Here is a 72089-nt window from a genome sequence, read left to right on the forward strand (position 1 = left end):
TAGCGGCCGTTCCTTCCACTCCTAGGTTGATCCGCCACTGTATCTAAGAGTTATCCAACTAGAGGATTGAGACTTGATATCCTGGACTTGAAAAGACAAATCATAAGAATTCACGAAGAAGTTTTATGAGCCTAAGCACTCTGAAGATACCATGACACCGAAAAATGCAGTCAGTAGTAGTAGTCAGCCCTGCGTACGTGGAGCGATGCGGTCTGCATGGGATATGAACCCCGGTCCTGCCGATCATACCGAGTTCCAGTTGGTTGCGTCTTCTTATATCTTCAATATAGTTTGGAGAGTTGTGTAAGAGGCAGAAAGAGTAGACTGGTTGACTTAAACTGAGATGCTTCAATGACCTACAAATATCTAATAGAAGGGTCATCATGAAATACTTAAAACCGTGGGCATAGCATTAATAACAGGTAACCCAAACGCTTCATTTGCGTGAAACTTCATGCAGTTTTGTTTAAAAAGTTGCCGTTTTTGTATTGAACCTTAAATCTAAGTCCTCACCATGTCCACACAAAAACGGCGCAATTGCAAATCGTACTACAATAGCAAAATTGCACGCAATAATGCACGGGTCCCGTCTAGACTCTCTGAGCTGTAAAGCTCAAACATTTACCTAGCGATAAATATGTTATCGACCAATAACACTACAGCTGCCCTGTTCCACTGCTCGGAACGGCTAAAAAAAAAAGAAAACCTCCCCGAAAGGTGTTGAGTACCGTGCCTTAAACATCAAACCGGGGGTCACACCTACCCAGCTCGCCCCATGGGCGCGTTTATCTAAAACTGCATAATAGTTAGTGGTAAACAAATTTGATAAGCATAAAAAGGGAACCGTGTGTTGTTGTGGTGCTATGTTTATTCTAATCAAAATTAAATATCAACTCGCGACGCGGACCAACGTGCAAACTGACCGTAGTTGCACGTACGGACCCAGTAAGTCTGTTTCCCTAAGAAAACGGTCAAGGAAGGAAAGCACATAGGCGACTGATTAGGTGTGGTGGAAGGATGGAAACGGGGGGCACTGGGAGGGAAGTTGGATTTTTTATCTAGCAAACAGAATCATACACACACACACGCACGCTCGTTGCAGTAAAGCAAACTGGTCAGTAACGACGGGTTGGCTTATCAGAAGGGCTTGAGAGTTCTGGAGACTTTCAGTCGCTTGGCTACCCGCAAACAATGAGATCCTTTTTTTCCCGTGCGATTGTTTATACTCTGCACTCGGTGGCTTTCGAGTAAACACACGCGTTTGCTGTGTGGATAACGATGTGCTGCAGTTTAGTGGATTGGAGGAAGCAAAAAAGCGTCTGCCCTCTGGGAGGGTACCTCGCAACAACTGTGCCCACTGCTAGCACGAACAACGCCAAGTCGACTAACTAGCAACACGACAGCTGTTACCATGAAGTTGCTGCAACGCAAAAAAAAAGGAAAATCATTCGCCAATCGGTAATGCGCGACTGTAAACACACTTTAGCCAGTTTAATCAGATCTCAACCATCCAGGCAGATTGTTCTCCGTTGCACAGTAAAAAATAAAGTCAAAAGAATAAAAAACGAACAGCCAACGATCAAACACTTCCGTCCCCGGTGAGGGCACTTTACATGTGCCAGCCTCCACTTACATTGGCACATGAGATAAGCGCTGATGAGTAAGCCGGAGTGAAGTGTCATCGGTTATGCAAGGCAGATTACACCGACCCGTATGAGCAAGGGATTGAATAAGCCATTTTAGTCGTGTTTACAGACGTTGTTTACTTTACTTGTAGGAGACACACACAAAAAACTAACCGGCCACAACAGTAACACAGAGGATGTGATTATGCAAGAAAGCCGCATTAGATAAATGCTTACTATTTCCGTTTCTTGTTGAGGGCAGGAAAATAGATGCATTTAGATAATTGTGAGAATCTGCTAATGGGTAGCTGAATGGGGAGATTGATTAAAAAGTGAGCTATTAAGCTTGAAGGTAGCTCAATTGATTTTTTTTTTCGTAGCGTAATTTTGATAGTGTTTGCTTCTAACTAACCTTCAAATCGATAAGACACGTAAAGACAAACGTAAAAACAAAGCAATATAATTTTTTTGCAAAACAGTCCTTATCACATCTATACGAATAAATGTTATAGTAAGTTGAAGAAAATTACAAAACACTTAATTTCAATAATTTTTTTTGAAATTTTTCTCATACATCAAACGAGTTTTTTAAGTACATGTCATACAGCCCTTAACACAACTATACAAACACCTGTTTAAAAAAAAGACTGGAAGAGTTAGATTTCAAAAATCGTTAAAAAATACAGGAAGCTGAAGGCAATCTTTTTAAACACAAAAATATTTTTGGAGTACATAAATAAACCATTTTGGCTCCCTGTCATACAGTTTTTAACGTGAAAGACACGGTTTTTTTTTCTTGTTTTGATTCTTAATATTTTTGATATTACATTTATTCTGTTCAATTTTTTATGAAATAAAGCACTTTTAATAACCTTTCAAATGACGTCTTCTTCTTCTTTTTTGGCTCTAACGAACTCTTAGGTCATGCCTGTCATTTCTGGCTTACTAGACTTATTGATACCGCATAGTTGGATATTCAATCTTCACTATGGGGGAACGGCCCAGATGAGACTTGAACCCCGGTCCTGTTTTCCCACAGTCAAAGTCGTCCAGGCAACACCAATAGCAAAACATACATTTACACACACAACTGTTAAGACAGAAGTCAATAATCAAACTGAAAAGAAACAAATTACCAAATAAATTATAACAAAAAGGTTTCTAATGATGTAGGTCCATCAAACTAACTTTAAAAAAATACTAAACTCAAGTTGATGGCAACTGTCAATACGTCGTTTAAATGCTGTCGCTTCGCATCACTTATACCACTGGCGCCATCTGTTGGCAAAAGGTTCCTTGCTTACTTATCTTGTCGGTGCTGTACTTCAGTTTAAAAAATGATTCTTTGTATCATTGAAAAAACTAAATTAATTTAAAAAATATCTAACTCCAACTTCAACTGCTTTACCATACGTCCCCAGTCATGGAAGATTTTGATTTTCCACCTTATTTTTCCTCCTTTTTAACTACCTGTCAGTCATAAATACAGCAACCGATTACATCACCATCATCATCATCATAATCATCGAGTGGGCACAATCTAGTGAAACTAAACCTGCCCATCCATCGCATCGATTCGGACAGTTGCCGCGGGGATATTTGGGGCCAATTGTTGCAATTTTACATTTCAACAACATGTCTCACCGGTGCTTCGGTGCGGTGGCCATGTTGTACCACCATGTTTGATATGTCCGTACGTAGATGATTCATGCGTTTGTGTGTATGTGTGTGTGTGAACACATTTGTTGGGCCCAATTTTCCGATCGGGGTTCCCCCCCCCCCCCTCCGTCCCCATACGTATGTGCTTCAACCCATCTGACAACATGTCCCAATGTAACCGCTTTCGCTCGCAGTTCATTGGCTATGAAATATTCAAACCATTTGTCGATGAACCGTACATATCGCCCGGAATGCAGGCCCAGGCACCGCTGGCCCGACCGTACGGATACCGTACACTCACGATGCCGGGGAGCCGTACCCACTGCATAACCTCACCGGCAGACACATCACTAGACGCTCCATTACACCGTATCCGTTTTGCACCGTAAGATGAGATGCGAGGGATAGTTGTCGAAAGGGATCCACGGGAGCAAGCGGCTGCTCGGAAGAAGGTTTACTTCGAAAGTCATCGTCATGATATGCGCTGTCAGCAGCAGCAACGGCAGCAGTAGTTGTAGGCGAACGCATCGCACAAAATCGTCCTTTGGCGCCAGCGCTCTCCCGCTTTTCCTGTGCCCTGTTTCGCCCATGGGGATGCGATGGTGTATCGTTTATCAACCAGCATGGGCCAGGGATATATGGATCCCAGGAATGGAAGATAATCATCCGACTAATGAAAACCCACACACCGACGCGGAGGGGGGGGGGGGGCACATCTTCGGGTTCCGGGTGGTCCAAAAGGCTTCCAAAGGGCTTCTGTCCCCGGTTTCCGATGACTGGGCGGTGCTGTGAAGCTTGCGGAAGTAACAGGAACAGCATCAGTAGCCAACTGATGTGTCCAATGCGCTTCGGTGGATACAGTGATGTGCAAAAATGTAACAGCATTTATTTTTCAACATTCTAGCTTACATGTTACTTTAAAATTACTATATGCATAGAATAGAGTAATGATTCTTGAAATTTCATCAAGAACAGAGCAAGTTAAAAATGGACGCTTCATACTCATATTCATTGCTCTTTGACAGTTGTCAATATGTTTGACGTTTCACAACGGTCAATTTGAAAATCGAAATAACTTAGTTAAATCCTGTTATTATCTAGCTGCCCTGTAGTGACCATCACTGTGCCCACCCGTAGCGTGGACATCTCGGATGCACTGAGCCTGAGATAAACAGTTTACAGCGCACAGTCGAGCACTGTCGGGGCAAAAATTTGATGGGTGACTGAACAAATCGTTAATTATTCAGCTGGAAATTGAAGTTCCATCAGCATCCAGCACCGTTCCTGGGAGACGTCCTCCTGTCGGTAGCACGAATCCCTGATTGCGAGTCCTTTTTCGCTCTCTTTTCCACACGCTATCGCTCGGTCACACACACGGACGACATTAGCGAGGGGCGACAATATGATGGCTGACATCGAACCACGGACCGTGGTGGTACCCGGGCATGTGACAAGCGACGCAGAAATATTGAGGCTTAATCCAATCAACGTAAATTGAGCATAGCTTGTGCTTCGGCCAACCAGCCAACAGATCCAGCAGGATTGGATGGTGACCGACCGACCGGGTGCACTGGAAATGCACCCCGGCAAGCATCTGATCGGAGGTTTTGATTATCCTGTCAGCGGTGGTGCGTTCGTTTGAGGGTTTTTGATGATCACTGGCGATGACAGATATTTCGGGTATGTTTCATTTAGAAATTTTCCAATAATTAAATGACCGAAAGCAAAATCCACTGGTACGGTGTGGTCCGTGTTTGTGCGTAGAGCGTGACGTGAGTTGATGATCAATCTCGCCGATGCGCGATTCGCACTATGAGATGCATATCAACGATAATCTCTATAGTAGTTCCTTCCATTGTTACGTATAGTATAAATTTGTTAGGATCAAGAGACTATCTCTTCTCTCTTCATGTAGAAGACTCCCCATTAAGTTATAATTTCTTATCCTCTCAACATTTGTTTACAAACCTGACGATTTATGTCCACTAGTCCCATTGTGCTAAAGCCTAACCTCAAAATTCTCGTATCTCTGTCTGATCCTTCTCCTGGATGACGTTCTCCGCCCGATTCCAATTATTTGCTCACCAACGAATGCTTCCAACCAGATCCTTCACCGAGAGCCCTCGTCACTGAATCCTTAGCCTCAACCTGAGCTAGACAAACTAGGTTAACGACACGCTTGGCACAGCAACGGGATCACACGCATCCACCCCGTTTGCGTGTGTTTAAAGTATGCGCCAGTGCCGGTGTATCACGAGGTGAGTGTCTTCGAGGGGTGTTTTGTTTTATTATTTAACTGCAACGACAACCGTGCTCGCTCTCCGCAGTGCGTGACTGCGGGTGATGTTTCCGTGCTTCAACGGCGATTCCCAACGGATGCGAGCAGAACTGTCGATTTGATTGATTAGCTTTTTAAAGGATAACCTGCTGGAACCGGTTGGAACAATAGTGGATTAGTGGATCAATACTAGCTGAAGCTCTCTATAAAAAAAAAAGAGGGCAAACGAAGATTACGCGTCTTAGAAGAAGCAGATTTTGAGGGTTCCTATTGTGAGGTAATATCTCATGGTGGCACTATCAGAGCTCTCGCATTTCCGCCCTCCTATCTTGACGGAGCCGATTACATCTGCTTAGAACTCATTACAAATAGTATTTCATTTTTACTGCCACCTAATGGGGGCGGAAAGCAGCCAGACAAAAAGACCGGAGGGACCAACGCCACCGTGGCTTCGGTCCCGTGGCGATGAGATGGATATTTGCTCCCCCGTTACGGAACTTCTTCCTGATTGCCGTTTGGGGGGTTTTGGTAGTCTGGTAGTTCCATGTCTGGTGGTCCCTTACTGCATATTGCGATGGTGTTCTGGAGTGATCATTTTTCTAATTTTCTCGCTTCTCCCGAGGAACGCCGGACGTTCAAGTCCAATCTCGATTCACCACTCCCGGAAGCAGTAGTAGTGCTGAAGGTGGTTTGTTATCTCGAAGTCCTGATCGTTTTTTCCTGCCTTTCATCTGCCTAGCATTTCGCAAACGATTCCGAAGCCTGTTGGTGAATGATTGCATCTCTTTATCCCTCCTCGGGGTTCTTTTTCCAGCTGGGAAGCAGATTGCCGAACGTGGCTTTTATGTGGCTCGGGCTCGTTAAGACCGGAGGGAGTGAGAGTGGTCGGATGCTGTGGCCTAAATTCATCAAAACGGTTATATCACGAACCGTTTGTGAAGGGCCGGGCGTTTTTGTCTCATAGTCCCGTGTGCCCGAGCGTCTAGAGATAGCCTCTTTCACTGCACAACTTCACTTCAGCGTCCTGCTAAGGCTCTCTGCTATCCACTCCCGGTGCCCGTACGAAGCAGGTTAAGAGTTTCGAATTCAGAAAAAAACGCACCACCGCCAACACCGGCACAAATCCATCAAACAGCATTACTTCCCGGTTAAGTTCTGGCACGGAGTTTCTTGGGTTGGGTCCTGTAACTATCCTGCGCTCAAAAAGGCAAAAGCATCCAGCTCCATCAACATCATCATCAGTAGCAAGCACGGGAGCGATATTGTTCCACTCTGTTGTGAGTTATCTTAACTAGTTTGCTTTTCTCGTTCTCGTGTTATGTGTGTGTCTGAGTGCCGGTAGGTTGTCAGTGTTCAGGGAGATCCGTTTTCATTTACTGCAACAATTTTTCAGCAGCTCATGCAAAGCAAGGATTAAGGAAGATAAAGGGATGGGATAAAGTGAACTTGTGGTGCACTTGCTTCGCCAGCTGCTTTTTTTGTTTGTAGTTGTTGCTCACTCTTTCCGCCTTTTGCAAAGTTAACCCGGTTCGCTCGAAAGGAAGTTTCTTCATAAATTATGCTAGTTAAACAAGGAGTTTCGTGCTTTTTGTTCTTCTGTGTGTGTATGTTCAGTTTTTGACGGGGTGCACTGCATTGCTTGATGCTTTTGATGAAGGGTTTTCGTTTCTGCTTTGAAAGGGAAGATGTCATGGTATCATCGCAGTGACTCAAAGAATATTATGATGCAGAATGCTGGGCGAAAGTATTGTTTTAACTTTGTATGCACTCTAAAAGAGAGATGCTTTGAACTAAGTTATAAGGAAGGTGGAGGTTGATATTTGGTGCTCTTTTAAGAACATTTTTCTTTTTATTTTTACAGTTTGGAAGCGTGGTTACGTGGAAAATTTTACATGACAGTAACACACGATATATAGTTGTACGAAAGCTATTATTCTGACGTGCCCATCACACCAAAAACTGGCTCGACATAATTTAAGTATTCTAGTCTCTTCAATAGCGGCCATGTGCCGTGTTGCTAGTCAAGAGTTTTCTTGAATTTAAACGAGTGAGGTTTCACGAGTTTTGATTATTTGCTTATGCTTCCGTGACGCCTTGCCTTAGGGTCCCAATTCCTAGACACTAACGCATTAATACTTTAAATTTGTTAGTTTTGTCCTTGTTGTCACAATGGCTCAAAATACCTGTCGTGACAGACGAAGCTGGGACTTTACAGAACATTTATAGTCCCAGTACTCACATACGCCTCTGAGGCATGGACTTAGTCTAAAACTGACAAAACCCTCTTAGCCGCGTTCGAGAGGAAGATGCTCAGAAGGATTTTTGGCCCCGGATGTGTGGAAGGACAATGGAGGAGCCGCTACAATGACGAGCTTTACGAGCTGTACGATTATCCCACTATCGTGCAGCGCATTAGACTCGCCAGGCTCCGGTGGGCTGGTCACGTCATGAAAATGACACAGGACGACCCAGCCCGTAAAGCCCTTTTAGACCGTCCACATGGACAGAGGAGGCGTGGTAGGCCCAAATTGAGATGGAGTGATGGCGTTGATGCGTCCGCCAGAACGGCCGGGATAACGGATTGGCAGAAGACGGCGCTGACCCGTGAGCGGTATCAAGGATTGTTGCAGCAGGCCAAGACCGCAGAGTGGTTGTAGCGCCTGATAAATTAGTAAGTAAGTGTCGTAATGGCAAAGTTTTAACCCTTAGATACGGCCTCTTCGACATTTGTTTTGTAATATGTAGTGTTGATGAAAAACTCCTCAAAAATTGCTCAACTTTTCCTCTAAAGCAACTGGAAATTGGCCAACGCTTCGGAATCATAGCTCCAAAAGAATTATTATTCCCTTATTTTGGCCCTAACGACCTTTTAGGGCATTCCTGCTATTTCCAGGAATATATGCTATTTCCAGCATTTTATATGCTTACTAGAACTATTGATACCGAATAGTTCGATAGTCAGTCCTCACTAAGGGAGATCGGCTATGTGGGATGAAAATCCCAGTCCTGCGTTGTGAAGACTGACGTCGCTGTCGCGTCTACCACCGGGCCGCTGCCAAAATAATTGTTTATGCAATATTATTCGGATTTTTGCTTATGATTTTATTTTGTTGTTCGTTACTGCAAGAGCTACTTTCTACTCCTCAAGATTGGCCAGTAAGGCCTATCTTCTTCTTTCTTGGCACTACAACCTCGAGAGGTGTCGGCCTGCCATTTCTGGCTTTCTGTGACTTAATTTTACACGTAGTAAACTAGTCAGCCCTGCATACGGGGAGGCGGTCTGGATGGGATTTGGGATGGGAGACCGAGCAGCCCCTAGTCTTGCTAATGTGCCTTTAAATAGAATTAACAAACCTCTGAGCGTGTTTGATTATTTTAAACATCTCTTTATGAAATCTCAGATCTCTCTTCTGTCTCCAAGACTAAAGAAGACTTACTCATACCTCAAGATAACAATTCTTTAAGTGTTATACGTTCAGTTTACCACAGTATACTCATAAGTTGCTTGCCTCTTGGCATTGTATGATGGTGCATTGTCTTCCCAAAATCTTATTTAACATCTTTATGCTCAAAATTGCTTTAGATACTTAATTAGCTCAAGTAACATTTTGTTGCCGTAAGTGACATGCTCACTCAAAATATTGTTAGTTTTGTCCGTTGGCTGATAATTTGGGAATTATTCAACAAATCAAAATAAATGAATTTACTGACCACGGCAAAATCCACTGATAGGAAATGGATAACATCATTAACAGGCGAATCATTTTTTATTCTCTTGAGTTTTTCTATAAGTCATGAACTCACTACAGAACAGGCGCACGCATAATACCCAACCAATTCTAAAGAAGTAACACATTCTAATTGTTTTTTTTTCTTTTCTGCAAGCTGGGCCTCCATTTCTTGTAATCAAATTACACTAATTGGCCGGTTGGAAATTTCCATCATCCCACCTGATTTTCCCATAATCAATATTCTCTTACACTCACTTTTATTTCTACAACAGCGTTAACAAAAAACACACACACAAACACACAGCTTCAACAAAGGCATTCTCGCGCTCGCTCATTTGAACCACTCTAATTGTGCGCTCCTTGCAGAAACCTTCCACTGAAACATATGCGTGCATTCTTCCCGAGTTTCCCCCCCTGGCACGTTTACACGTTGTTCGATTGTACGATTCGATTTTTCCATTTCCGCCAACCCCTTTTATCTCCCGCCCCCTCCCTTCGGGGTTCCCATGCCTTCCCAACCAGTACGTGCCGTTTTTCTGCATTCCTGTGGTACTTTTCCATCGGCACAGCTGCAGCCGGACCAGACCGAGAGACGCCCGCTAGATGCGCGTGTCCACGTGGCGAGCAGCTGATGGCAACCGAACAACCGATGAGATCATCATTCATATGGCCCCTCGCTTTGCTTCGAGCCATTTACCGATAATTGATCTCCCGTCTAACGGAGGCACACATACGCGGGAAGGGAAGGAAGCGCTCAGCACACGATCGAAATCTAGGCGGTGGAGAAGTTGGGTGGGATGAAGGGGACGGGAGTCCGGAAGTGGAAGGACGGTGGGTCAATTATTTTTAATGACACTCCAAAACAACCCACGGGGTAGTTAGGTGCTTTGAAGTTCTAGATTATGGATCGAAATCGAAACACTACTCGCCTGTGCGTTAGCAGCAGCGCCTGTTGATGATCTGACCGTATGGAAGTTTTACGACCGATCGTTGTTGTCCGGTTCTGGCTGTACGATCTAGTTTATGGGTAAGAATTGCGTCAATCGGGATAATAAAAAAAGTGAAACTATGGAAGCCGCAGTAACTTATGTAAGGTTTGGTGCTTTGGCTTGAAAGGCAATCAGTCGTTTTTTGTTTTATTGAAATAACGCACCGAGCTATACCAAACCAAGTACGTCAAAACTCTACATGAAGATGGAAGAAAGAGTATTTTTGTGATGTTACTCTTCAATTTTAAATAATATTTAGAACAATCAAAGAGTTAAAAAGTGTTACTTGCTTACAGAGAAAAAAAAAGTTTTTACTAATACCAATATTTATATTAAAACAAATTTGATCTAAACGCTAATGTTCGGGAAAATTATTTGTGTTGAGTATTGCCTATCTTAAGGCGCAAAAAAAGTCGAGCTTCTGACCCTCCGTCTTTTTTATTTGTTTAAAGTTTGATAAAAAATGTCAATACATTTATTTTTCCTAATTTAAGATTGATTTTCTTATCAATACCTTTGCTTCATCACCGCTTTAGGGTTTCGTGCTGGTTTCCCTTACTTCCTTCTACTCTTTTATTGTATTTGAATTTATCTTAACTTGGTTTCCTTTTAATGGAAAGTCAAAAAAATAACTTAAGGATAGTATTTAATTGACTTTGATATAAAAAAGGGCATTTGTTTCGGATTATTGCAATTATTATTTAATGTTGAGTAAATGAAGAAATTTTTATTAAGAGTCGAACGTAGCTGCTGGATTTTCTGTAATGTTCCATTGCAATTTATTGGTTTTCATGTACTGTTTTGCTTTTTTTGTTCCTTTTTGTTACTAAATTTCGTTTTTTTTTTCTAAATTTCTGAAAAACCTGAGATTTTGATTGCTGCTTTGTTACACCTCCATCCTATTCTTACATCTGATTAAACTTTTTTTTTTACAAAATTAACTTCACAATGGTTCCTGTTTATTAAAAAGGCCTAAATCTCATTTTGCCAATTATCATATATTTTCTAAAAACCATTTAATAATAAACGATTCAAAACCCATCATCTCCGGAACCATCGGACCCACCCAGCGAGCCAGCTGTTAATGGATGGATGGCAAAGAGCGGCTCTTAGCACGCTTTTAGAGTGATCTAATTTTCGCAAATTTCACCCTTCACTAGGTCACCTTTCCACCACCAGGTCCAACGTTCACCATTCGCCACACCACGTCCGCTTCGCCCATTGCACGCCTGATTCTTTCTAATGTGCCCTGACTGTGAACTCACCCTGTCAGTTGTTTCCGAACAGCTGTTTTAGCGTAGTACGATGGGATGATGTTTATTTTTTTTCCCGCTCCCGTCGCTGATTGTTATACTCCATGCTTCCATCCTTTTGTTGTACCATCCTCGCTAGACCCCTCCCATAATTAGCAACCCTCAGCCACCCCCGTTTCGCATCACATTGTGGGGTCACCCTCAGTCACACCTTTTCTAGCGTTCGAGAGGGAGGGATGGGGTTGAGGGTGAGAGTAGTATGAGGTTAATGGAGCCTAGCAGTACACCCACCAAACCCTCACCACCCCTTCATTTCCCAACACCTTCTCCTCCCGCTCATCGCAAAAAAGGGGGTTGTTTCTGTCGCTTTGCGTCAGTATTCAACTCCGTTTCATAACGTGCATCAACCGGCGGCGACTGGCTGTCTAGTTTTGTACAGTGCGTCGGGCGGTTTTTTTTCCTTCTCTCCCATAGCTTCTATCAGCACCCATCCCCCGAACACCACCCCCAAAACCCCCAACCTCAAACTCCCACCTCCCCCATTCGTGGTTGTGGAAGAAGCCGGCTAAAGTCACCCATTGCACCCATGTACTTCGCGGATCGGTTTCGCGAAACACGCACGTGCGATTGTGTTCGGCGACAGAGAGAGAGACAGAGCACTATAGCGAGCTTCAAACACACACTACTACTGCCACTAACACAAAGCTACTAGCACCACCACGAACGCACCCCGTAGCTTCGTGGCTGCGCAAACCATAATGTACTTCGCGCACTGCGTTTGTTTAAAGCCGATCGCACAAAGAAGGGTGTGTTCGTGGGGTTGGAAAAGGGTGATCTTGAGGGTGAGCTTGTGTGTGTAAGCGACTTATGTACTGCTCTTCTTTGTGCGCCGGGTTGATTTATGGTTAGAGCGGGTAGTGCACCGGGGTGGACGGGATGGGAATGGCAAGCCGTTCGTCGATAAATAAATGTTTTATACCGTTTTGAGCGATGTGTCATTTGCGGCGGAGGATTGATGCGATGGTGGTTGACGGGGGTGCGGTGGGCGATTGATGCGAGACCTGTAAGGGTTGGTCGGTTTGTAGTACGAAAAGTGCTAAACATTATACAACACAAACCCTTGCGCTGTTTACACACGTTCTACACTCCAGGTGCAGCAAAAATGGCAAAGCAAATAAAGAATGTTCACGATTAGCGATAGCAAACCATTGTCGGGAGGTTATAGAGAATTGAAGCGAAATTAATTGTGTTGAGTTGTTTTTTTTTCTTCTGTTCTGCAAATATTTGTTAGAATAATTGTTCTATGTTACAAGCTTTAATACACAAGAAAACATCGTCTTCGAATAGACTGTATTAATCCGAGACAGACATTGGTGACCTTGTAACGCATTTGTAGTTCAGACTCAAACTCAAACAAACAACAACAAAATAAAATTAATTTATATGGTTGGATCTGTCTGACATTAAAATAACTGACTGTATAGAAAATGAATTTAAATAGTAAATAATGAAGGTGATTTGTTCTGTTTTTTAGATTTTTTTTTTGTATATTTTATTTTATTTATTGATTATTACGGTCCGATGCCGTATTGTCCCCACCGCATGTGGTGACTATGAATTATATATTTTTTTTTACATATCTTGTCGAAGGAATGATGTACTGAGACTATCCGGAAGCCGAGGCGATATGTCTTCACATGGCATGAACGTGGATCAAATCCTTTTCAGACCGCTTCCTCATATGCAGGACTTGACTATCGAGCTACAGGTAAAATTCACATAGTCACAGAGAGCCATATTGGTAGACTGAGATCTTTCGAGGTTGTAATGCCAAGGAGGTAGAAGAAGAATGATTTTGCTAGACTAGCTCAATTTTATTTGCAGAAAATCTAGTATTCGTGAAGGAGGAAAATCCAGATATATAGCTGATGGAGGTGAAGGTGAAATAGAATATTTCAGGGTAGAACTGGATTCTGTTGCACTATCTTGATACATTTCGATATGAAGTGAAATCGTTTCAGCTATTACTGGAAATATTTAACTATTACAACTTCAAGAGGTTGTACTTGATTTTATCGGTGGCAAGGTAGTCAGCCCTGCGTACCGTGGAAGGGAGATCATCGATCCTACAAACTGAAGACCGGCGCCGTTATCGCCTCGGCCACCAGACCGTCCTACTGGCTGAAAAACGAATGTTTATAAATTTCTGGCCAAATATGACTGAAAAGATCTTGCCACTTGATCGTTCAAAGTGGAGAGGCATATATTTCCGATAGAGTAGCGATTTACCAGCCTCATACATTTTTTAAGAGATCGACGATGCATTTTTGAAGGAGGACTGCCCCTTAAACACGTACGGCTAATACTAATACAGTCTAGATACTGGACTTAAGATGAGGTTGAGGTATATATCGTATAATTTTCATTTAATCTGATTAAATCGAACGATAAACGATGCTGTTTAAGATGAGCAAGCGTAGATTCATGAATTGATCACTTATTAATGTTTGTATGAATTTTCTTCCAAAATATGTTTTTGACAGTTTTCACGCGACAGAACTTGGGTTCAGATCCCATTCAGACCACCTCCTCGTACACAATCTTGACTATGCAGCTGCGGTTAAAATCAAGGTAAAGAAAGCCAGCATTGGCAAGCCGAGACATTTCGTTGCGTTGCGTTGCGCCATAGAAGATGAAGAAGAAAAATGTATTATTAATACACCTGAGTATGAAGTTTAAGGAACTTATGTCAATTATTCGAGACCTAATAATTTTTTTCCAAATATTCCTTGTAAAATTGTTGGTCATATGTCATAATAAGTTTAAATGAAACAATAACAGCAAAACACACATTCATATCGCTTTCACTGACTCAATTTTTTAATCAATTTTCACATTCCCTCACTCGGCTCGGCATGTGACGGAATTGTTTATTTTAATTTGCAAAATTGCCAGCCTTTTTATCTGGCCGAAAAGGGCAACAAACATGCCGCTCGTTGTTCGATATCTCCCATGCTCGCTATCTTTCTAAATGCTAATGTCAACCCGCATACAATCCTCCCAGTAAGCATGTGCGTGCGGGTGTGTGTGTGTGTACTTAAAAAGTGGGAAGCAAAAACCCCCAGCTTGTCCCATTTGGATGGGTTACAATTGCAGTTACGGCTGTGTGTTATTATTACAACTTTTTCAAGGCTTCTACCACACACACAGAACGCACAGCTGTGTGACAATCGTACACACTATTAGTCCAACGCTCCATTCCTCATTCCCACCCCAAACCGCTGTACCCAGTCGTACAGCCGAGTGATTATTTCAATTAAGATCACTTTAATTAGTACAAGATTGCTAATAAATAAATTACACACGGGCGAAAACTCAGCGCTTCGCCTTTCGCCGCGTTGGGCAGTGTACGAGGGGATGATTTAAGAAGAGCCACAGCTAAGAGCGACCGCGATCTGGCCTTGACCACGACTTGAAGTTGCTGTCGTATGGGTATGTGTGTTTGTGTGCGCGCGGAGGTAGTATATAGTAGTGTCCCCTTCTTCGGGTTTTATTCCGATTCGATTGGATCATACGATGCGGTGTTTTCCACCAAGGCAATGGAAAAGTTTCAAACTTCAACTATCTCCCGTCGCGGTTACGAGCGATGGATGCAATCGATTCAATCACCCCAACCGGACAGCCGGACAAGTGCAGTTGGCGATCCGGGCGAGAATGGCCGGCATGGTCCGAATGGGATGATGCAACTCACGGCAATACGGATGAACGATGTAGCAACCGGGGGTTTGGCGTTCGTTTGATCATCGCCAGCTGTTCGCTGCTCTGTTCCGTTTCTGTGCCCGATGCAGTACGTAATGCACCTGGGATCGATCGGTCGGTTGGTTGGTGATAATTTGTTTACGTTAAATTTTCTAGAAATAGAAAAAAAATCGAGAAGCCCGCTGTTAATAAGGAACGCTTGCTTTATGGGATCGGCTTAGTAGGAGGTTTGTTCTAAAAATTGTTCGTTTGAAGTCAGTTCCCAGCTACAATTCTCGTCCCAAAAAGAGATCATTAGCGGACCAGCTTATGATCAACAATTTTTTAAGCGATGTGATGCGCCTTTATTCGCAAACCTCCCTCTGTTTAGCTCATCTCCGTGCACGGGTTTTCCTTTAGCTTTATTTAATTCTTTTTTCACTCACACAGCTCGGTTTGCATCGTCTGTCGCCACAGCCATGTTCCCATCAATCATTTTAGCATCGTAACGGATGGTGATGCAAAAATACCCTCACGAGAAAAACGACAGAAAAACAACGACGACGACGACGACGCAAGGAAACAGTATCCCGGGCGTCCAAATGTCTGTCCCACCGTCGAAACTCGCCCGCCGGAAAGAGCACATTATCCGCTTTTAAGTTCAGTTTTCTGGTTCCCCTGCCATCGGGAAACCCAGCACGAATAAGTGGGTGGGTTTGGTGGTGAGGTCCTGTTCTCGTTTTCGTTTGAATGTTTGCTTTTTAGGACTATTTTTAAAACCACCGCACACAAGCGATGACGAAGAGGGTGGGGATGATGATGATGGAAAGTGAACAGCAAATACGTTGTTAGGTTCCTTTTGCTTGAGGGATTTGAAGATAAGTTATTTAAAGTTATGATAAAAATCCAGTATTCGATATCAATATTAAATACAAAATTAAACGTTATGACAAATTATTACAAACATTTTATTATAAAGTAAAGTTCCTTGGCTGTGCATTACAAATTTGGACGCCGGAAAGTATGCAATCTGCATTAAATATTAGAACAATTGGATTTTTTCTTAATTTTAAGGTAAAGCTTGGGTTCCAGGGTAAATTTTGGGGAAGCGAACGGGTGGATTGGAGCAGCAGGGGCCGAAGGAAACCAGGGAGCAGCACAGATGCATCGCACACACGAACCTGTATGAAGTATTACGCACATCAGCGAATTGGCAGGGTTTGGATCAGTTTGAGGAGTGGTTTCATGGATAGGCATCGGCTTCTTGGTCCGCTTCACGGGCCAAGTGTCACGATGAATCCCTCATAACCCAGCTCGAAGGGTCTTATTCAGCTGCAACAGCATCCTTGACCTGGGTAGAAATGGTCACTCTCTCCATCGATGACGGGCTCGATCCGGCACCAGAATCTTGGAGCAAGTCCTGACCACTGTCATTCTAGATCAGGTAGTATAACCGAGAATTATGTTTGAGACACACTCCACTTTGGTGATGCTGGAATATGAAAATTAGACAGGAATGAATCTGTTGAACGAAATTTGATGGACTGCTGTCGATCCTCCTTCTGCCTCGATCTCCTTCTGTCTCACAACTTTCTTCAAATCCCTTCATGATATCCCGGTTCAGCAGTCCACCGCGAATGATCATAAAATATATGATTTTTTTCCACAATTCAACTTGGGTTTTACTTGTTTGATTAAGGTATTGCTTGTTTTGATGTGTAAAGCCACATCAAAAACACTGTTAAAATAAATTTTATATTGCTTTTTTATGTCCCAATACGATTTGGCAAAGGAAGTGGCTGAACTGAATCTTCCATTGTATCATTTTTTTACATTAGTTTCAGAAAACATTGCTTACCTGTTAGAATCACATATAATAAAATAATTAATACAATTTAAAGACAGATATTGTAATCGATCTTAATTTTTTATTTTACTTTTTGATTTCCTGACCAATCAATTAAACGAATGATACACCGTACAATTAATGCTACACGATCGCCTGTTGGTAGGCTTTTCGCATTACATATGTTAGAACATTCTACTGTGTACACTTTTAGGGCTCATAAGTTGAATAATAAATACAAATCGTTCTAAACTTGTTCCTTCAAAAGCGATTGTAAATTAATTCAATGTACCGTTGATAACCCTCGTGGATATCAGCTGTCCACCAAAAGACCCTCCACAACAAAAAAAAATAAAACGATCCCAGTAGGTCACGCGGAAAACTGCTCTCACTCACTCGGCGGCGGCGGCGGCGGCGGTCCGCTAGAATGGAAACCGCAAATTCATCAATCTTTTTGCGTTCGTCCGCTCGTGTGAGAGCATCGTGTTTCGTTGCGCGAAACACCACAAAACTACACTCGGCGACCCTACTCGTCTGCAAATGGCAAGCAGACCATTGGGGCTGTTGTTTGAAATTCAATCACATTAAAAACACACCACCCCTGCAGATAGACAATCAACTTGCTCCTGCGGCAAAAGACGCCAAGTCACGTGTTGGACACGGGTTTTGAAGCTTTGTACGATTCGAATCACACACGATCGGTTCCTCGGTTCCTAGTACGATCGATCTGATGATCAATTCCCTTTCAAACTCAATCCACGAGAGGCACTGAACTGGGCAGAAGCAAACCTGACTCGATTACCTCAGCGCACCGTCAGGGCCGAGCTTCCCTCATCAAGATAATGAACGTGGATGATGGATGATGGAGGAACCGGATTTGCATTTCATTTCATTGCTTCCTTTTTGTTGCTGTTTGTTTGTCCATTTTTACATTAAACAGCACAAAGAAAGTGTAATGGAGGCTCGAGTGGGACACATCGTTGCAGCCCGTCAAACTGGTTTTGGCGATTTTGCAAAATGTGACACACCTTACAACGAAACAGGAACTTCACACTTGAAGATTTGGGATGGATGGTGAAGTTGGGATGGAGGCTTTCACCCGTGATTCCACAATCAACACCCATTGCCGAACCATTAAAGCTCGATCATCATGTCATCGTGAGTTGTGTGGCGTCGTTCCCTTGCCGTGCCGTCTGAGATATGAAGGATTGTATCCGGATGGTGTGGCGCGAGTGTTCGATCCTTCCTTGCTTTGCTCATCGGATGATCGGGCCTTCAGTGCTTGTTTGGTCGTACGCTGCGAGGCAAGATAATGATGATGATAATGCTAATAATGATGATGGATGCGTCGAGCTTCTTTTTTTCTTCTGAGTCGCGAGATTTCGCTGAAAGTAATCCATTTTAGCGGGTTGAAAATGATGAGTTACTCAGCGAAGAAGTGAGGGAAGAAAAATACATATCCTGTCTGGTATCGGTAAAATACAGCACGAGTGAAGATAAACGTTAAGGCTGCGATGCAACATATTCAGTTCGGGGTTGAAAGCGAGATGGGTGTGTCAGTTTTGGGTTTTGTTGTGCATAAATATTTTCAATATCCTTGCTTCATACATCCATTGATTTATATTAAGGCTTAATTGACAAATTTAACGCCCTTTGTGTGTCAGAAACTGTAAAATTTAATTTTTATTTGAGTTTAACACAAACGCTTCGAGCACCTGAAAAAATGTTAAAGATGAACCTGATATTATCCGTTGAATATAACTGTGAGGGATAATTGGTTTAATCAAGATCAAAGAATAAGAGGGTTTAAAAACAATGATGTACAGGACTTTTACAAAACCCTAAGGTACCAAGCATTAGGAAAGTGTGCGGTAAAGAATAGACTAGCTGAACGATTCATAATTTGTAAAATCCCTTAAAGCCAAGAAAAATTATGCAAAAATATTGTTACCAGCTTCTGGTCAACTTTCCGCCAATAATTCAACATCTTGATCATATCTGTCTCTTCACTTAAATGTTCTCATTTTTCCTCCTCTCTCTAAGGCTCATCCGTTTTGGAAAGAAAATAATTGAACAAGATTGTCTAAATCAGTTTTGCCTTCAAATACCTTTGGTAGATACTAAGGTTAGACTAGACTAGAATAGCTTGCACAAGAACCGTGAGCTACGAGCTTTACATAAACGACCTAATCTCAATCCATGTCTCAGTTTTGTATAGCAATGTCCATGTTGCCCAGGCTGTTCTTCTCAACTCGAACGGATGCTCTGACTTCTCGATATAAGCTACACGATGATAAATCCAGCAGTAAATACAGCCATGGATTCCTAACGAACTCATGTTTCATAAGAACGGACCGAATAGAGCATCAGTAAGCTTAAAATTGAATTTTCAAGATATTGTACTTTGTCGTCTGGATATAAGCACTATTAGCTATTTTTTCTTAGAGATAAATCTTCTCTTTTTTTCCTCTTGGCCTTACGACCTCTTAAGTTATGCCTAACATTTCAGAGGTAGTTGACTAAATGAATCAGTACTCACTTCGGGAGAACGGCTCGGATTGGTTTTGAATCCCAAAGAGATATATAAGGTAGATGATATATCTTGTCTAACCGATTAACGAACAGCTTTCAAATCTTGTCCGAATGATTTCCTGATAGCTAATTATCCAACTATGGCTTGAAAATAGGTCAAGGAGTCCGGAAACAGGAACGATTGACTGATCGTATTGCAAGTATCTCAACGGAGTATCTCAGCAACAAAGTCTTCCAGAACAATGAGCTCATCAAACCCACCATTAGGTCAAAGTTGTCCTGGAAGGTTCATAGTCTTCTTTACAGCTCCACAGTTATGGATATTAAATAAATGATTATGCATGCAAATATTATAATGCCAGGATGCTACAATTATGATTTGCTTTTATGTGCCCTACACACCTCAATAAGACGATTCGTATCAAGCAATTACACGAACAAATCATCTCCTTTTTAACATACTTTATTCTAAGAAAGAGTAATTCTTCCACCTTTTACCTCACACAAAAGACATTAAAATAAACACAAAGCATCAGAGACACTCGTAAAACATTCCCCGAGAACACTCGAAAGGTGACTCGAAATTGGAAAGGTAATTTGGAGAATCATTTTATTCCTTTTGGGTCTCCAAAACTCCAGAGTACGAGTTTTTACGACCCGTCTGCGATCGAAAATGAACGTACAGCACAGTATGCAAATCATCGGGTGCAATAATCGAGCTGGAAGTGTATGATATATGAATCGTTTTATACCCCCAACATGGTTCCACACACTGTTTTTTTTCTGGAACGGATTAATTGCCCTACCAAGCTACGACCGTTCGAATACTGCTGCCCGTTTTACATTTTTTTTTTCCAGTTCACTTTATATGATAGGGAGAGGCAATCAAAAGGAAGAAAGTTTATGACGTTTTACTGCAGCAAACGTCATGCTTCGTTCTTGTGGCATAAAGCAACCAGGCCGACGCCTAGTTAAGCTAAAACTCACCTCCAGCAAGCTGACAGATTAGTGGAGCGCTGATCTGCTTCTGGCTCGGTGTACCAATCGTGGTTTTAATGCAGTGCAAAACTCTTCGTGCCGTTTGACAGTCAGGCGCAATGGGGGAGCTGCCTAGTTTTATTCTTCTGCCCTTTTTATTCAAATGTTCGATTTGCATGACTCGACGGGCGTACGACCACTTTTATTGTTTGAAAGGTAAGTAAGCTGCCATTTTGGGGTGCAAACCTACAATTAACGCTTTTATTACATTTCGAGAAGCATTTCCATTACAATTTTCACTGTTTAACTGGCATCCGATTCGCTTTTGTACTTTTATATGCTCTGGATGCTCATTATCTTTGCCAAGGCAGCATTAGAACATGGACCGGTTTTTACACCAAAAAAACATAAACAGAACCTACCGGAAACATTTGTCTGGTGCAGTGCAGCAGGTTGCAGCAGGTTGCAGCTTTTCATTGTACGTGCAAATTGTTTGCCAGGTTAAAAGTGTAACGTAAAACAACGGCAATGAACTGAAGGAGAGAAGGAATGAACACAGCACACAGGTCTATCAACATCATTCACGTCACGTACCGCTCGGCATAAAGTGGCCCTGTTCTGGATGGATTGGAATTACAATGACAACAAAAAAAACGCACACACACACACGCAGAGCAACTGGCAACAACGATGTGAAAAGTGTGCACCGGCGCGACTCACAGATCATTAGCTTAATTAATATGCATTTATAGGAAGCAGCAGTGGCAGGAGAAGCAAAAAACCCCCCTCAAAGACAGTCAGATCCCATCCCGGTACGGTATTGTTGTATATCTGCTGGTCTATAATCATATATGACCTGGTTGACGGTGGCGGTCAGTGCTGTGGAAAAGTTTTCATATGGCACGAAAGCAGCAACCCCCCAGCGAGACCGATGCATATTTCAAATCAAACAGCTGTTTTTCTTTCATCGTTTCTTCGTTCGCCCAGTTCGCTTCCATAATGTGCAAGAAGGAAATCAGCTGATCCTCGTTATAGCGTTTGCTAAACCGTTCGGCAGCAAAATTAGCTGCGTATGTTAGAGGAAGAAAAACAGGAAGAAGATTGTACGAAATAAGAAAGAAAAGTGAAATGAAACCACAAAAAGGAAGGAATAGTAACATGGGAAGAAACATGTTAAAGAGAGTTTTTTTACTTTTCTAAGAATGTTCTGACGTCGCAACGTAGAGTGTGGTTTAGCTGCTCTATTGAAAAAGCTTTTTTGGAGCATATTAATTCTGTCATTTTATTTCTAACCATTGGTTTAAACCGATATCGCACATGGTAGTTCTCTTCACTTAATACATGGTTGTTTCTCTAGTTATATTTTTTACTTGATTTTTTGTTGAATCTTCTCATCTTATGTTTTACCACAAATCTTTACTATGCTTTTACATGTTATTCCTTTTTGTTTACTTTTAATTTCTATAAATATTTGGTTGTAAATTTTGCTTAAAAATTGGGTTTTGCTGTTGTTACCTCTAAGAAAATATGAATTTTTAATTATATTTTGTTGAAAATGGTTTGAATTTAAAATTGAAATAATTGAAATAAATTTTTTATAAGGTTTAAATATTTTTTATGTAGAAAAATGATTTTAAGTGTTGAATAAACAAAGTTATAACTCTATCACTTCAAACCATTATTTTTATTCCAAGTTATCTTTTATGCGTTCCTTCGCTTTTTTCTCTAAATTTTTAAATATTATTGGGTTTCTCATGTTTTACTTTAAAATACTTGTTTAAGCTTTTGTTATTTAATTATTTTTAAAGATATATTTAATTTTAAAACTTGTGTTCTATTGTGTTTAGTGCTTTTTTATACACAGTTTTTTATTTACACTTAATTTATGGGATTGGGATAAATTTTGCCATAATTTTTCAATCTTTTACAGCAGTTGAACCTGATGAACCAGTTGGTTTAGCACCTTGTTGTACAATATTTATTTATTTGTATTTTTTATATGACGGCTTGACGAAGGCTTCCTCCCTGTTATTTTGCCTTATCCCGGGCATTCTAGGTTCTTTTTGAAAAATCTTCTTTTTCTTCCTTGGCACTACAACCTCGGAAGGTCTTTGCTTACCATTTCTGGCTTTCTGTGACATAATTTTACCCATAGTTAGATAGTCAGCCTTACGTACGGTGAGGCGGTCTGGATGGGATTTGAACCCCGGTCCTGCTGTGTGAAGACCAGTGCCGCTGTCGCCTCGGCCAGCGGCCGGCCCAAAATATATTTTGAATTTATATTTTGGAAATAAAGTGTCTTATTTTTAAACTAAAATTAACATTTTCTTTGCCTATGTAAAGCAATTTTTGTCCAATATTTTCCTACTTTTCAATTGGCTTATCGATTTCTTACACTGCATGTGAGGGTGTTAATCCTTCTGTACAAATTTATGATTTGAAAGATTTCGCAACATTCATTAAGACATAAAAAACTGCAATGAAAAGATACAAAATTCAATGTAGTAAAAAATCATGTTCTACCCGTAAAACCTGAACGACAGAAAACCAAAAACATTTAATAAAATACTTAAGAAATATATTTACCTAAAAAAGGATTTCTTAAGCTAACTGTGTTTTTTAAAAGCAGTTTACGGTCATACCATAATAGAAAAAAATATTTCCATAGGTGTATAAAATCAAATTGAAAAAAAAACTATCGTTTTATTATGCTCTACACCATACAAGAACATCATTTTTGACCAACTCTTTCAGTTCTTCTATTAATCTAAAAAACGTGTATTCGTATAGCTGTGATAAGCACTGTAGAAGCTTCTCGAGAATGCTAGAAAAGCTATGCCCCCCTTTAACAGAACGAAAGTCGGATTGGAAAGAATTAAATTTTTATAGTCAACTTCCCACCTTTCCCTTGGCCATGCCCTTTCCCCGGCACAGATTCATCCAGCAAACTAATCTTTTTTCTCCTCCTTCTACCCAAGCACCACCTCCACTCCTCGCACCGCGGCAGCAACTACATTGAAAACAATTTGAATTTTCCGACCCAGACACCTTCGGTACGAGTCGAGCGCGCCGAGAGACACTGTTGCTAAGGCCGTGTTGCCAGCAACAGTGAATGAACCGGGCCAGCAAGGCCCGGCACGGTAAGGCAGCGAAGAAGCAGCAAATACAATCGGCACAGCAAACACATTAGGGGAAGGGAGGAAAATGGGGGTGAAAAGAAGGGGTGGTGGGGTGTACGAGAAGAAAGGTGTGCAATTTGAAAAGCCGGCTTAGACAATTCACTCTCTGATGAAGAGTTACTACTAGGCTGCGATGAAGAAGAGCGAGAGACAGAGAGGGAAAATAACAAAGCACAAAGGGGGATAAAAAGAGAGAAAAGCAGAAGCAGAAGAAGAAGCGGGGTAGGAAAATTGCCGATGAGAGACGAACTGTACGAACAATGGAAGAAAATATGAGTTTGAAGAAGCAGAAACAGCCCCCAACAGTGAGAGAAACATGGCAAACAGTTTTTCCAATAGGTGGCCAGGTTGATTCCATCACACCGGAAGAGGTGGCCGGGGGACGGGGGTTGAGATGGAACTAGGCAAAATTGCAATAGCACAATCAACAAAATACACCCCCTCAGAGCGCGCACACACACACACGCACACAGAGAAAAACTCAACCCGGCACAACACAATATCATTGTTGCGGGCAACACAACATCTGGTCGGTCGGCCGGCCGGTCCGTTTTGGCCGCCCGGTGGATGCGGTTCAGCGGAGAAACGGAGGAGAAGAGGAGAAGATAGTCTTTTGCTCAATTTACCCACCTCCCACCTCCCGTTGGGGTTGGGCAGTGGGCTGAAGAAGAGTCAGCTGATGCCGGGCGAATGGATGGCACTGGGTTGTGCCGGCCGAGCACACCGCGCCAGACACACCGGTGGACGCTTTTCGATGAGTCTGAGCGGGAGTCGGGATTCGTGGTGGAATGGTGGGTGTAGGGAGAGGAAGCGGGGTGGAAAATCATACGATGTCGTTCGGTGTGCTAGAAGCTGGAATAGGCAGAGTGGGTCGGTTCGGAAGGCAGAATGTGCAGCAGCAGCATGGAAACGAACGAATCAACCTCCCATCTCTTCTTCTCTGTTCGTACCTTTCGTCATGGCCTTAAAAGGGGGCGGGGGGAGGGTGGGATGGGGCAAGTAAGGGGGTTTTGTGCCCCATTCGGATTGACTGTTGCTAGGCGGACGATGGTGAAAAGGCATGAAAAAGGTGAAAAACAGCTGATGTGTGTACCTGTGTGCTGTGACTGCCATTCATGGCGTTTGCATTGGACGGAACGGGACGGATGCAATGGCGAGAAGTGTTTTGTATGAAAGTTCTTTATGATATTAGTTTAAGCTTCTTTAATGACAAAAAAATTTGATAAAAAAAAAACCGTTAAATAGTGAAAAGCATTCAATTCAATTCACGGCGAGATATTAAGTGGTACTTATTGATCGATACAACGACGATATTTTCATATTAAAATGAGTAAAACAAGATGATAAAAAATGGCAATATGATTTTCCAATTGTTTTGTCCCAAAATCACTTTAGTTTCTTCTTCTTCTTCTGTGGCACTACAACCTCGAGAGGTCTCGGCCTGCCAATTCTGGCTTTCTGTGACTTAATTTTACCCGTAGAAAAGTAGTCAGCCTTTCGTACGGGGAGGCGGTCTGGATTGGAATTGAACCCCGGCCCTGCCGAGTGAAGACCGGCGCCGCTGTCGCCTCGGCCACCGGACCGTCACTTTAGTTTACTGCTCAATTAAAGTTTTGAGGACTTTTAGATTTGTTTTAAAACTTTTGTTTTATGAAACTGTTCATAATATTTTTATCGAATTATGCACTGTAAGGGTTTACCACGTTAGTTTAATGATTGAAAGATTTGGCTCATGACTCGTTATTATTTCAGTGCTTATCAATGTTAACCTTTCGTTTTGTCCATATCTTATTTTGTGTTTGTTTATTGATGTTCAATAGTTATTTTTTAAATAATATTGTTTCGAGTTTTGTCTTGCCTTTAGTAAAACGATGGTTGGGTTTTCTTCTCTTTCTTTCTTTCTTTTGATAAAATTTTTATTTGTTTGGTTTGGTGGTTTGTTGGTCGTGTTTTGTCTTGCAGAGTTGTTGTGAATATGCTAGGCATAGTAACATACTCTTTACTTTGAGAGCCATTTTACTACTTTTCACGCTTATTACTTGCCATTGAATCAGGTTTTAGTCAATTGATCCTTGTGTGTTATGTTATCATGTTATATTTTTTTGGTTTCTTGAGATTTCATTGTTATTCTCCTCTCTTATCTTTTTCCTTTTTTTAAATAATACTGTTATTTTCATTTCACTGGGTTTTGATTTAAATTTACATATGTTGTTTTGTTTTATTTGTTCTGTTTTGTCTGTCTGACTTTTTTTTCATTATTATTGGCTTAGTTTTGATATTTTCTACATTAAAACTGTGTCATTTGCATTTCATGTTTTTTTATGGTTTACAGATTTGTTCTTTTTCGGGCATGTTTTCTAAAGTTTTTATGATTTTTTTATTTCATTCACTTTTATTAGTAAATTATTTTTTATTTTTGCAACTCTGCTTTTTTCTTTGTATCTACTCTAGCCTCAGCACTGTTCGTTTAACACATTTTAACACGATGTTTGCAAAAAGCAAAACGACGTAATGTTCTTTTAGTTAGGAAGGCCTTATGTCTTCGTGGGACTGACTATTCAGTAACGGGAAAACTTATTCGGAGAAGCGAATATTGGCAGGTCGCCTTTTGAGCCTGCTCTACTATTGTTCTCCTCTAAATTTGTTTAACTTCCATGAAAGATGTACTATATGTAGATTACTTAAGCATTTTGACACTTAAGCTAACATATCCTTAACTTATTTCCCTGAGATCGCTCCCCCAGCTGTCATAAAAAAACTCTCTTGTGTGATTGTGCCTCGTAAACTGGTAAACGTATCTTCTATTTACGTCACTCACATCACCCCTTGTAACACCTATGATCTTATCAATCATGCATCGACCTAAAGCACAGTCTTCTTGACACACAGGGAACCATCTGCATTTGGCATGATGTTATTGCCCATTTTACTACATTTCATTACAACTGATTGCAATACTTGTTCCCCCGATCTGGGAGCTTCTCACTAAGTGTAGAGCCGGTACAATCGGTATGGTAAAAATTGCACATATCTGTCAACGTTGTGCGTTGGTCCAGCTGGTGGAACGAGTGCATCGCCTCGCACACACACACACAGGCCGGTTGGAGCTGAGCATATGTGAAGAAGCGACCGACAGAAACAATCGATGCTAAATTATTCACACCCACCGCTACTACCATCATCACTACCACAACCGAACCAGCCAGGGGGCCACTGGCCCGATCGATATCTCGCGCTCGGCGTATGCTGCTCCGTGTGCATACGAAAGCATGACGAGCCTCCCTTTTGCGCGTGGTGAATGACGGAACCGGGGCAGCTGGGGGCCGTCGAAGAAGGGGTGGTTTTGGCCTACAAAATGAAACTTTACCATAGCAGCAAACAGCAATCGGCTGGGTTGAAGCTGCATAGGCAAGCGACCCCATCCAAATCAGACGGGGGGCTGTACAAAATAAAATCAAACGCAAAGTACGGATTTAAAGCGAAGATGGCGAAGCGACCGAAAAAAAAGAGTCCGTCAAACGGCGTCTCCGATTGTGTGACTTGAGGCCAAACCGTGTGTTTCTCTTTTTTTTTTTCTTCAAGATGTCCTCCTTTCCCTTCGGAAAAGGCTCCCATACGGGTAGCGTCGGTCTCCCATACCGAGTTGGCTGGTCTCCCTCCCAAATCTCGAGCGGCTCGTTGTCAAAAGTGTCGTCAGCCTATCACTTTTATGTCATGTTTTCAAGTGAGGCCCACTTGTGGTAGGGTTTTGGCGGGCTGGGCTGGCTGCCTCAGCGGGACGAAGGCTGAAGGCGGTGAGCAGTGGCTGAGAAGCTCGCCGTCAACGCGTGCGGGTCATCGACACCGGCAACCCTGGCCAACCGGTGTGGCCTCGGGCGATCGTTTCGTGCCTGCCGTGGCCTTTTCTGTACGACGAGCACGACGAGCTGCTGCCGACGATGTTGCCGGACGGCTTGCGCCTAGCCTAGCGAGTAAGCGATTTGAATAAAGTTTAGGAAAAAGTGCGACCGTTACGACACGATGCCCGATGAGACGGTGCCCCGGTGAGACACACGTGTGTAGCAGCGTGCACATTGTATGGAAGGCGATAAAGCCCGGTGAGCTACCGCGCTTGGCGGAGAGATGCGTTTTTCGAGGTGACTTTGGTTGGAAGTTTGTAAAGGGGCATGCGCTTGTAATGAGACAAGATTGGTGTTGAGGTGAAGCGGCCTGTCGCAACATGCGAGCCTTTTTGCAAATGGACCGCACAAGTCCAAATACTGGTAGTTTATTGCTATATGCGTTGGATTTAAGATCGTCAGATAAGTTTGGTGAGTATGTACTGTGATTGTACACCGTTTGTGTAGGTCAGAATTTTTTCATAATTATCATCAAAGAAAACAATTCCCTTGATGAATGAAATATATTCAAAAGAGGACGTTGTTGCATGCAAAGAATATTTTTAAAATTATATACCAATAATCAATTGAAATAAAATGCTTGATTATTTAAGATATCAAATATGATGTTTAAAAGGAGATTTTCAATGAATAGACCAAGCTTTTAGTTTTGGAAAATTTAGTGGAGCATTTTGACAAACCGATATCGATCAAGGCATCCAGTCTAAATCTCTTTGCCATTGTGATTCTAAGCTTACCATGAATTGAAGCCTTTCATCAGCTATAATAATCCACTTTTTTTTATTTATACTTTTAATAGCCAGTCGATGAATATTGTAGCAGCTTCTATGAATAATTTCAAAATGTATCGGCAAGAGAGCGCAGTGTGACGTGGATAGAACGGTGAATGGCTAGCAATGAAAAGATACTGAAGATAAATATTGAAACGAAAAGTTGTCTCCATCGAAATAAATACTCAACTTTATAATTTTAAATAAAATAAAATAAAAACATCGTTTTAATAAAACCGAGTATAAATTACGCCTCAGCTGAGTGAAATAAACAATGGTATTCAACAGCCATAATAATCCTAGCTGTGGTTTATCTTGTCATACGATATCAGCTGTTTATAATCTCGTATATCAGCTGTTTATAACATGAAAATAACTTATTATACCAACACACGTATTTGGTAGAGATCATTTGATGAATCTAATCCAAACGGATTACATAAAAATAGTTTAAGATCCACACACAAAAAAAAAAAGAGCCGTGGGATAATAAATGAGGCTTACAATAATTTCTCAATTATGCCATGCGGTTGACAATACGGCGTCTGACCGCTATAATAAGAAAAATGCCATAAAGGAACTCGAGCATTTGATTATTGTTAATGTGTGAGTGTAAATTTATTAATTTTCCCTTTTCCTAAATCATTCCTAAATCCTAAAAATCAATTCAACCGTACTCATCCTATCTTCGCCTTCGGGGACGTGTGCGGATTGCCTAACTATAAGGCGTGAACAAGCAGAAAGAAAAGTTTGAACTTTTTTATGACCTTTTATTTAAAAAAAAAACAGTGAATAAATTTTAAAAGGAGTTGAAAGATTTGCTAAATGAAGAGCTGACTCAAAAAATCTTTGAATATGATCAACTTTTTTAAATTAGAGATTATTTCCGTAAGCTTTGCTTCTTTTTTGTTGTAGTTTTAAGTACATCTATGTACAGCTCAATTACCGGTTCCTATTAGGCAGAAGGATTGTGAATCTCTTCCTCATCACCATCGTCATCATCATCACCATAATCGTCAGCTGGGATGGTTCGAAAGCGCACCGGGCCTTGCACGTACCCGGGGGCAACGAAAACCGCAATTGCATCACCATATCCGGGACACTTTCTACACGCGCATCCATCTTCAGCCGCCCGGTGTGTTCTCCGGTGGACACCCGATCTACCTTCAACCGTGCCTGTCACCCTTCAAAGCTCACACTGACACACACACAAAATCAGCTGACCTCTTCAACGCTGGTGGAAGCTTCAAGAGTGTGTACGGGAGTCCACAATAGAAAGGGAACACTGGCAACAATGTAACCCCACTCCCCGATCCGATTCAAATGTGCGTGTTGTCTGGTTGGAACCATTCTTCTTTCCCTCTCTCTCTCGCTCCCCCCGTGAAGAGAACCATCCCGGGCAGGTCATCCTCACCCCACAACGGAATCAATTATTCAACTCTCAGCTGTAATTTAGCGAAAAGTGTACGAACATGAAGATTTGTGTACCGTACAGGCTCCCCCTTCCAGGCGCACACGCGCACGCACACCCCCTGGCTTGCATACACCCCCACGAAACCGGCCGGCCGGCTTTGGGAGATTGAGGTGGAAACACCACCCACCGTAACAACCACCCTCACCGCTGAACAGTGTTGGCCGGTTGGTTGCGCTGTAGCCGAACGAAACTGAAACCGTCCGGTGGGATCTCCCTTCTTCCCCTTTCCTTTCCTACCCCTTCCCTGCCCGGAGCCGAGTGGTCACGGGGAAATCGAGGCCATTGAACCATGGCAAAAAGAGAGAGACAAAAGTGTGTGTGTGTGTTTTTTGTGTGTGTTCGCTGTACACGATTCTCCCCGCTCAGGGCCCGGCATTGTCTGGGCTGAAATGGTGCCCTTTAGGGCACTTGTGATTTTTTTGTTTTTTTGTTGGTTTAAAGTGAGTGAGCTGTGGTGCAGTTGAGCGTTGGGTTGAAGGCTGGTTGAGTTTAGTAGCCTAGATGTAAATGGTACGTTGTATGCTTTGTGCTTTCGAGGGTGAGGTTTCATTTTGCAAGAGAACTTTATTTCGTTTTCAAACAAGTAAGACAGCTTTTATGTCAATCATATATTACATTAAAAATGAAATAATAAATTAAATCAGCTTCGTATACTATTCATTAAGTTCTATTTATTATACTATTGATTAGATCTATTTAGATCGATTACATGCCTTGCGGTGACCAGTCGCCACAATCCTCTATATCGCTCATGGTTTAGCGCCTTCGTCTGCCAATTCATTATCCCGGCCGTTCTGGCCGACAAATCAATGCCATGACTCCATCTCATTATGGGCCCACCATGCCTCCTCTGTCCGTTTAAACGGCCTAAAAGGACTTTACGGACTGGATCGTCCGGTACCATTCTCATGATCTGACCAGCCCAACAGAGCCTCTTTTTCACCGCACGATGGTTAGTGTTAAAAAAATGCATTTTAAAACGGTCGGATGGTAGCACACCAGGGTTCGATTCCCATTCAGACCGTTTCATTCGTAGAGAGAACTGACTATCCAACTTCTTCTTCTTCTTTGGCCTAACGACTTTTTAGGTAATGCCTGCCATTTCTGGCTTACTAGACTCAAAGATGCCACGTAGTTGGGTAGTTAACCCTCACTGCGGGTCCAACTACGAGGTATGATAAAGTCTAGTAAACCTGAAATGAAAGACCACTAAGAAGTTGTAAGGGCAAGAAGATAGGAGTTCTCAAAAAGCAGGAACACATTTGATTAAAAAGTTAACACCACAACAAGGAAAAAGGCAAATAAAAATGGTAAAAAGCAGATTAAATCAAAAAAATTATAAAAGTTAAAAAAAAACTAAATTCAAAAGATTATTTTAAAAAGCAGAGTAAAAATAAAGGAAAATGTTGTAAAAGTAGCACGAACCTTTAAAACAAAGGCATAATTTATTTGCTGATGCGTCTACATCAACTCATTGATGGCTTCACAATGAAGTGCAAAAGTTCAGCTTCCAATCATCGTCCCCATCACCATCATCATCATCTTCATCGGCACCATCCGCATTGATGTGACCGGCGGGGTTTATTTTCACCTCACTCCCTTCCCCAAACACCCCTCCCTCCACCCCTTTCCTGTCCGATTGATGCTGACTTTCGGTATCTTTTCTACACGTTGCCAGCACGTCAGCTGATGAAGAACGAATGAAAAAAAAACCATTTCCCAATCGACTTAGAAAGACCAGAACCGGGGAAAGAAAAACCTGAACTGACCTCTAAAATTGAACATGGAAAATGAAACGTTCGAAAAAATGTGGAAAAATCGCCCCCCCGCAAAACATCCAACAACGAAACGATCGAGAACGTGCTGGCGTGTAGGAGCTAGGGAAGCTTGGTTTTTATCTACCGGCACGGAAGCTTTTTCGTTCGCTGTCGCAAAAGCTTCCCATTGAACATTCCCATTCGTTAATCTTTCTCCGTTTTACCCCGTACAAAGCATCGAAATGAGTCTGCTGGGAGGTTTTATTTTTTGGACCGTGTCATCCCATATGGAGGCGCTCTGTGTCCAGTGTGTTTGTTACCGATTTTCCCTTCCACTATCTCCCCTTCCTCCCTCCTTTCCATCTCTTGCTCTACCGCCCGTAACACAGCGAGCTTGATTGCGAATAGTGTGATTGATTGACTTTGAAAAGCAAAAGCCCCGGCAACCGGCAGCTGACCAACTTTGAGCAAACCGTTTGGTTCTTTTTTTCGTCCAGTTTTTTGTTCACCGGCCAGATTTGTCAGACGGCCGCCAGTCGAAAAAATGAGGAAAACTATCGCGGAAAAGGAAATTGGACCATCACAGTGGAAAGTAAAACGACACATACACACACGAAAAAACACAACCCAGCCAACGACAAACGAAAAAACGTTTACCATCAAACTAGTTTCCAATGGTGGATGATTGTGAGAGGGATTCTCTGGTGAGGGATAGCGTGGGTAAGGGGGTTGGTATCGGACCAGATCTAGCTAAATGATGAAGCGAACGTGAGCAAAAAGCCGGCTGATCATAAGCGCATTAGCTTCTGCGTTGGCGTCGAGGGTGAATGAGCATCTCGTTTTTTTCCCGGTGAGGTTGTTTTTTGGCGAGATTTGGGACCGTCAGGATGACATGGTTTATTGGAGCATTTGGGGAAGTGTGGATAAGTTTGGACGATAGGTCACTATGTTTTTTTGGGAAAGAGAATGATGGAATTTCGTTAGTGTGTTGAGAGCGTATTTGATACAACCTCTATTGCTTCAATTAAAAAAAAAATTGGTGTAAATTCAATTCGAAAATATTTTATATCAGTTGCTTAGTGTACATCAAGGTTACAGAACTTTTTATTGTTTAAACTTTATCAAAAAATACTCTATTTTTATTGCTAGTTTTATTTCTGTGTTTCACAAAGGTTTTTATCGAAATTGAATACGTTTATAAATGTCCTGTTGATGGTGAATAGAACCGATACCCTTGCTGCCTTGGGGATATAATAGCTTTGAAGAATACTGACAGCTAGGATATTTTCAAAACCTTGCTATTACCTGCTGGGAAACGTGCCGTTTTAGAGAAGTTGAGTTCCAAACTATCCAACTGCTAACAAGACACGGTTTTTTTCTAGATCATCTAGAAAAATTGAAGCTGATACAAGTGACTTACCGTCCTGTATGCTTGGATGTTAGGGACACACCTGAGTATGTCTTGATGGTATGCCCGAGATTTGGCACTGCTCGCCGCGCATGAATAGCCAGTCTGCATCATTAATGTGTTCCAATCGCAAAAATTGGATCATCATTGCCAAAACGACTTGCATGCAACAAAGACGCATACGAATCGAAACAGATTAGGTGCGTGTTGAGACTGGTCCAGGTGCTCAACCAGACGTCAGCTTTATACTGTTACGGTAGCCAGTACTCCTATGGAGGTGGCGTGCCATCGCTTCAGGTCGTAGATTGACGCTGGATGCTGGAAGAGCCTCATTAGTTCTTTCAGTACCCAGCGGCGGTTGTGAAGCAAAGATGCTTGACAATCCTAAACAAGTAGTCATAGCGTGGCGCCGAGACGTATCCTGCGGGCAATAGAACGTCTATACCTCTCATTTCTGAAGTACTACCCTAGCTGATAACCTGAAAATGTTAGGTGAAAACTGATGGATGGTTTAGTCGGTAAAAGCACAGGGGATGGTCCACGCCTAAGGTCTCGTGAGTGTCTGTCTGCAGATTTCCTCCACGAAAAATAAAAGCCTTGTTATCAAGTCTATTTAAGAAGGTCTTTTTAAGTATTGTTTACGTATGTATCATACAGGCTATTCACTGTTGAACTCATATTTAAACTATCACATTGTTTGCGAAACAATATTTCGCTATGTCTTGCATTGTCCTTATATACAAATGCCACTTTATTTTATTTTATTATAAGCATTGTTTCAAATAAATTTCAGCTCATCTCTAAACATCTGTTTCATGGCCTTCTTCTTCTTCTTCTTCTTCTTCTTTTTCTTACTTGGCCTAACGACCTCTAAGGCCATGACTGCCATTTCGGGTTTACCAGACTTATTGTTACCGCATTTGTTGGAAAGTCAGTCCCCAATATGGGGGAACGGCCCAGATGGGATTTGAACCCCGGTCCTGACATGTGTAAACCGGCACGCTTGTCACCTCGGCCACCGGTCCTGGCTCATCCGCTTTATGATCCAAAAATAAAAAATCAGAAGATCCAGTAAACCGCATACACTCCCCAGATCAAGATAACAAGCTCAATCTTTATTTTATTAAAATAAAGACAGCACAAAGCTCATTTTCCTGGGCCAGATTGCTCGAAATATTTGATTAAGGCTCTGCTCGTTAAACAACGTAATAAAAGCAAACCGTTCAGTAGCACTAAACATTCACCGATTCGTTATCGTGACGTAGTTTTCTTTAAATTGTCACACAACGGTCGTTGTTCCACTGATGAGCACAGACTTGGTCACTCACCTAGCCGGGAACAAACCTTCCCCGGAGAGCGAGACCTTAAAGGGAGTCGTAAAACAACCAACCAAACGGACTATTCTACCCTCGGAAGGCACGTGTCCAATTGTTGTGTGTGTGTGACCTTAAGTTTTGCCTTTTTTTTCTTTTTCATTTCCATCTGTGATATCGTTCATCTCGTGGTAAATCAAAATGACATTTTTCCACCCATTTAATACAGCGATTCTGGTCTGCGCGAGATGCGGCGAGGGTGATGATTATGATTTTCACTAAAGCCTGAAAAAACTGGCTGTTCAGATATTATCACCTGGGGGTCTTCTGGAGCACCGTTGGGTGTATGCAGTTTACGGACTCCCTCGTTGGGTTTTTGGGCAGAGTGCCTTGGATGACCGTGCTGAACAGGAAGTAAGACATCATGCTGAGATGGTAGCCAGGCTGGCGACAGGCACGTCCACGAGGGAAGTGCTCATGCCCAAATGGTGACAAAACGACACACACAAAGAGAGCAGGGCATTTTTGTGGAGTCAATTGTTGAATTAGGAAACATAATCATATTCCTGCTGTCATGCTGCGGCACAGTAGGTGACTTTGTTCCACTATTCTCGATGGTAATTCGAATCTACTCTTGCCTACTGCTGTGCTAGGCACAGGGCACTCTAAACCTTGGTAGTGAGCACCCGAAACAGTTAAAATAAAACGAAATGAAACAAAAGCCTGTTAATGCAATATTAATGAACGATGATACACAGTTTAGGCGTTGCTGGAGAGCGTTTTTTCCGTCCGTCCGAACTCGTAGTTAAAGCTTTAACAAGGTCGATAAGGATCTTTCTCCCTGCGCAATATCCCCATAAAGACCTCCGAAAGGGCCTACAAAGGGCGAACAATCGTAGCGTTAAGAGAATCCCTGCTCGAGCAGTAATGAACTACATGGTCCACACAACTCCACTTTGAAATTTATCCATTTTTCACCTCTTATCGAATGACACATGTTGTTGGTTGGTGTAAATTACCCGCAAAAAACCCGTTGATCGGATGCACGATCGTAGCCGAGCGATGTAACAATGTCGAAAATACTGTTCCAGTACAGGACAATAAATTTAACCTCCAAACAGTAAACCCTTCTTCTGTGGGGCTCCAACTTTTAGGGCCACAACACATTCGTTTTCCCTTGATTTTTTTTCTTTTGCTCTTTTGGTTTAGTCCACATTGCTGTACATGAAACGTGCTTGGTGCAGCTGAAAATTCAACCGGCAAAGGAGTAGAAGAAAAAGCAAACACACTCACCAGGGAACATACTTACTTCTGTATGTTAATTGGGAAATTTATAGCTTTTCTTTTCAGCACAAAACACCCCCTTCTCAAACGAAGGGAGAAAACTCGAGGAGAAAATAAAACATACCGATGGTTGGAGTTCAGTGCAGTGAATCATCTTGCTGCTGAGCTGTGTTGAGGGTTGGTTTTCGGGGTAAGATTAAGTATCGGGACGCTGCATACGAGCGGGAAAAAAGGCATATGAGGTTGGTGGCTGGAACAGGTACATGAACAAAACAACGAAACTCGAACATGGGGTTTGTAAATCAGAGCATGTGAAGGGCATAAATATATTGGTGGATGGTGTGCGATCGGCACTATGGGATGTTCTGTTCGTCGTTTCATTTTGGGTTGTTTTAAGTAACAAATGCAACTCTTGCTTTTTTGTAGGATTTACAAGGCACAGGTGAGATATCAAACATACAGAACAAAAACAAATTGATTTGTTCGATGTCTTAGTTGAAGTTTCGTTCGAGGCTGTCTGACCGAGCAGCTCCATATAATTCTATGGAAATGTTCATGCTTGACAGAACGGATAGCCTTAGTTAGTACTGTGAAGATCCTCGATACCAATCCATCAATTTCTCCCGACATTTCTGGTGGATGCATCCATTATTCGAGTCTATTACTCCTCTTCTGTCGACGTGGACGGTTTAAACAGGGCTTTAAGGGCTAGGTTGTCCGGTGCCATTTTCATGACATGACCTGCCTACATTATAGTACTTTTTAAAAAATATTACTACTCAAATGAATGAGTAATAATTCATCCTTAAAACAATTGTTAGTACATTTTCTATAGAAGTCTTATTTAAAATCTAATCTTAAAGCTGTATTAACTGCTTAGAGCTGTTAGCTCTGAATTGTCATCTTCGATTCCGGTATTCTTCCCACTTGTAGTATACAAACTTGCCGAATGTGTATAAGCAATGGTCCCGAGCACCGTGCACACACACTATGTTGTTTTGTGACGTATGATATTGGACTAAACTTTCATCCAATATGCACTTGCAGCCCAAGACTAACAAGCGACAAGCCTAACTTGCATGTACAATAGAACGAACATCGGAAAACCCGCATATTATTATGAATAAGGTTCCAAATGTGGAGACAAAAAAAACGGTGTGAGATAATTTCATTGTAATTTGAACTTGGAAATCACACCGAACGCTGATATCCAATGACACAGAAATCGTTTTTTTCTCGTTCGTTTTACCTTTGTCCTTTTCTCTTGCTCGAAATGCCCCATTACTGCAGTCAATAAAATTCAGGACACTCCCAGTTAGCTGGCATCCCTTGTACTCTTTCTTCCTTTTTTGAAGTACGGGGCATGTAATTTAATCGGCATTACAGGCGAATGCACAATCGAGAAATGTTTAAGCAAATTGCACCTCACTCACGTACACAACCGTAAACAGGCTCTAATTTCACGCTGATAAACCCTTTTCTCTTGCTCTCGGGGGTATGTTTTCAGGCTCGCGCTTTTGTATGGTACCTTCGGTAATGAGGTGTTTAAAATCTTTCTCGAAGCCTTCTTTTTTGTCTTGTTTTGATTGTCGTTTTTGGTGTTCTTTTCGAAAAAAGATTGAAGTAAAAACCAGGTCCCAAGATCTTGTACTGGATAATGAAAGAGAGCCTTTCATTTTTTTGTATAGAAATTGAATTCCCATCACAGTCTAGAAGGATTCTATTTACTTTGCTGATGCGGGCTCGGAATCGATTTGCGTTCGATTTCAATTAAAAGTTCGTCTATCTAGAGCGTTAAATCCGCCCCCTTCGAGTGTCCTTTTCTGTGCAGGTATTTCTATTCTCCTTCAAAGGCTCTGTCCTATTCATATTTAATCTTAGTTACCCAAAAAAATGGATAAAGAAAGGGTGTAGAATTATTGAAGGGAACTTATTGAGATCTAGTTTTATTTCATTAAAGCTATAAAGCTTTCCCACGTTCTGAACAAAAGCTCGTGATTTAAAAAAAAACCTATTTCTAAAGGAAAAACAGATTATTGTGGGTTTTCATCAACCATACTCACCTTTCGATCGCTTCAATCATAAATAATCACGACCTCTTCAAGTGGCAAAAAACACAGCTTCGCAACAAACATGATGCAATGATTCGTAAATAGCTCATTCTCTCCCTTAAGGCCACAGGTAGGAGGTTACAGTAGACGATTATCGATTATCACGAGCGTGCCCGGCAGAGTTCGACCGAGTCGTCGTCATCATCGCATGCATAAGCATCGTTGCACTGCTCATGTTCCGCAACTCTGCCTGGGTTCGCTAAAAATATCCTTTGCGTGAGTGCAATTGCAGTAATTGACCTTCCCGGGCACAGAATCAACGACACCATGCAAAAGTGGAGCTGGAAAGGCAGAAATTTCTCCTTGCTCATTTAAGAGAGTGTTTAAGGCCTGGAAGGCATGGTAATTGAAGAACAATGTTGAAGGTTGGAGCTCATGCAAAATAAAATGATGTCATTTTGCCATTTTAAAGTGGAATCCTTGTAACAATGACATCCTTGTCTTTGACAGCAGAGTGTAAGAAATGTTGCTCTTATTTGTTTGTTTCTTTTCATATATTTAATGCATTGTACTCTAAAAATTTCTCTTCTCCAGCACTTTACAGCTTTGTATGTGTGTTTTTATATCTCACAGAGACTCAACGACTCTTATTGTAAAACAAGGTACACTGCCTGGTCGTTCGTGTGTTGCGAGTGACAGAAAAGGTGATTTATCGAGCCAAACCCTCAAAACCTGAGCATAATCAGAACAAGAAGCGTTGAACGATTATTCAGCCTGGTGAACATCTGTAGAAATCTGTAGGTTTTATGAGAGGCTTCTTAAATCTTTTTGTTTAGAAAACTTTCGATGCAAATAATCAAGGTTTAAATGCGGGAATAAATCTGAAGATAGATTATCGAAAGACAATAGTGATTTTCATCTTCTCTTTCTTTGGCACTATAACCTCGAAAGGTCTGCCATTACCTCGGTTTGACATTACTAGCTTCTAGTGACTTGATTTTATCCGTAGCTGGATAGTCAGTCCTTCATAAGGGTAGACGGTTCTGGATGGAATCTTAACCCCGGTCCTGCTGTGTAAAGACCAGTGCCGCTACTGTATCGGCCCCCTACCCTTAAAAAATGTTTCTTGCATAATGTTAAGGTTTTGTTGCCTAGAGATTTCCATCTTTGTTAATATATTACATTGCCAAGCTGACAAAGTTCGTTTTTAATATAATTTTCCATTTTCCTTTTTAATCTTCTTATTCATCTCATTCTTCTTCTCTATTTTCTTTTGCCCTCTTTCTTCTGCTCTTTCTTATTTTTTTCTTGCTTTTCCTTTTTCTTCTTCTTCTGCTTCTTCTTCTTCTTAGTTTCAATCAAATTTTACCCATTTTTGGGTTTTCAAATTTTTGTTTAACTCAAACGCTTGCTTTTGCATTTTTTCGGCACTCAAAAGCTTTGTAAAATGCTTATTAAATCAGTTTTTAACATTCGAAGCTAATTTATTGTGCGCTAAACTGAGCTTAGCTTAGAATTTTATGTGATGCTATGATCTTTTAATTAAAAACTTTCTTTGACTGTTTCTATAGCAGTTTTTTCTGTCAGGATCTGCTCATTAAATGTATGAATAGCATTCGTTTTGCATACTTCTCTTTCATCGTTGGTTTAACTTTAATATTTCCAGTTGTCAATTTTCTATTTTACTTTTTGGTTTTTTAACCAAACTGTCACTGTTTTTACTGTCAATTTTAATGTTTTATTATTCCATTTCAATTTTATCCTTTTTTGTTTTTGTGCAATGTTACCTCTCCTTTTTCGGAGTTTTTTAATTATTCATTTGGAATATTTTTTTTAATTGCGTTGACACATTGCTTTCTTTCTTTTCAATTTGAGTTTTTAGATTTATTTTAGATTTTTTTCTGTATTTTTATTTTTAAACTAGTTTTGTTTTTTTTGCTTCTACAATTTCTTTTCCTGTTTTATACTCATTGTTAATACTTAATGCCATATGTTTTTGATAACAATTTCAAAGTCAATTTTTTTCTCTCTTTCAGTTTCATCTATTCATGGTTAATGAAGGATTGTTAAAAGTATATGTTGGCAACTGTTGTGATATACCAAACAAAGTATTCCACATGCTATGAACGGAAGATGAAGCAGCTATACAATCTGAAGAAACTAATCTGAAGATAAGGTATTGAAAAACGGTTGAACCAGTAAACGCAGAACAAATTTATTTAGGCTCTAGCATTCATAGTGTTTATTAATTTTGAAGTATGATGTTTGTTACAATATTTGATATTAAATCGGTGCCGGATCTTTCCTTAACGCGATAGTTTTGAGTAGTGTTTAAATTTGAATTGCGAAGGTGAATATATTATTGATAGAAAAAATAACGTTCAGGAAAAAAACAGAAAAAACATTGCATTTTTTTTATTATTTGCTAATACGGCATCAACGTAGATAAGTTACAAATAAGCCTGTTTTCCCTTTTGATCAGATTCTGAACATTCGTTTCCATCTTGCTGTATCTTAATTTTACACAAAATATAACACTCCACGCGTTACCAACCGAGCACGCGAGTCACCAGCCACTTTTACGCGACATGAAAGAATGTCGTTAGATCCCCTAATAACTCCCGCGCCCCGTGGCACTGTGCGCCTTACGCCGACGATGATCCTCTTTTGTTGCAACAATGTAATAGCAACCGAGCGCCGTTTGCAATTTTTGCTACCACGCTCAAATCCGACGCGAGGGAAAAGCCTTCAAAGGAAGCCTTTTATTCTTGCCATCCGTCCGCGCGCACACCGTTCGCAAGGACCCTTATGCTTTTATGCTGCGAGTGCGAGTGGTCGCGCACACTTCCCATTAGCGCTGATGGGGGAGCCTTTCAATGGCAAAAATGCAAGTGCTTCCATTCACGTCGGGGTCCTTCAGCCAGAGTGAGCGAGACCCACCATTATGCAACTCGACTCGCCTTTCGATCAAGAAGCCACCCGCTCTTCGAGGGTCTATTACTTTTGCTGCGTGACAGTGGGGGCTTTCGGACCGGGAGCCGGCAATGGGAACTGGAAGTGGAAGAAAAACAAAAGCACCCCGTTGGAAAATGCATCCGCCCGGTGGTACAAATGTTTAGTGAGCATGTTCGGAACGGTTTGCAACAATACACACAGCCGGGGCAACCCCGAGCCATTTGGAGATAAGTAAATGGGCGAGAAAACAATAGGGAAAGTAATAGGGCAGCTTCTTCTCGCTAGTACCCACGAAGGATTTTCCACATTTTTCTGACCTGTCTCTGGGGACAGGCCCATTTGAAGTGCCATTACATGAGCGCTAGAAGACGGTACAATTGTACATGGAACGTTACTTCACAGTCACGGCCTTCAGCACGGTACCGTTTTGTGTTCGTATCGTGGCAAAATCGGTGGAAATCTCTACGACTCCATAATCCATCGATCGAGGTGTGAGGTGAAAATGATTCCCCGCGCCATTCCGGTTCGCATTACATCTCTTGATCGAATCGCTACCGAAACACCAGGCACGCTCTGGAGCTGATTGAAGGGATGCGTTTGGATGGAAAAGCGTTCGAGGATTATATTTGCAACAGTGTATGTGTGGGTGTGTGTGTGTCGGGAAAATGCATTCCCGGGGAGCTCGAAAGGGATTACGCCCCAAAAAGCAACAAAGACAGCAAAAACACATGGTAAAACACGAAATGTAAATAACAACATTGTTACATTGCTTGAAACACAATCGCCGACCGTACCAGAAGTGAACGAATGAATAAGTAAACACACAACCGATGTACACTGGCGTGTGTGTGTGTTTTTTTGTCTGTGTGACGAGAGAGTTGCTATTTTCTGTCCCAGCTGCAATGATATCCTTTTGCCACCCCTTTTGTGTTTTTGTGGGCTGGAGTGATCCCTTCCAGGGAGTAAAGCAACAGCAAAAAAATCCCTCGCTTTTACTTGGAGCGTTGGGAATGATGATGATGTAATGGAGCAGATTTACTTACCGTCTATTAAATTGTAACTGGATTGTGCTCGCGTGCGTATGTGTGTCTGTATTTGGATTTGTATTTGGAAATGGGAAAATAATGATTGAATGATGGCAATGATTGTGATTATTTTCTTTGTGATATTTAATATGGGCTGGGTTGTAATTTTCGAAATCCCTACCACCCCCCCCCCCCCCCTTTCCATTGTTTTGGTTTGTGGGGTAACGTTGCAACAATGTTGCAGTACAATGCGAGCCAGCGAATAATTTATCAACCATTTATGCGGGTGCGGAAAATGTGGTCAATTAGAAGACGGTTGATTGTTTCTGTGTTTTCCTTGGTGGTACAATGTTTCTATTTTGATGGGTTTTGCTTAAAGTATGAAACATTTAAATAGCGATTGAACGGAGCCATAGAATTACATTGTTGTGGTAAGTAATTGTACGGTAAATTACTATATCGTCTGTGTGGTGTTTACAAGTCTATATTCAAAGTTTAAATGAACTTTGTAAAAATAATAAGAGCGAATTCAAAGTCTGAAAGATCATTCACATATTTTTATAGGGGGCGGCGTAGTCGATACCGGTGCCTGTGGGCCGGGGTTCAAATTCCATCTAGACTTCCTCCTCGTACGCAGGGCCAACTGGTTAATCAAGTCCCAAGGCCTAAGGCTAAGGTATAAAGAGTGAGCCAGAAATGGCAGACCGAGAAAGTTGTAGTGCCAAGGAAAAAAATGATTTATGAAAAATGTTAAATGCTACAAATCTATTAGCAAAATACTGAAACGGTTTTTTAAAATTCCCAGCTTTAGCGCACAGCACAAAGTTATTACTTTTTCAAGAAACAAAAATGTACATAAACTGAATGACCATAATTGCATTTGTAGATTGAATTGGGAAAAAAAATGTATTTCTGCTGAAATGGTATAATTGCACATTAGTGTTGTGAGTAATATTTAATATAATGAGATTTTATAGCAGCAAAAAGGATTTTGTAATCCGTTCCGAAGTGAATCTGGCAAACTGTTCCTCAAAATCGGAACGATCGGAACGAGGTTCAAAATTTTGAACCTATCATGTCCATGGAAAAGGAACGAACCTGGTGAAGAAAAAAGACCTGAGAAAAGAAATGAACTTGACGAATGGAACGAACCTGACGAAAGGAAAAGAATACCTCTACCTTACTCCCCTATCCCTATTTTTACAAGGAACCGTACCAGTGAATCCGGCAGGTCTGCTCGGTTCCATTAAAAAAACACTCAGCTCTGTTCCGATTTTTCTTTTCGGAACCTCCCCACCCCTCTATATAGTGATTCGACTGGAAATCGGGACTCCTTAAGTTGAATTTTTGAAATATTAAATGTGACATTGATATTTTTGATGATTTCCTCAGTCTGCAACTGACAATCATGCTTATTTCCTTTAAACTTTTCCTTCAATTTTTATTTTTAAACTAATCACAAACACTAATTGATGGGTTAAGATATTTGGAGGCCCCAAACGGAATGGCAGTTGAGGTCCCTCTAATTATGATATTAGAGGGAAACAACAGAAGTTACATCGCCGAAGAGGCCCCCCTAACCTACGAGGCCCCGAGCGGCCACTCCTTCCGCTTCTAGCTTGATCCGTCACAGCAAACACTAGATAATAAGTCTATTGCGTTGTAGAGTAAATGAACAATACAGTGTAATAACGTATTCATAAGTTTTCAGATAAGAATTTGAGGTTTAAGAATTTTAGAGAATAGAGACCTTTAATTCAGTCGAGTTTGAGTTAAAATAAATGTATTCTACGTTTAAAAAAAATACATGGGAAAACGATACCTCATTCTTAAGGAGTGCAAAAATCGTACATAAAGCCATAAAGCTATTATTTATTCTATCTGTTGCATTCTATCCCCGGCACTCTTCAAAGCTTACGCGTATGCGCTGGGTGCCATAAACCCCTTTGCGTACAAACCTAACCGTACCGATTGTGTCCGATAGATCCGTCTACTAAAGTGACTCTCTCGCATAGGTACTTCGTGATTATTCGTTTCAGTTGTAACCTCTTGTACGCTCTTGGCGAACCCCTTCCCTATGTCTCTCTTATTAACTTTTTATTATTCCAACCATCATCATCGAGCGAAGCGATTGGTACCATAATTTTCAACTCCACTTACATGCATTGATTGGCAACCGATACGAGGGTCAAAATAATGTAACTAATCTCAAACGATTTTTTTTTTTCATTCTTCTCTCTCAACCGTCTGCACCTTCTAATACTGGGTAGCTACCAAAAGCGCCACCAAAGTTTAGCGTGAAACAGTTCCGAGTAGCAGCATTAGGCACGAACTGACTGTGGCACGAATTGCAGTTGCGGTAGAACCTGGGGTGACCTGTGCTCCATACACTGGGAGCGGTTAGACTGTTGGACGAGATCGAGTGATTTGGTCGATTGGGCCTAACGAGCAGGAGATGAAGCCACCGGGTGCAGCCAGCAAAGTGGTTCACATTGAGCACTACACTCCACTCCACAGCCGGGAAAGTCTTTAATCCGGGGGCTCGGCTTGGTGCTTGGTTGCATTGCAAAACGCACTTGGGAGTGTCAAGTGGGCTTGGTAGATGGGCTGGTAGTTAGGAATCGCTCCGTAAATCGTTCGTTTTCAGGGAAAAGATAATTGTAGATGGAAACTTGTTAAAGCAATTTGAAACACGATTTATATACTGGTGCTTGGATGAATTTTTCTCAAAGATTTTGGAAGACCGTTTAGTAACTCTTATAATTCTATTAGATGCCTGTAGAGGGCGCACCATCATACTACTAAGAGGACCTCTTGATTTTAGTAGTTTTTATCTGAAAATAGTTCACTTCATACTAAAGAACATCCGCATACGATAGGAAAATTTAACTTTTCAAGATTTTATTATCATATTTTAATAATTGGTGTTTTCAATCGATAATAAGTTCACTTAAGAAATTCATAAGACCTCCACAAACGCTTTAATTCGTGGAGGTTTAACAACCTATCATGCTCGTTAGTTTTGAAAAGCGGGAATAATAGATCAATTTGAATACTGATCCCCTACCAGTAATGATTCCTAATCCTGCAGGTTTTGATCCCTCAGAAAAAGCATATCAAATATTGGCATACTTTACGTAAACCAACTCTCTGTTTCTCTAAAAAGTGTGATGAAACGCTCTTTCCAAGATGAAGAAAAAAAGAACGATTCACAATAAAACCCGAAATCAATCAATCGGTTTTATTTGCTAGCTTATATCGTAAGGGTTTTACCGGCTGACCCCATCTGCACATGGCACACGTTCAAAATTTGAAAACCCCAATTCCCTCCGAATACAGTGGAAAACAAACTCTCTTACCAACAAAATTTAAATAACCAGACAACCGATTTGATGAACGATTGACAGATTTCCGAGTGAAACTGATCCTTGCGTTACTATTTTCCTGTGTCTGTCTCGCCTGTTGGCAAGATACGTACCAAGGTGCCTGCTATTTCTTCCCAAAGTTTCCATTCCCAAACAAATCCCGTAGCAAATGTGGCAAGCCCCCTTTCGGGCGAAAGGAAATTGATTTCAGCTTATTCCAGGGGATTACTGTTCTGGCACAGCGGACTGGGTATTTCCCAAACCCCCTATCGGCTCACTGGCCTCGGTGGTGTAGGGATCAAAGTAATGGAAGGATTTCAACCGGCAGTGCAGATAGCAAAAGGAATCCGCTTTCGATAAAAGCTTTCGCCCTTTAATTTCGCCGGAAGGATTGCAGACCAGACCGTTTGTGTCTGGGTTTCGAAAGCCGTACCCTAAGCCGTTCGGAGGCCGGAAATGTGATGCAAAGGCCCGAGTGTAGGCGATCAGCAACGGGGAAGGATGCAGTAAACACATGCAAAAGTTAGTAATGGATCAGGTAAGGAGCAAACTGCTCGTGTACCCGAGTTTCCTTTAATCATAACTAATTCCCTTTCCAACGGCGGGCAATACTTGCCACAGTTGCTTTCATCTGCAACGAACGATGCAACCGTCTACCGTGTTTGCGTTCGCTTCATCTAACCGCTTTCCGGTGCATCGGTCGTTTGCGTCGGGTGGTGGTGGTGCAGCAGCAGTGCTTTGTAGCTATTGTTAGCGCCAGTAATACAGTAATGAAAACACTGATATCCTTTATGACAATGTGCAGTGTGCAACATTGTAATCCATTTGGCTAGAGAGATGCCGTTGCGCCTTTGGAATAAATTATTATGCTCGCAAGACGCTAGGAACAACATGTTTCTTGTAGTGCTTTGAATAAATGTGAGTGGTAGTCAAATGGGCTTGAGATATTTTACAGTGATTTTCAATCGATCAAGAATATCAAATCTTATCCAAATTAAAACCAACTTTATGTATTTCCTATAGATAATTCCGATTAAAAATATAAATATTCTATTTTGTTTGATAAAGATTCCCCATTTTTTCTACTTCATGTATCAATTAGTCATTTGGGGCGGTCCGGTGGCATAGGCGATAACGGAGTGGGTCTTCACAGGGCAGGCCCTGGGGTTCAAATCCCTTCCAGACTTCCTTCTCATACGCAGGGCTGACTACTTTACTACGGGTAAAATCAAGTCACAGAAAGCCAGAACTGGCAGGCCGAGACCTCGCGAGGTTGTAGTGCCAAGGAAGAAGAAAAATCAATTTGTCACTCTCATAGCTCTTATTAAAATGTGTGGCCAATTTAAAACAATTTGTTAGCTCGTGAATAAAACAATTCAATTTATGGCGTAAAAATGTGTTTATTGTGAATTTTAAATTTTTCTTCTATTTTGATAAGGATTTTTTTAATGTCAATTTCATAATAATTAGGTTTTCGTTTCCCAATTTCCTTTTCCGGCTTTACTTTTTCAAGTTTTTATTGTTTTAGTTATTTTGATGTCCATTTTAGAGGCTTTTGCTTTTTTTAATGCATTTTTCTTTCCATAAGTTTTTGTGTTATACTTGTCTTGATGATTGTTTCTTAATTTATAAAGTAAGGCCTTACCGTATTGCTCATTGATTTATTATTGTACGTTCATTTAATAATAGTTTAGTTATCATTAAGGTAAAAATGGTGTATATTTTCCTTTTCTTTTTACATTTTATTTTATTTATTTAGTATTTTTAGAGTCGTTTTATTTGTTTGTTGATGTCTTCTGAAAATGTTTATACACATTTCTTTACTTCTTCTTGTTTTTTATCTTCATTTTTCTTTTGCCTTTTTTACGTGAAATGTTATCGTGTATGCTATTCCTTCGTTTTCTTCTTTTCTGTTTTTCTGTACTTTTTCCAAAGCAACTCGACCAACATCAACCTCTTTTATCCTCCGGTAGCTAAACCAAGTAGGCGAAAACAAAAACCGGCGACAAAAATCAAAACGCTACCCCGTTTCTGCGACCATTCAATGCACTGCAATGTACCCTCGGGGCGTTAGGCAAAGGGTTTCAAAGGGTTTTCTACCTTACCCTCGACTTCCTCTCCCGTTTCCACCGCATAATACTGCTTCGGAAAAGTGACTTCCACCCGCAAGGATAGCCGACTGTCTCGCACTGAATAAACCTTCCCCAAAAGGGTACAAAAGAATGAAAAAGAAGAAGAAAAAACAATACACACACACAAAGTCAGTCAGAAGAAGAACGATTTGTGCAGGTTCACCTTTTTGACCCTTTTTGCCCATCTCGCCAGTAACGGAGGTGGTGGCCGGTACTTGAGCATCGAGCACCGGGCAGACCGGCGTGCTGGGGAGAATGCCGGTGAACTGAAGCGTGCAGATGGTATACAACACAAAAACATAGGTGGCCTCCCGCACAGAACCCACCCAGTCCCCACCGTTTTTTTTGCCGCTCCCCGAAAGGACATGCTTCCGACACAACCTGCACACAACAAACAGTGTCAACATGGCCACTCATTCGCGTGCAGGAAGGCGAAAAACAACAGCAAAAAATCCGAAACTGGGACTTTTTGATGAAGCAGAAATGGGCGGAAGTGCATACACAAGTGCATGCGGTTGGTTGGGCTGGGAGGGAGGAGGAGCGAAGGTGAAGGGGAGTGGGAAAAAAGGGGGGGTTTGATAAGTGTGAGTAAATGCTTTTACTTCGCGAACGGCGAGTGTTTGACATTTCGGCACGCCAAATCCCCATACCAATGGGCAAAATGGGCCTGCCAGCGTGGGTGAAACGAAATGTTCCTTGGGGCTTTTAAGTAAAGGGCTTTCATTTGTTCTTTATAAATTGCTTGTTTTGCTTCATTACTATTCACTCAGTTCTTTATTACAGTTTGTTTTGCTGCTTTTAGTTTATTTTACTTCTCTGTCATAGTTATCTTTTTTTTAATTTTATTGCTGTTTGTTGGTTCGTCGTCTGCATTTCATGTTTTCTTTAACCTATGGGTCTGTGCTTCTTTCTTTCGTTGTTTTCTTCTTTTTATATTCTTTTTATTTTAATTTTCTAGTACTTTGCTTTTTTAACATTCTTTCTACTTTCTTTTTTCTTTTCTTTCACCATTGTTTATATTATTTTTTATTAGTTTTAAGGTCTTTTGCTTTTTTCTGTTTTGCCCAGTCCGTTTCTTTCTTTATTTGCTATGAATTCATTTGTTTATTTAGTTCTCTCATTTCCATTTTTTAAATTTATTTATTTAGTTTGTTTTCCAATCAATTATGTTTAACAGCAATACGGCTAGGCCGTTCTTTATGAATAAAAAAAATCTGTTTAATGTTTAAACATCACTTACGTTTAGTAAACCACAAGAATATTGTGTTTTATTTCCCTAAAGCAGCTTAATGTTTTTTTTATCGTTTTTTTATAGAGGCTTTGGGTCTTTGAGACCTCTTTCGTCTCTTTAAAGAGGCCTAATGTGACAGAGAAGAGAAATATCATAAATAAAAAATATTCATAACCATACATCCAGGTCTTTTTAAAGATTATTCTTGTAATTTGCAATGTGCAGATGTTTTAAAAAAAATCAAAATCCAAAATCCCGTTCGTAATGTAACTCTTGCTACGCTTAGGTCGGTCACTATTAAACCATCCCTGCTGCATCTCGTACGGTTGCACCCGTGTGCACCGAGCCCGGAAAGGCCTCTTCAGAACTCTTGCTGGCCGGCAGTTGCGCTTGCACTAGGCAAATGCACAAAAGGTGCACACTCTCCGCTCCCCTCCCACACCCCAAAACTCCCCACCCTCACCCCCTCTTTGCGCCCATGAATTCCAACCGCCGAACAAAAAAAGGAACACGAAAACGGAAAAGCATTTGCAACCGGCAACCCGGCAGGGCAACACCGGGTCCCCATGAGTTCAGCGCAACAGCGCACAAAACAGTCTTCATTTACGTGCGTTTTATGTTTCACCTACTAACCTGCGCCACTGCCACCTATGGATGAAATCTACTCCTATTATTGTTGGCCTGGCATTGGGAGCGAGCAGGTAGAGAGAGAGAGAGAGAGAGAGAGCCGGGTGGTTGGGTGGTATGGGTGGCTTTTCCTGCTTTTTTGGACCGGTGCGATTGCCCGAATGGAGATTTTCCACTGCAAAGGGGCTGGGGAGTGCCTTCACCCAACACTTCCCTCCCTTGCAACCCACTTGTGCACTCTTTTCGGCACTCCTGCTGGGAGGGTTGTCGTAACTGCTTCCCAAACGGTGTAGGCCGCAAGGTATCAAGGCTCGGTAAAGCGACCGGGCTCTGTTGCTAGGCTCATGATAAAGTGCACCTAATGATGGCTGTGATGATGACGACGACCACTGAAACACCGGCCCGGCCCGGCTTTACCTTCTGAAACCGGCTCCAGAACTGGCGCAAGGCATGGGGATTTCTGTTTCGTTGTCCTTTGCCCAACCGGGGCGGGGGGGACCATTGGAACTTCAGGAACGGGTCAGCCAAAGGGTACCGTGTTTAAGTTTCGTGTCATACTTGAACATGCAACAACCTGTCCTGCCGGTTGGAATCAATCCGGACTCCTTCCATTGAAAGCCTACGGGGCGAAAAAAAAACGCCAAGAGGAACCAACATTAGAGACCAGCACGCACCCTCCCGGGAATGGGCAGGGTGCTTTTCAGCGAGCAGCCCATAGCCGACCTGCCATGAAATATCGCCTGGAAGCATGTTCTCGCATTCTCGGCACGACTCTACAACGCGCCGGACGCAACCAAAACGTTCAAAAATCGAAATTGTACCACTGCCGCTGCTGTTGTTAGTGGTGATGGTTTGAATGTTGATCAACTTCCCTAGAATGCAATATTAGACGGGAGTGCCGTACTGGACGTGCAAAATGTTGCAATAGAGAGCCACCAACCGGGCCAGCAATTTGTGGTTTTTCTTTTGCACTGGACGGCTAGGCTTTTCGAGGCGGGTGTGCGTTCTGTAAAACGTTGGAGCACTTAGCACGGTGGAGATGGGATGAAGGTTTCCAAAGGTTCGGATTTTATCTATTTTGTATTTGCACATCAACTGACCACAGCAATCGAGAGAGAGGAAGAAGGAGATTTGTGTATGAATCTGTGAGCACACACGAGAAAGATAATGTTTACTGGTTTGTGATGCACTTTAGACTGAGGTGAGGTGACAGATGCATTAGAGCGTAGAATTGGTGCGTGAGATGGGTGATTGAAACGGACATAAACATTGAGTTAAAATTTGTATTTTAAGGGGTGTTTTTATGCCGAAAGAATGTAGTTTTTTTTCTTAACAAATGCTGTCTAAAACAAGCTCCATGAAGGTTGGAACTACCTAATACTGGAGGCTAAAGAGATACTCACACAACAAACACTTGCATCGCATAGGCCTGTTGAACACCAAAAGAGTGTTCATGTGGTCATGTCGACCATTCAAAAAAGAAGGCAAAAAAAAAACAGAAATTGAATACACAGATACACACGTTCTCTATTACGCAAATTAATTCCTTTCCCAAAGATCAAGGGCACAAACGTGTCACTATCGGCTCAATTCAAACCGATGCGTTCTGCTGCAGTTTCCTCTGTACCCTTTTCCCAATCCCTTCGGGCTAATGATACGGGACAAACACAACAACACCATCAGCAAAAAAAAAACGTCCAAAAGAAAAGGACACACCGAGAAGGGGTTTTTTGTGTGTGCACGTGACGTACGTTCCACCCGATCGGGTCAGCTATTTTCGGCGCCCTGACTGATGACGACCGATCGATTTCGGCATGCATGAGCGATAAAGCGAAGCGAAGCAAATTGATTTTTGGTGTGCCAAGAAGAAAAGCGCACACCCACCTTTACCAGCGCTGGTCAAAAAGAGAGAAAAAACACCCAGGGAACACGACTGCAAGCATAATTATTTTGTTTATTCTCTCCACACCACACGCACGATACGCGAAACCGTTCGAGCAAGGGGTGCTTCGGTGTTTGCTAGAATTACACCTCGGCGAAAGGAATGGCTGGTGCTGAAGCAGGATGTATGCTCACTTTTGTGTTGTTTCCGAAATGCCGAAACATAATTCGATCTAATTTTGCCGTCTGCTGGGCCAAAAAGGGGAACTAATTGATTCCGGCCCGAAATCCGCGTTCGCTGTTCTGTACGGTGCGAGGCGATGGGTCTACACGAGCAGGCTTCAGTCATGGTTCCAATTTCCAATTAAACAACGGTACGGTGAGCTACGTCTGCTCAGTTCCACCGATCGATCTTGAGCTCGTGTGATGCATCGGATTTGATCGGTAGAAGCGTCACACATGGAAAGGATCGATGTCAACCATTTTTTCTTTGCCTAATCACACATATGCACACATGCCGGGAAAGAAATAATTAGAATGCACAGGGAAAAGAATTATGACGATGGATATGGAGCGCGCATCATATGGGGTTGTACCAATGAATCGGGTCCCTTCGCGCTACGGGGGACCGAGCATAATTTCACGCCATGCTAAACTCTCTGCAGCGCATAAATCTTTCAAGACTGTCACTACGGTACGCTGAAAGGCGAACCTTTGTAGTCGAAGTCAGTGGGAAAACTGGGATCGCATCGGCATCGGCAGCTTCTGGAAGCAATAAAATCAAGCTGCTGCTCGTATCACTGGTTCATCGGAAGCATATGGTTGGTTGTGATCTTGTGATTGGCAGTTTATTACAAGATTATGATGACAGTTACCGATTTCAATAACGTGTGACAAAGTTAAGAATGTTTTAGAAGTCATAGAGAAGAACAGGAGGTAAGTATAACCGAATGAAATGGATAAACATCGAACTGCAACAATATTGTATCAACTTTGTCCCATGTGACTAATGATGTCGACATTTTCTGGAACTAAAACAGAAATTGGCTATCAAGTCAAGTAATGTGAAAATGTCACAACAATTTTTCTCTACATAATTCAACAACTTTTCTGCTCATATTTGATCCCTCTATGGAACTTACTTACACATGTATTGGTTGTTTCGATATCGGAAATGCAGGCTGGAGTGATCATTCCCCTGGTCATTCTCTTGGACCCATCAACGACCTCACTGAATATCAGTTTGAGCCTACACCACTCTAACTTAAGAGCAGAATTGCGTTTAAGAGACCCAAAGCCTCATACAATAAAGGAAACAACATACCACTCTACTTCGGTCTGCATCGTTGGTTTTAAAAGCCTTTACAAGCTGGGTCGTCCGGCACTATTTTCCTGACATGCCTAGAATTCGAACATTGTAGTGCCTCTAGTGTTTATTTTAGTTTTGAACGCAGCTAAGGGAGTCTCAGTTTGGGACAGAGTCCTTGTGTCAGATATGGATGTGACTACTAAGACTCTAAATGTTCCAAACAGTTACAGCTTCGTCCGTCGCGATAAATATTTTAAGTAGAGACGTTTCCTCAGGATACAGTATGGCTGGGTGGCAGCTGGCACCCTTGCGCTTAATTCAACATATATGTTGTTATCAGTGCTGACTTTTGACCCCAAATAGTTAAAGTTTTGGACGCCTTCAAAGGTGAAAAGGCCTAAATCAGTGTTTGTTAGCAGGGCCGCTGATGGTGTTACGATTATTGTATTTGTCGCCTCGTTAAACTCCAACCCGAGTTATAGTTACGCTCATTCAATCTTTTGGTAAACTTCTTTTGTATAGGAGAGCTGCAATGCAAATAAGTACCTTTTAGAAAATGGTCCTCGAAAATGCCAGCTTCGAATCATGGATGGGTGAGTATTGATTCGAAGTTACACGAGACATTACTCGAATAATTGAACTCCCAACGCCAAAGCCTTTGATCCAGGGACGTAGGCCTACCTTGGGGCCTTAAGGTGTAGCAAAGGCGATCAAGGTCATCTGCGTTCCACCATTACTACCATTTATTTAGGCAGTACTGTCGAGGCTCGATCAATGTCGATCACGATCTCCTGAGGATGTATTGGATGAGTGTGAATTTGAACTGCGAGAGTACCGTCTATCGCCAGCTGTTTGGCTGATGCTCTCTTCGAATTATTTCACTTACGATTTTGCTGAAAATAGCATATCTTTGTGGAGGTCTAGAAGAAACAGCTTCCACATCACAAGAGATTACTACAAGCTCAGCGATAAACACAGCGAATGGTTCTTCCAGCAGCGTAAATGTTAATTTGCAGTGAATGTTGAACATGAATGTAACGGTGAGCAGTTGTTCTTCAAAAGGTGCTAGAACACCAACAAATCAATTGTTGTGATATACTTTTCTCAATTTGTCCAACCCATCTCTACTCGAATCTCTTGACTCGCATCAACGCTTTTTTCCCATAAAATCAAACCACCAAAAGCTGTTAGTTTTTCCGGTACCGTGCACCACTGCTATATCCAACACCAAACAAAAGGGTCCACCCGGGATCCATTGTCTTAAACACACTGTACCGAACCGAACCCCCTAATTCGCTGCCCTGACTTTGAGTGACTTTGGGTGCGTGTCGCTGTGCCCGTGTCCGTTCAGTGTCGACCGGAGATATCTTACTTGCCCCGTTGCACTTCAGGTCGCATTCGTTACGCTTCAGCGCCCAACACAAACATCATCAGGGTTTCCGTGAGCCGGCAAACGCATGATTCGATTCGCGTTTCGCAACGCGCGTTCCCCGGGGGGAACGTGACCATCGGTATGGAAGGTGTCCAGGAAATCCATTTCGCCCTTTCTGTGCCGTGGGCTCGACGGTTTTGTTTTAAAATGGCCCTTCCTTCGATTTGGATTGAAATTCAATTACGATCAATCTGCTCGTCTCGGCTCGACTCGGCGGTTCATTTACTTTACGGAGCAAGTTCTCACCAAATACCGTCGGGTGACTCGGAAATGATTTTAAGCTTTAAAACTTTCCCGTTGGATATATTTAATTTCATTTCGCAAAAGAGTCCACTAACAGTATCCGGGAGCGGTTTGACTGTGCAAGCTTAGTGCAACTGCACCCGGCACGGGATGCATCCGACATCCGACCCTCGGCTTGGCTTCATAAACAATCAATATCTATTTTCAACGCATCTCGAGTATAACAGAAGACCCTCATACCCGAGGCGTCCTTCGCTCCAGCGCCGCCACCACGATAGCGAATCGTATTCGCTGTGCACCGTACGTCGGTCGGCCGTACAAACGAAGCTTTGCTCCTAAACTAGGTCAGTTTTATTAGCAACACTTGACTAGTAATAAAATTAATGAAATAATAATCTCAACTCACTGCCAGCGAGCCCACCCGCTGCGCTCTGCCATCTAAATTGCTTATTGCATCTCCCCCTGCTTTGCTGCTAGCAAGGGATGCAAGAGTGTGCACCCCCGGATCGAATGCAATCGAATGCAGTTGGAGCTGATACAAATCGAATGCAGAAGGCCGGAAAGGGGAGGGGGACTAAGAGACAGAGCGAGGTCAGTGTTTTGCAGGCTAGAAACACACACACCCACTCGAAGATCGAAGGTAAATGAGGTGCTGACAGCTGGCTAATGCAGTTGGACGCCGTTTAGAGAAGAAAACGCAAACGAAACGAAAGAAGTAAGTAGCTTCAAGTTGTTGCAGCTGAATCGTAGATTTTCGATTGCTAAGGTTGGTGGTTGCTTGTTTTGTTTTGTTTCCCTCGTCGCTCTAAGACAAAGTGCATCTCAAATCGTGCGGGTGCATCTCGTGCATTGACGTCATACTCGTCGTACACGGGCACGGGTGAGATAGAGTTTCAGTATATCGATTGAGTGGCGTTTCGGTATGCGATTTGCTGTTCCAGTGGAGATGAGCTTTAAAATTGTAGGAGAATCATCTTTGCCCCCCTTACATAGTTGTACTGAATAATAAATAGCACTTTACCTGTTGAAGAAAGAATTCTGTTTTTATTGTCTCGGGAATGGAAACGGTAGAGATATAATTTAATATTTTCAATTTAGATTGTGTATTTTTGTATGCTGTTTTTAATTTTTTCATTGGATTTTTTTAATGTAATTGAAAAATATATTTAAAGATTTTAAAACTGAAAATCCTTCACTATATATATTGAAACCAGAAGAGAATAATTGGCTTTGGAGGCTTTTGGTACTGAAATTGGTGACAACCAATTAAAGAATTTACCTAACTCAAAAACTCCAAAAAGAATATTATTACCACTCCTTCTTGAAGTTTATTTAAGGTCATCAATTTATAAGGAAGCTTTTAAGCGAGCAAAAAATTGTCTGACTTGAATGTTGAGGTTCTCAGATGCATGAGAAATGAGAATACCTGCAGATAGTAAGTTACATATAGCCTGAGTCTGAGTATAGCAGTATTTAAAGTTCCATGTTGTGCATTAAATGCAAGTAGATCTTTTGAAGATAGTATTTAAGTTCTGCAAGAAAATTTCCTGACCATTTTCTCGTAGAAGAAAAAGGCTACCGAATATCCAGATTTGAAGAGGTCCAAAGATTTGAAGAGGTCCAGAAGCAGAAATTTGCTGGAGAAGAATGAAGGACCTGAATCCTTCAAGTTGGTTCAACTTATATCATCCTTTGAACCATTCACATTTGACGAAATTTAAAGTGGGGAATAAATCGTAAGAAATAGGAAAATCTTGTAGGATATTTTGTAGGGCCAAAATGAGCTAATTATCAAAGGAGTATCACCCTTGACAGTAGAGGAGTTTGAGCTCATACTCATCCATACTATATTTTCTAAAAGCAAAGCTGTTACGTTGCCGATAACAGGTTTACGAGGTTTTCTCTAGATGATCTGTTCATTTATTTCATTTAAACTTGAGTTTAGCGGCTCGATGTTGTATTTTCAGTACTTTTGTGCGAGTGAAAAACATTTGGTGGATACATTTTATTTATCTGTCACTTCATCTGAATGTTTTGTTTTTCCTTGCAGCTAAATTTAATCTGCAGATGTCGTTACAAATAATTTCGTTACATAAAATGTGATTGAGAGTTACGGCAGAACCGGGGTTCAAATCCCATCCAAACGACCTCCCCGTACGTGGGACTGACGGCTAAAATCAAATCACAGAAAGCCAGAAATGGCAGGCCGACACCTCTCGCGGTTGTTATAAGAGAGTAATATGAGAATATTATTTATGTAAAATCTTTCATTACTATCTGAAACTTGCCTAACCACAGGCAGCCAATCAAACATTCTCTTCTTAGATGACCCTTCAAAATGTATTCCAACCTATCCGCCCATCCAATGCCATCGAAACGGTTTGCTTCACTTTTTGTTGTTGCTGCTGTGTACATCAACTTCCATCCAAATGCACCGAAAAAAAAAAAACAAAAAGCAGCCACAACGAGGTAACCTTTTTCCCATGCCTAGACCGATTAAGATTTCCGAACACTATCCGGCCGACTAGCCTGACCTGATCGGCTAAACCCATGCGGGGACCTTCAGAAGTGTGCCTTACTCGTGCGTCTCACACCCCTATCTCGCAATCGATGTGCCGCTCGATTGAATGCAAATTTCTGTAACAAATTTAAGCATCCCTTCACCTTACCCACCTTCGCACCACCTCTCGGTTGCGGTCCCTAACTTGGTCCCCCCTGCCAGATTTGATTCACGCTCACCCCAGGTAAGGTTTCTTCATTTCCGCCGACTTAACGCGCCGGCCGCAGTACGATATCAGTTTCCGGTCAGCATCTAATGCAATTTAATCGAAGCGATTTGTGACCTTGCTCCGGAAACTGCTTCGCTGCGTTATAAATATTCATCGTTCATTAGCCAAAGTGGCAAAATCGCTAGCAGCAGCAGCAGCAACGGCGGGCTGGAGCATCCTCTTCGCCGGATGGAGAGCCAAAGAAAAGGGGATGGAGAGATGCACGATTTGCAAAATAGAAGATGGTTACAACCCAGATTGAAGTGGAATCGGATCGTCATTTCCTTTCGCCATTTTATTTTCTTATCGTCCACGTTTTATGCGCCAACTTGCATGATGAGATAAAGAATAAGATGCGAAACGTTTAACGCTTTTTGTCGAGGTTGCTCGTGTTGGTTCCGAAGTTCCCGTTTAGTAGCTTCTCGTGTGGACTTTCTTCCGATCGACCCATCAGCAATCGGTTCCTTGTCAGCAAGAATATCATCATCATTATCGGCGGAAGAAGCGAAAGGAGCTACATCATCAGTATTCCGTCCGACGAAGCGCTATCAATCAATCATTGCAAAAGGCAACAAACGAACGATTCCTTTTTCGTCTTCGGTGGACTTGTAACGAGTGCATCTCGGTGAATGCAACCGGTTACTACCCTTTCAGTTGGGGACGATGTGGTGCAGTAAAGTACAGTGCTTGGTTTACTTTTAATATTTATTTTTGCTTACTCTATTTAAGATTTGTTTCTTTCACAGTTCCCTTATTCTATCTAGAATCTATGCGATGACAATATTGATCAAAGCATGGAATTTTAGTTCGATTAACTTCACATTCATTTAATCAAAAACTCATACCTAACCTACTTCTACTATTAAGGCATGACCTGTATCAACGTTTACCGCTGCACCGTGGTGCTTCAAATGAGTGAACAACTTAATATGCTAACCAGTAATTGAATTTGCATAAAATAGAGAGCCAACGAACCATTGCTGCCCCGGCTGGAACATCTGTAAACAAAAGTGGATTATAAATCCCACCACAAAAGCAAAAAAACAAGCTTCGCATCGCAAACGAACGATACGGTTGTGTTCCAGCAGAAGCATGACGTCCATCCCCGCGCTAGAACGCGCTAGGGAGATTCTTCCAGTAGCTGATTTCCATCATCCATCATCAACGGTTGAGCTGGTTCCCGATTAAGTCTAATCATCATCATTCATCGCCCGATGGCAGAAATCAATCGATTATCGACAAACCGACCACCGGCATAAGGAAACGCCACCGAGAGCTCACCGTTCCGAAATAGGTGGGCACCGTTTTAGTGGACTCGGATTTGGTCTAACTGGAAGCAAAAACAGAAGAAAAACACCACCTCCCCCCCCATTGCCGGGGAGTGTTTCGGAGTGGTTGAAAAATGGTACAATAAATAAGAAAATTGGTTTGCCTATAAATCCATTTCGTGCGCACCTCCATCTGGAGCTCACTCTCCCTTTCGCTGTTACGGTGGACTGTACCGATAGGTGCACGATTAACATCCGCGCACACACAAGCAAATCTTGTCCGACCCAAAAAGCTGTTGCTTGATTGTATCTCACCTCCTTCCCCCTACTCGGCGGGGAAGTCTCCATCAACTCCGAACTCGAAGTTGGTGCCCGGACCTGGACGAGTCCGCAACCCGATTTATTGCCTTCCCGCAACTCCCACCAAGCGAACACCAGACAGTAGCAGTATCTAACTTACACGAAACGGCGTTTGTGTGTGTGACTATCGGGTGCAATAAATTGTAGCAATAAAATTATAAATTTGTAGCCCACCTTAACATGCCCACCCCCGGCATGGCTTCAACGCGTCAGTGGAGACCTGCAAATTATCGTTACGGTCAGTGAACGGAATGCAACACGGAATAGATCCGTTGCAAAATGGTAATGAGCATTCCAGCATAGGATTGTAGGGATAATAGGGGAGGAAAATGGGTGAAGGTGGAGTTTATTTTTGGCACGGGAGTATGCAACGACAGTGGAATGTACATTTTAGTGCACATGGATTTCGGAAAAGGTGAAGAGTGGCAAGCTAAAACCGATAGCTGTGGGTAGGTTCTTTCTGGGCGATTTTTAGCAATGAAGAAACAAGCGGCTGAAAATATAATGTTTCTCAATTTACAAACGATATCGGCATAACACGGATTACAAGGTGATTTTTTAACAATCTTGGCTTTTTACATTTAAACCATTATTTTAAACACCAAGACACTTGTTTTAAACTTGAGCAAAGCAATTTAATATATCCTTATAGGCATCTTCTACTATATATTTTTTATGCATTTTTATTTATGTTTTTCATTTTCTTTTGTAAACTCAGCTTAAAATAAAATCCAACCATTTTCCACTGATTATAAAATATAGCTCAAAATTTGAAACTAACAAACAGTCTACATAGCCATTGTATAGAATAGAATAGTCATTATAAATTGTACTGTATCAAGTCTTGGTTAGTTTCATCACCATTTTTTAATAAAACAACTTTTTAATTAATTATAACCATTATTTGTTATTTGATATCTCATATTTCTAGGTGAATATATTAATTATAATATTTAATTAATATATTAATATATATTAATATTAATTTGAATATATATTCTGTTCGTTATGATTTGTTCTTCTAATATATGGTTTGTTCTACTTTATTTTGATTTTTTTAATAATTATTCGCTTTTTTAATAAATCAAAGCGCTAACACCTCAAAAGGCCTCAGCCTGCCATTTCGAACTTCCTGCACCTTGATTTTCCTGCAATAAACATTATTATGAATTCAATTCTTCCCTTTATGGATTTTGTTTGATATTTTTTTAAATATTTGTTTTAAATTGGAAGAAATTTTAGACTAGTTATTTTTTTTATTTTATCATTTGAAAAAGTTTAGCTTCTCATTGATTATCCATTTATTCATATATTTTGTCATTTGAGGTTGCGTTCTAAATGCTTTATTGAGTTGGTTTTCTTTCTTTTCCTTTTTTGTAGTCATCTATTGACACGTTTGTTTTTCTTTTTCTATTTTTTTAATTCTGTTTTCATTTTGATTCGTGCCGTTTTTTTTGAGCATCTCTCATACACATTTGTATTTCTAATTTTATTGCTTCATTTCTTATGGTTTTCTTCCAACTTCAAATGTGTTCGGCTTTGTTAACGAAACTTTTCCACAAAGTTCAATGAACCCCTCCTTTTCTACTACGCTTGAACCTTTTCCGAGTTTCATTTCGGTTTCCCACCAACCCTATTGCTCCTGCTGATTAACATGGCATTAAAAACGTAAGACGATTTGCTTTCCGAGTGTTTGATGTCATTGAATGCATGATAAGAAGAAGGAAAGAAAAACACCCAACAAAAGCCTTCTCCTGTCCGGAAAACTGAAGCACTCCTTCGACAGCCGGAAAATCCGAGTATCATCGTGAATGATGAGGCACAAAGTTTCGGCTCCGATCATAAGCGTACTGATTTTTCGCGGCTCCGTTTTTTTTTTTTGCTCCGTGCGATGTTCAACCATAAAATTGTCTATGCTGAACCGGCTCAAGCACACCCGTCCCAGGAAGGCTGATAAGCGGGGTCGACATTTTCAGTTAAAATAAACAACGAATTCAATTTAATAGATGAATGAACTTAAAACCCATCCACGGGAAAAGCCTACCACTATAGACGGTGGAAAGTGGTGGTCGTCCATCCGGTTTTCCTGTGGCAGAAAACTAGAGAACGAACCGAATTCGAACCTGCAAGGATTCACCAAACTCGTCATGGGTGTGAAGAAAAAGTTTTTCCTCCTCGTCACATCCCTTACCGGGGGGAAAAAAAATCGCCGAAAACAAAGGCAAAGAAGGAACCTTAAAAATATAAAGAAAGTGAAACAGATAATCCCGCACCGGGCACGCAGACACGAGTGCGGGAAAATTTGTGATGCGGGAAAAAGCAATCCTCATGTCGGTTGGGCTTTTGTTTTTCGCGCCCTGTGCCTGTACTCTTCGACAGTTCGACAAAAGAAACGAAAATTTCAGACCCCCAAGGCGCTCATCATTGTTTGTTGCGTGGTGTCACTTTTGCTACGATGAAAAATGTGTTCGAAAAAAAGCAAAACACCACCCAATTTCCCTCACACTTTAACGGAAGCGCACGGGTAGAACAAAAAGCCCGGTAAGACTACGGGCATGATCCTACGCTGGTATGAAATGGGCACCAACGACGTCTTTCGACAACAACAACAGGGAAAAAAACCAGGGCGCGTCAGGCGTCAGGAATTAATGTGCCGGAAAAACGTGCCAAAACGGCAAGGGAGAGCCTCACTGGAGGCGAAACGAAATCTTGCCACTCCAGATTGGTTGACATTTGGTTCAGGTTTGCCTGCCTTGAGCCTTTCAGACTTGGTGTTTCCTTGTCCTGAGAGATGGCGAGAGGGTGAGCAGTGAAGCGGTGTGAGGACACATTAAGCTGATGACTAGTGTTTTTTTTACTCACTTCTTTTCATTTCGTTGCATGGCTATTTGACTGGCTTTTTCCAATTTCCTTCTGCTTTTCCGGACGGGTTAACGATAATAAGGACGTGCAAAAGGTCTTTGCCGGCACCAATCGACGACGCGGTCTCCTCTGTGGGGTGCTACTCGGTCGGCAGCCGAATGAAAAGGTTAATTTGAATGAAAACGTTCGCAAATTTACATGCAGCTACCTAGTTGGGGAAATGGCACGATTTGGAAATAGAAGAGCCATTCGCAAGGGATTGGTTGGGTGGGGTTTTTGTTAGTTTTTTGGGTATTCTCTAGAGAAACGATGACCAAGGAATGGTAAATTGTCAAGACTCTGTAATATTATTGTAGTCTAGTAGTCTGGTCTGATCATGTCATGAAAATGACACCGGACTGCCCATAGCGTATAAGTCCTTTTAGGTTGTCCACAGTAAACCCAACCGGGATATTGGAGTTGAAGGGTCGCCGATTGTTGCAGCAGGCAGGGAACACAAAGCGGTAGTAGTAGTCTGGTATTTAAGTAAGTAAAATGAGTTCTTGATTGCAACACTCGCTTAAACATTGATCGGAACCAAATACAAGTATCATCACCACATCTTCACAGCCGGCTCCGTTAATCGGGAGTCAGCCGGCTGTGGGATCCAATCCAACCTAGATAAATCCGCCATCAAATTCCCTTACCATACATCCATCTTCTCAGCAGAAGCAATAGCTTCACTATCTTCACCGAAAGTTTCAGTGTTCTGACCTGCCTCGAACACGGCATCTCCAAAGACCCCCACATCCAGCTCCACAAAGACATGCAGTAGTTCTTTGTTGACGTCCAGGTCATTCCGGAATCGACGGAAACGAAAAAGCCAAACCAACGAGTGCTTTCCCGCGTTTGCATCGGTCACACTCGTCTGACACATTCCTTTCTCCTTGGTAAATACAATCCTCCACTATGCAGCATTTGTGGCGATGACATCAAGGTACACCACATCCTTACTGGTTGCCATGGATGCGATACAAAACGAGTCATCTACCAACTTGATACCCACCTAGTCATCATACTGTCCTTCGACAAATGACAGCAAAGCCATTAACAATACTCGAGCCAAACACGCAATAGTTAAGCAATACTCGCAATAGTTGTAGCAAATGTAAACAGGCGAATGTGGCCTCAGAGATCCATAGCTTCTATAGGTAAACGATAAACAAAAACTCTCTTCAGCATCTTGGTTAAAATCCTTCAACAACTTCGAAGATCTGCTGTCTTCTGCTCATGATGACATTATACATCTTCCAAGTAATAGTCCTTGTTTTAAAATTCTGCTGACCGACATGTGAACAAATCTTAAAAACTGGTTATTTGACTTTAAATCGCGCCTGCGGCAAAAGTATCATGATAAATAGTGAGACACTGGGTCAGTAATTAATACTGGATCACATGTCGAACCCTTCATCTTCCCCAACGTAACTTCAGGAATCGAAGACCACATCGTTCAGGAATAGCGATATACTTTTTTGTAGACCTTTAACATACTCCTGTTGGGAGAAGTATCCTAAAGAGTGTTTCATCCCAAATTCCTCATAACAATAAGCTTCTTAAATATAAAAAAATAAATAAGCTTCTTCAAAAAGGAATATGAAACCTCTTCCTATTTACTCTTCATTAGGAAGAAGCGCAATGATATTATCCTTGCAACTTTCAGGATGTAGAAAGAGATTCAGACTAAACTAAACTAAACTAGATAATAACAGTAGCTAGATAGATAGTCCTTCTGCGGTCCAGACAATATCTGTTTCCCAGTCTAATCGTGTGAAGACCGTCGTGTAGTTAAGGTCGGGTTAAGGGTGGGCATCTCCGTACGCAGGGCTGACTACTTTGCTACGGGTAAAATCAAGTTACACAAAGCCAGAAATGGCAGGCCAAAACCTTTCAAAGTTGTTGCGCTAAGGAAGAAGAAGAAGAATCGCTGTCCCTCCGAGCGCTTTGGAGACCCCGAGCGGAATGGCAGTAGAGGCCCCTCTAGTTGTGACTCGTTTATGAGTAAGACCAACAGGATTACCCGACGAGACCCCGAACTCCTTCCGCTCATAGTTTGATGCGCCTCTGCAACAAATACGCATCTGCAAATAAAAACTCTAACGCATTTTATTAAGTTTTTTATATAATAAAAAATCGGGTTTAGCCATAACATGATAATGCTTTAATATATTATTTAGAAAGCATTTGAAGCGTCTTTACAAAAAAAAATCCAATAATATATGTGCAACAGCACAACAGAAACACATTGTTGCACATTGGTCATAACTTCCGGCCCACAACGCACAGCACAGCGGGGAAGAAATTAAAATATAACCTTACGGTTACAAACAAAAAAACACACACAAAGAACATGATACAGCCACCCTCGTTAGTGTTAACCAGGTTCGAAAGTGCACAATTATCCATCACACACTTAGCCGCACGTTATCAGCTCATTGCCATCGCGGCCAAGCGTCATTTTCCACCCGTTCCCATACTTGTGTTCGATTCGAAGTCACCCCACGATTTAGTAGGCAAAATGCACGCAAATCATCACTTAAGAAAGCGTTATACACCACTCACACCCTCTTTTTGAGGGAGAGTTTTTGGACATTTTACTGCAGGAATAAAAAAAAACGTCACCAACCAAAAAAAACCTGAATCTTTCTACGTTTTACCAGACTCGCTTTCACCCTGGTGTCATTTGTTTAATCAGCTCTAATAAATTATCGAATTACCCTGCGCCAATTTTAACCCTCCTTTTCCCATGCGAACCATCCCGAATGTATCAATTTAAATGTGCATGAAATTTACCCAACTCACCCCTTTCTAAAACTGACGTTAGCAAAATGCATTCTTAGTGTGACTTTTTCGAATGGGAATATGAAAAACAAAACCTACATAAAAGGCTTTTATCTTGAATTCAGCAAAAACCGGCCGCCAAAAAAAAACGCCTCCCCAATAAACCTAACCGGGGTAGATCGTTATCAAACAAGCAACGAACGCTGCAGTTAGTTGTCGCTGGGTGCAGGCAGCGTTTGCAATTGCAATCCGGAATCGTTACGGTGGCGTTGATATTTGTCTTAATTGTCAACCGGCACGGAAAGGTGCAATTACGGAAGTGAACAGCGAGACGCAAAACGGCTTAACCTTTTGCCTGGACAACCCTCGTTTTTTGAGCGAGTGTGTGTGAGCGCAAAGGTATCACTTTAATCACGCCTGAATGCGCGGATCCGAATCGTGATGATATTGTCCGTCAGCACGAGCAGCAATTGAACTGAACGGTAGGCGTTGCCAGACAATTAACTATGCTAATTGCATTAACTGTCATACCGGTCGGTCGGCGTATGAGTGACCTCCAAAATGTGTGTCCCTATCCGGACGTCACACAACGGATGACAGCATCGCTTCGCTGTTGGCTTTTGCTTGTTGCGATCGATCCGTCGGGGACAGGGTTGAACCTACGCGAAAACTGTCATTAGATGATTTATTTCTCGCAGTGTTCTTGAGCTGTTGAGGTTCTGTTTTGTTCTTCTATTTTTGCCTGTTAAACAATGTGTAACGTAAAATGATGTTTGAAATGTTCTCCAGAGCTGGTTCTATATTAATCCCAACACCCAAACTCAGTCTGAATCAGCAAAGTATGTCTGGAAGAGTTAAACTAATTAAAACAAATGATTTCTTTTTAAAGCAGGTGAATCAGTCCTGCATGTCTTGTATCTAGACAATTAGTACAAAAGGAAAGCCCCTTCTTATCACGAACCTCTACCAAAGCCACCTGAAGAAACTAGCTCTCTCTCTCTCTCTCTCTCTTTTTTCAAACATCCGGAACGTAACACCAACCATGGCAGCTCATGTTCGGTATCCTTCCCGATTTTTCCATGGAGCATGAAGCTTTTGGGGTGCAGGAGAAAATATGAATCGAAAATAGTTGCATGTAACGTTGCTTAATAGGATTATTTGCTATTTTTGTACACCATTCGGCTAACCCTCGTCGCTCGTACGTACTTTCGGCAGGTTCGGGAAAGGATTTTCGGTTGCTGACTCAGCACTTGTTCGCATTGTCCCGGTTTTTCGTTTCGGTGGATTTCTTGTTATGTTTTTTTCTACCAGTTCATTCACCCCGAAAAAAGGAAAATAGCTCACTTTTGAACACACCAACTATAGCTGGGTTGAAGAGGAAATAGAGCAAAGTGCCAGCAGAATCGAGGACGTTTAGTTTTGTGAGATGATAAGCGATTAAACAAAGCTTATGCAAAACAAAATCTGAGCCACAAACAAACGATTTTTAAACTTTTGTATGAAAAACAAGTTCAAGAGTTTGCTTACTTTTTTTAACTTGTCTCAAACGGTGGCAATTCAACCACTAGAAGCGGAAGGAGCGGCGGCTCGGGGCCTCGTCGGGCAGGAGGGCTTCATTGGTTAGGGAAATCCAATTGTTTCGCTCTAATATCACAATAACTGGCCTCAACTGCCATTCCGTTCGGGGCCTCTAAATATCTTGACCCACCTTGGTATCTTGGTGTCAAAGTGTTAGTTGTCAAATTTTCAACTTTGTTTTTACAAAACTTTTGTTCCTTTTTCGCTGAATATTGTCTATTTGAAATTTTTCATTAGGTAACTGAACTAATTTAAAAAATATTTCGTAATTTTATTTTTTAAATATTAAATAGTCAAGCTTTTTTGGGGTGGTCCTGTGGCCGAGGCGATAGCGGCGCCGGTCTTCACACGGCAGGACCCGGGGCTCGAATCCCATCCAGACCTCCTCTCCGTACACCCGGGCTTGTTGACTACTTTGCTTCGGGTAGAAGAATAGTTTAGTTTTCTATTCTAGTAAAGCTGTTTTAGGTTAATGATTTTTATTTTAATTAATATGAATTTTTATTTAACATTGGCTTTATTGTTTTGTTAGCACATTCTCTTATTAAACCTTTTACACCTCTCTTAACTAATTTCTATTACTTTAAAATTATTTTGAAAGTATAACGGCGTAAAGCTGTACCGTTTTTGATTAAACTTGTTTGACTTTAAATTCAGAATAAATTTCGGGATGGTTCTTGATGCAAGGAAATATTTCCTTAATCTTTTTAATCATTTGCTTTGCTTCGTTTCAAGATTTTTATTTATAGTTTAAGATCGTTTTAAAAAGATGTTAGATAAACTTTTTTTTTGCAGCTTGATATAAATTTTGAGGGTTACTTAAATTACTTTTTAATGATTTTCATTCCCTCATCATATAACTTATTTGTTTTTTTGTGTTGTTTGTTACTTTGCCTATATCTGCATTTTTGTACTTCTTTACCAATCACAGATTTATTTTGTCTGAGTTTTATGTTCATTCTGATTTTCTCTTCTTCCTTTTGACTGTAATCTTTCTTTCTCTTTCTCTCTCTCTCTCTCTCTCTCTCTTTGCTTAGCCTAAAGATTCTTACGGTCAGACCTGCCATTGCTGGTTCACTACACTTAATGAGCTCACGTATTTGGATAGTCAATCCTCACTCAAAGTGGACGTTCCGAATGAGACTTGAACCCCGGTCCTGCCGTATGAAGATTCGAGCCACTCTTGCTCTTCCACCAAACTGATAATGATTTCAATCATTATTGACGTTTGAACGATTTTGTGCTACATTTTTATCCATTCCATGTACTTCAACTATTGTTTTATGGCTAACAATTTCTGCAAAACACCACACCATAAAAGTGTCAACTCGATCGTACGCACCCGAACCCCACCGCCATCATCTTTTACAACACTCAGATCTATTTATGCCGATGTGTACTGTTTCGCTGCTGTTGTTCTGTACCGTGTCGGGGGAGGGGTAACATTTAAAGGCCCGAGTGCTCTTTATTGTGATCCATCGAGCATCGTTAGTGAGCTGTTGAAAATTACGCCAACCACTCCTAATGTCACCGCGCGTTAACCTCAAACAAACAGTCATAAATCGCTTTTTCCCTTCGCGTAACGATCGCGTCCTATTGCTAAACGACACTGGTCTCCCTCTTTCTACCTCCCTCGTTCCCCGCTTCATCCCCCAAATTCCATCCAAAACAATTTCACGAGTGCACTCGAGCATCAAGCGGGGAAGCTCGTCGGAGGGACAACGTAACGGCCAAAGCAAAACAAAACCCAACCGCAAAACTGTACAAACTAACCTACCTAGCCCAATGGGTAGGTCCGTGTCTCCGCCGCGACTTTCACACACCGGTCCTCCCGACAGCCCTCCCGCACCTTCCCCGGGCCAAGAACTGAAAGCGGGGTGATGAGTATAATAAATATTAAAATAATTGTTTTATTTGCTCGAACGGGCCGCCCGTCCCTGCTCTACGGCCACGGCAATCAGCGCGCACGACTTTGTGCCTCGCGCAGGCGGGACCGGTTCTGACCGGGCCGGGCCCTACACTCGACTCGTCTCGACCCCAAAACTGGGTCTTTAGTGCGATTGGCTACGGTCCACTGACCACCACCACCACCACCACCCCACAGCTCCCTGTCGCATGGGGTGATGCTGCAGTTGGCACCGTGATACATTTATCATCATCACCATCAGCACTCGGTAGCTCGGCAGTGGCGAACAAACAGACGGCTAAAGCCGGCATCCGAAGCCGGGTCGGGTTTTGTTTCAGGGCCACCGGGCCGAGAACAACAGCTCGCTGTGTGCAGTGAAGGAATAAGTTAACTAAACGACCACGACAAGGCAAGGACAAGGGCAAACAGGGCACGGACGACGGGCCATGCGAGAAGCGAATGAAGCTAGCAAACACTAATTTAACACAAAACAAACATACGAATATTTAATTCTAACAACGGCGTACCGGCTGCTTGCTCGTTAAGCGAACTGCACGGTGAGGGAGCGCTGAGTTTGCAACGAATAAAACTAAAACGTAGAGAGCATTATTTAATTTTTGCTCATGCGCCGAACCATAAACTGGTAGTAAACAAATCAGAATAATATTTTAATTCCCAACTGCTCACGAAACTGGAATCACTCTCACTGGGAGGAAGGTTAACTTCCTTTTAAAACCGTTTGACCAACGAGCGAAATGGGAATTTATTTGATCGCTCTTTTTTCCAAAAACAAAGCTTCATTTGCTCTCGTTATTCGTCCACTCGAAGGCAAACAAACCGGTATGCTTGTGTATATCACAGCGCCGATTGTTACTGGTAGAAGATCTATTGCCCTTAAGAGAACAGTTTGCGTGTGTGATTTTTTTTTCGCATACCCGCAAAGGCGCAAACCAGTTGTCACATAACGCTACTCGTCCCGATAGCGTGATGCGCTGACAAACGGAGGCTTTACTTTTTAAACTTTCCTAATACATCCCCTGGGAGTTTGATGAAGTGTTTGGAGTGTCAGGAGATTTATTGTTGCTGTTAGGCAATGCCAGGAATGGGAGAAGAATAAAAAAAAGCCACGCATAAAATAAGTTCCAATTGAGTAACTTTATTTGAAGGTACAAATTGGAGCAGCACGTTATTAGCTTTTAGTTGCAGGATTAGCTGTCAGAGTTTAATTTCTCTTCTTTTTTATTTTGTTAACTTTTTCCTTTTGTTTTTCAGTTTTTTGTTCGCTTCTTGCGTTTTAAACTTGATTTAGTTATTGATTCCAAACATTCTTACTGTTTTTTTTATTTCTTTACAGTTTTTCTATTCTTATTATAAATTCAATTTATCCTACTTGATTAAAAAAAATGCAAACTAGCCTTTCTTTAATTACTTTACTGTTCAGTAAATTTACTTACTTGCATATTTTATTGTGTATTATTTATATGTTAGGATGATGCGATATGAGGATATTGTTTTCCTTTACTTGAGGATTTCAATGCAAACCATTATGTTTTATCTAACCATAACATGTTATATAGTTTTAATGGAATGTTTATTTTTTTCTATTTACTTTTTATTGCCTTTGTCTTCTTTTAGTGGTCTGCTTTCTAGGATTTCAAGTTTTATTTTTTTCTCATTTTTAGCAGGGATTTTCTATTGAAAACGCAATGGCAATCCATTTTTATGGCAGGCTCCTTCGATGAAATTGTCATAGTAGCTGTTGATATTGTACGCACTTACCCGAGCGCTGAAAGGATGTGTACAATATCAAGGGCTACTATGAGATTATCATCTGAGGACAATAAAAGGTATTTGATTTCTCAGCCATCTGTATTATCCCTCTCCTTACTTTACTAGGCTTTTTTTCCTTATCTAATTTTTGCTTAATTTACAAGGTGCTTCTTCAATCTCGTTCATTTTAGTAAAATCATCGGTTAAAAATGTTGTCTGTGTTTTTATAGAAAATTTCTATATGCAAATCCACATTTTTAATAGGAAATAATGAATTCTTGACTATTTGCTTTTCTAATTATTCTCTTACCTTTTGGTTAGTTTAATATTTTCTTGCCAATCTTAACCTCTTCGCTTCTTCTTTGCAACAGTTCTACAAACAAATATTGCTTTATTTTACTCCTTTAATTTTGCGATTTATCTTGCTCCCTTTCTTTTTGTAATGTTTGTTTTTTCTGCTTTTTGTGTAATTTTGTGTATTTAAATAATACAAATTCGTTTGTTAGTTCATCCGAGTAATTAACGAAATGTTGCTATTTTCGCAAACATAACCTACCAGCACGATGTTTATGGGAAGGGAATAAGAGCTCTGCAGTAGCAAACTCTTCTCTATACCTACAACTATGTTCTGTAGCATCATGATCGTTCCGAACAGTTGATACTAACCTCAACAAGGTACAAGAGACATGGCACAACAACAACATCAACGAAAAAGCACACCCTCTACATTCTGCAAAGCCATTAAACTGAATGACCACTGCAGTGCAAACGGTACGATGTAGTAGAAAATTGACCACCTTCCTCTTCTTCGCCACCTTCAACCCCCCTACTCCTGGCCACAAACACATCACTTGCCTACCCGCAAAAAGGTGTTGGGCGAGCGCAACTTCAACCAAACAACATCATCGTCGTCGTCGTCAGGGCTCGGGCCCCCGGTAATGGCCAACAACAACATCACGACACTACACACACACGTTGATTAAGTGAACTTTTCAGTTGACTTTTTCTCCAGCTCTAGCACCTTAGCTCAGTGGGGCGGCAACGAGCGAGGGCTACAACATTGGAGCCACAGCGAGTCACATAACCTAATTGAAACCGATTACGGAAGGAACCCGCTCGCTCGCTAGAACCCGGGTACCAAGTGGACAATTGTGATAAAGCCCCCGCGTGACAGCCTGTCAAGCGAACTCTCGCCCGTCCAGTGTCAAGTGACTGTTGCTGATATGATGAATCGATGTCAACTGGCCGCGTGCGTGTGATACCGTGCCAGCTGCCGTTTGCTTCATCTAAGCTGTCAAAATAGTGAAGAAAAACGGTTGCGAGGTGTGTGTGTGTGCTCGCACTCTTTCGTCACAAAACTGACCTTTTGTGGCTAGTGTTGCGTACCTCCCCACAGAAACACACATACACCTCACAGGGCACCACCGTTCTCCCGTGGTAAAATGGTGGTGCAGCTAATGGATTCGTGGCTCGTAATCGAAAATTACATAAAATGTATTGCACCCCGTGTGTCAACGAACTCGGCACAGCGATCTGTCCGGGCCGGTGGTCATTTTCGACACGAAACCTTTTTATTTCTGTTGCAGAAGGTCCCATCCTCACCCATCTCGCTTACTTGGCTGCGTGCCGTTGGATCTGTCTTGCTGGAGCGGGAGGTTCGGAAATTAAAATACAAACTTCACGTTGCCATTGGATGATGCCGCATGCTGGAGCGCGAGAAAGGTTGACCGGGTAACGCTGAAACTGATTTGGGTGGAAGGTTTTTTTTTGGGGGGGGAGATGCGTGGATTGGATCACGTAGCCACGGTATTCGGGCGGATATCTCGAAGGGCCCTTTTGGGTCGGGTTGGGTGTTTTTTTTTCTTTCTGCCTTCCTTAAAATGGTTTCCAATGTCTGACTGATGTGCCTGTTGTTCCGGTTTTGCTTGATGGGGTAAACAATGTCCGATGGAACAGCAGTCCAGCAGTTGACCTCCGCTTTGGTCGATGGTTTCGTAAGCGGATGGTTGTGGTAAATATTGATGAAAAAATACATATGGTGAGGGAGAAAAGTAAGGTTTCTTGTAAATTAGGTTTGTTATGCGTGTTTGCCCTGGCTGTTTTAGCAATACGGCCAAGCTATCCTTCATTTTCTGATTTAAGATTAGATAAGCAATGGAGAACGATTAAATCATTAGACACAATCGTTCGCAAGTCAAGTATTCAAGAAACAACTTTTCAATCATAATCAGGCAAATAACAAAAAGAGATTTTTTTTCTTCTTAATTTTTTATTATTGTGAATTGTTATCATCAGCACGGCTTTGACAATACGGCGTCCAGCCGTCAGAATCAACTTAAATAAATTACTACTCAATTTGAAATAAATTACTAGTAAATAAATTAGTAGTAAATCAATTACTACTCAATTTGAAAAAAATAGTTAAACTATTTTAACACAATTTAATAAGTATATACATGTTTTAATCAAATAAAAGAAGAAAAAGTCTTAAAGTCTGCATATAAAAGGAGTTTTAAAGAGGATAATCAAAGTCTGTTGAGTAATATCTCTTTCTAGATAATGCGTTTGATTGATTTGTTAAAGATTTGTACAAAAAAAAACCTTTACTATAATAGAAGCAGTCGTAATATGTATTAAAAGAGAGTAGTAATCATGTATATGGTTGCCCTTGATTTAAGCTTATGATAAGCAGCGTAAGATATGCTTATGTGAATTCTTCATATGTACCCCAACAAAATATATCAGACAGGTGAAGCGGACCCTGCCATTCGATATCGATCAACGTTAATAACTGAA

This window comes from Anopheles stephensi, chromosome 2 (assembly GCF_013141755.1).
Source record: "Anopheles stephensi strain Indian chromosome 2, UCI_ANSTEP_V1.0, whole genome shotgun sequence".
NCBI classification, from domain to species: domain Eukaryota; kingdom Metazoa; phylum Arthropoda; class Insecta; order Diptera; family Culicidae; genus Anopheles; species Anopheles stephensi.